The 72,089-nt window shown below is 38.5% G+C and overlaps 1 protein-coding gene and 3 pseudogenes across 1 annotated transcript; 2 read left to right on the top strand and 2 right to left on the bottom strand.

The window, feature by feature from the left end:
- Window positions 1-309: 309 nt before the first annotated feature.
- Window positions 310-1,505, bottom strand: LOC111139967 (annotated as a pseudogene).
- Window positions 1,506-28,090: 26,585 nt separating this feature from the next.
- On the top strand, window positions 28,091-29,165 carry LOC111139966 (annotated as a pseudogene).
- A 16,675-nt stretch (window positions 29,166-45,840) lies between these two features.
- Window positions 45,841-47,587, top strand: LOC111139965 (annotated as a pseudogene).
- An 8,625-nt stretch (window positions 47,588-56,212) lies between these two features.
- LOC111139969 (eukaryotic translation initiation factor 1A, X-chromosomal-like) lies at window positions 56,213-70,402 on the bottom strand. The gene is made up of 7 exons (XM_022492361.1): window positions 70,250-70,402; window positions 68,431-68,514; window positions 66,165-66,268; window positions 65,069-65,119; window positions 60,054-60,135; window positions 59,003-59,094; window positions 56,213-57,362 (listed from the first exon to the last, which is right to left on the bottom strand). Exons 1-7 carry the CDS (start codon window positions 70,263-70,265, stop codon window positions 57,357-57,359), a joined length of 435 nt encoding a protein of 144 aa, XP_022348069.1. The 5' UTR covers window positions 70,266-70,402; the 3' UTR covers window positions 56,213-57,356.
- Window positions 70,403-72,089: the final 1,687 nt, after the last annotated feature.

Below are 72,089 nucleotides of genomic sequence, written 5' to 3'. Positions count from 1 at the left end.
TAGTTGGGCTATTATTGAAAATGCTGCTATAAATACCAGGGTGTATGTACCCCTTTGAATCTGCATTTTTGTATGATTAGGGTAAACATCCAGTAGTGCAGTTGTTCGATTGTAGAGTAGTTCTATTTTTAATCTTTTGAGGAATCTCCACACTGTTTTCCAGAGTGGTTGTACAAGTTTGCATTCCTACCAATGGTGTAAGAGGGTTCCCCTTTTTCTGCATTAGTCACCAACATCTGTCATTTCCTGTGTTGTTAATTTCAGCCATTCTGAGAGATGTGAAGTGGTGTCTTTTTTTCCCCCCTGGTTTCAGTACATGTTGATAGCAAACGAACATGTAATGTTGGATTCAGCCTGCCCTCTAAAGACAGCTACTTCTAACACAGTTCTGCCTCTATGGATGACCGACCCAGCTGCCTCTTCCTTTAGCCTCTGGCTGGGTCCTTGCTGAAATCCCTTGTAGCCCCAAGTAGAGTTCAACTCCTTTAGAGACAGAGCGGACGGGCTGATGGTGGTACTGGTGGTCACCGGTCAGAGGATGCCCTGCGGGGGCTGCACAGGACAGCTGCTTAAGGAAGCAGCAAACAAGTCAGCTTTCCTTTGAAGCTCTTACTGTGCTTACACTTGAACTCCAACACCAGCTTTGTGTACGTGTTGAAGGTGGTGACCGCCAATGCTATGGAGCAGATGAAGGAAAGCCAGGTCGAGTAGTAGGCCTAACCATAATTCCAAGCATGCAGTCTCCAGTCTTCTGGACCCAAGTTGGCAGTTGCCTGGAAGACTTGTGAATACATCATATGGACCACCATCCCCAGAAAGCCTGACAGGATGGAGGCAATGGTCGTGAAGACACTCAGCTTGACCCTGCAGCCCAGATTCCCAGTGAACAGCAGGTCCATTAGTACCAGGGAGAAGCTGAGAAATTCAAGTCCGACGGACAAGAACTGGTCTCCCAGTGATAACCACAGGATCTTTACCACAATCCCCCAGGGAGGATGGGGGAGGAAAGGCTTCTCCATCAACCACTTCCCTCCAAATCAGAGAATGGGGTGATGTGGGCCTTGCAGTGTAATAAACTCCAATAGTCCTTTCTCACCTCTCTCAGTTGGTGGTGTGAGTTCATTGAAAGTTCGGCACCTCTCCCCTGGTTCTACCACAGTTTCCTCACAGGATTGCCACATGACACTCCAGAATGTATGGAAGCAGAACAGGTCATCCCCAGCCCCACCCCCCTCCCGCCCCCAGCTGTATTACGCTAGCTCCTGGGATGATGTGCTGGTACTCACCCCATCCAAGGGCACTGGCACATCGAAGCACTCAGTTGCAAGAACTTTTCTGCACACAGGCTTCAGCACCTTCTATGTGCCCACAAACCAGTGGGTGTTGAGGAGGGATTTTGTGGAGAGGCTGAGTGACAGCATGTTGAGGATGGCAGATAGGAATGTCCATTGGCCAAAGGAGCCCTTTAGGAGTTCCATCTTCTGGGTGAGATAAACATTTTGAGTCATTTGAGGCAAGATCAACTCATACACTTTTGAAGTTCTGAGGCAAAGGTGTTTTAGTTCCTCTTCTGCTTGGTCTTAATGAGTTGCATGGAATGTGTATCTGGTGGGAAGATGAATTAGGCCCTGTAGGTTGTTTTTTTTTTTTTTTTAATTAACATATAATGTATTATTTGCCTCAGGGGTACAGGTCTGTGAATCATCAGACTTACACATTTCACAGCACTCACCATAGCACATACCCTCCCCAATGTCCATCACCCAGCCACCTTATCCCTCCCCCCACTCCCAGCAACCCTGTTTGTTTTGTGAGATCAAGAGTCTCTTATGGTTTGTTTCCCTCCCAATCCCATCTTGTTTCATTTTTTTCCTTCCCTAACCCCCACAACCTCCTGTCCTGCCTCTCAAATTCCTCATATCAAAGAGATCATATGATAATTGTCTTTCTCTGATGAATCAGGCCCCCTCTTGCCAGCAGAGGGGTGAGGCGGTATCTGAAGTGGTGTCTTTTCATGATTTTGACCTGTTTTTCCCTGATGATGAATGATGTTGAAAATCTTTCTATGTGTCTGTTGGCCATCTGCATGTCTTCTTTGGAAAATACTACTATTCCTATCTTCTGCCCATTTCTTACCTGGATTATTTGTTTTTTGGGTACTGAGGTTGATAAGATCTGTATCAATTTTGGATCCTAACCCTTTTCCGATACATCATTTGCAAATATCTCTACCATTCCATAGCCTGCCTTTTAGCTTTGTTGACTATTTCCTGCTGTGCAGAGTTTTCAATCTTGATGAAGGCCCAGTAGTTCATGTTCGCTTTTGTTTCCCTTGCCTCATGCCACATGTCTGGTAAAAAGCTGCTGCAGCTGAGGTCACAGAGGCTTCTACTTAATGTTCCCCTCTAGGATTTTGATGGATTCCTGTTTTATATGTACAGCTTTCATCTATCTTCAGTCTCTTATTGTGTGTGGTGCAAGAAAGTGGCCCAGTTTCATTCTTCTGCATGTGGCTGTCCAGTTTTCCCAGCACCATTTGTTGAAGAGACTGTCTTTTTTCCATTGGATAGTCTTTCCTGCTTTGTGAATACTAGTTGCACATAGAGTTCAGGGTCCATTTCTGGGTTCTTTATTCTGTTCCATTGATCTATGTGTCTGTTTTTTTGTGTCAGTACCATACTGTCTTGATGATCACAGCTTTGTAATGGAGCTTGAAGACCAGAATCATGATGCCTCCAGTTTTCTTTTTCAGAATGAATTTTGCTACTCAGGGTCTTTTGTGGTTCTTTTTCTTTTTCTTTTTTTTTTTTTTTAAGATTTTATTTACTTATTTGACAGAGAGAAAGAGAGCATGAGCTGGGGGGAGGAGCCAGGGGAGAGGGAGAAGCAGGGAGCCTGATGTGAGACTGGACCCCCACACCCTGAGACACCTAGATGTCCATGGGTCTTTTGTAGTTCTGTACAAACTTTAGGATCATTTGCACTGGCTTTGTGAAAGATGGTTTTGGTATTTTGATAGGGATTGCATTAAATGTGTAGATTGTTTAACATAGTATCTTAACAATGTTTGTTCTTCCAATGCATTAGCATGGAATGTTTTTCCATTTCTTTGTGTCCTCTTCAATTTCTTTCATCAGTATTCCATCTTTTACCTCTTCAGTTAGGTGTGTTCCTAGGTATCTTATGGGTTTTGGTACAATTGTAAGTGGGATAGATTCCTTGATTTCTTTTTCTGCTCCTTTATTATTGTTGTTTAGAAATGCAACAGATTTCTGCACATTGACTTTGTATCCTATGACTCTGCTGAACTTGGCACTATGGTCTCTCCTTTGCCTTCAAAGAGTCCCTTTGGTTATTTCTTGCAGGGCTTGTTTAGGGGTCACCAACTCCTTTCTTTCATTTTTGTTTGTCTGGGAAACTCTATCTCTCCTTCCATTCAGAATGACAACCTTTCTGGATAGAGTATTCTCAGCTACATATTTTTTTCCCAGTCGTGAGGCTGACTATATTCTGCCACTCCCTTCTGCCTGTCAAGCTTCTGTGGACAGATCTGTGGACCTGATCTGTCTTCCTATGGGGATTAGGGTTTCTCTTCTCCTTGCTGCTTTCAGCATTCTTGTGTGTCTATTTTGTTATTTTGGCTAAATGTCTTAGTGGTGGCCAGGTTTTGTTGAATTTAATGGCGTTCTCTGTACTTCTTGGATTTTGGTGTTTGTTTCCTTCCCCAGATTAGGGACTTTTTCAGCCATAATTTCCTCAAATAAGCCTTCTCTCTTTTTTTCTTATCTTCTTCTGGGACTCCTATGACATGGAATATTATTATGCTTTAAGGAGTTGCTGGTTTAACCTAAGTCTACCTTTGCGATCCAATACCTTTCTTTCCCTCTTTCTTTCAGCTTATTTTTGTCCATAATTTTATCTTCTCTATCACTGATTATTTCCTCTGCTTTGTCCATCCTCATTTTCTTTGCTTCCAGTCTGTTTTGCTTCTGGGTTACAGCATTATTTATTTTAGCTGACTAGTTCTTAGTTCTTTTATCTCTGCAATAAGGGATTCTAGTATCTATAATGCTTTTCAACTCCAGCTAGTATCCTTATGATTATTGTTTTAAATTTGGTTTAGACATCTTACTTGTATCTATATTGATTAAGTCTCTGGCCACGATTTCTTGTTGTTTCTTTTTGGGGTGAATTCATTGTCTTCTTATTTTGCCTGGGTCACTTTTGTTGTATGTGATTGTCAGGAAAGTCTGTTGTACTCCTGCTGCTGAGAGCAAGGTCTATATTAAGAAGTTCTCCCCACCCCCCCCCCCAAAGGAACCTAGAAAGCTATATCTTAGTTATGTTTTGATCTGCTTGTTAAAAGATGTTAGATTTTTTAAAAAGTTAGATCTTATTTCCCCTAAAGTTGAAGTTTTACAGCACCCTACCATCAGTAGAATTTGTGTGTGCAAGGGGCTTGTACTGGTCTTCTGGGTGTGGGAACCTGCTGTATTGATTCTCAGGGCAGACTTATCCTAGTGGAGGTGTACCTGTAGGCACAGGGAGTTTTGCTGTGAATGGCTCCAGACTCCATTGGATTACCATGGGTTGCACCCTGAAGTATGTTAGTGCTAATGGGCAGGGATGGTAAAACCCCACTCTCTTATCCCTAGAATGGGATTTTGTGCTGCCAGTCTTCAGAGAGCCCTCACAGAAGAGCAATCACCCCTCCTGGGTCCCCAGCTTCCATCAGATCCCTGCCCTCACCTGTCTATGTCCAAGCTGTCTGCCTGCCAGGTAGCACAGTATTCCTGTGTTTTATCTCAGGTGCACCTGGGTTTCACACCTTCCAAGTTTTAGGGAACTGTGCTGCACTAATCTGCACCGATAATCTAGGGAAAGGCCTCACCACAGTCTGGTCAGTGTCAGTTTGTCCCAGAGAAGCAGTCACAGGACAGCACAGCATTTCAGAGTTTATGGTAAAATATAGCCAAACCTGGTACCAAGGTGTGCTGCCATCAGCTGATATGTCCTGCCTATGCTAATAAACAGGGCAGCATGTTGGCTCAGCCATGTCTTTTGTCCCCGGAGAAGCCATGACACCTCTCCCAAGTGTACTCCAAGAAGGGGAATAATTTCTCACCAGGTGGCCCAGGGGATCCTCAGACCATACTCTCTGTTCCCAGGCCTCTGCCCTCCTTCCTCACTGGAGCACCACTAAGCTCACCAGGCACAACTCCAGTGATAGTGCAGACTTCTAAAACTTCAGACTTTGAGCTCTGCTGCTTGTATAAACTTGTAGTAGTCAGTCCCTCTTCTTTACCCACTTGACAGCTTTGGTGAAGAGATTTCTTGTGCAGTCCCCTGTGTGCTCTCTCCCCCTCCACCTCTGTCATCAAGGCTCCCTTCCCTCCACAGCACCCACAGTTCTTCTCTCCCCCAAATCAATCCTCTGTACCTCCTACCTTCCATGACATAGCCACTTTTCTACCTGTAGATGTGCTGCTAGTTCTCTCAGTCCTCAATTTCTTGGATCTTCAGAATGTTTTAATATTTACCTAGCTGTGTTTGAGGGAGGAGGCAAGTTTAGGGTCCCCCTGCCCCTCTGCCATCTTAATTTCTCTGAAATCTTTTCTTTCTGTAATCACTTTCATTTTTACCAAAGACAACCACATGAAGGCTGTTTCTAAAACAAGTCTGGTTTAAACAAACTTGTTCTAATTATTTATATAAGAACAGCTAGAAAGTAATTGACCATATAAATTATTTTAAATCTGCTTTGCTGGAATATTTTATAAGGATTTTCGTATTGAGGTTTTACTAGCCTCTTACCACCAGAGCCATGCCAAGTATTTCTTGTTAGATTTGCCTGCAATACCTTAGATGCAGGTGAATTTCCTCATCTTGAAGCCCCCAAAATATTTCAAGTTTCCTGCACTCTCCAGGAATGTAGTTAAGGCAGCTGAGCTCTGTAAGCAAGGTACCAGGCCAATTTTCCCAAGGGGCTCTATTGGCTCCATAAATATAACTTTGGTCCCTAAAGCTGTCTGGCCATATCTGAATCTATGTATGTCTCTCCCAAATGAGACATTCCAGTCAAAGCCTTGGTAAAATAATCAGTGTTTCCAATGATGTCCTGTTACAAGGAGAAAACATTCTCGTTGAACTCATGCAAATAATTAAAATTGCCTTGAAAAAGAATGCTCACTAATGGCTTCTGAATTCTGGAGAGTTCAGATAAGGAGAAAAGGTAAGTATTTCAATTTCCTCACAAAGGAATATTTTATCATATTTCTCTAAGTTGTAGATATCTTAAGAGAAATGTTTCCTTAAACCTGGAAAAGCGGGAGCCAGCAATGTTTCAAACAGGAGTCATAACCATCCTTCTCATTCATGCAGTCCTGTGTTACTGATTTTTTGTTCTGTGTGAATGCAGTTTTCCCACTGGTTCTGGAAATCCTCACTCAGTTCAGTTTTATGGTTTAGGATATAAAAAAACTTTGTCAAAAGTCCTTCTCATGAACCTCCTTAAAGATAAAACTCACTGTGCAAGAGCATAAGAATGATAACTATAAATGACAAAAGACTAACAAAAAAAAATCGCCATGGTTAAAGATCTGACGAGAGTTTGATATAATGCAGTTTACTAGGAAATCCAGTTATTCCTGTGACTTGCAACATTTCAATAATTAGGATTGCGTGCGATGACATTATCTCAGAACATAGTAAAACCTTAGGAATTTTATATAATTTTGGGGTTAGTTATAGCATTTACTCATGCAGTATAACCTAACATTTGTTTGACAATCCTTTCCCTGGCCCTTAACATACTAAATGAACCAGCTTAAACAGTCAAAAAGACTTCATTTAGAATTTGAGTACTTGAGAACTTTTATTAAAAACTCAGAAAATTTAATCTGTATACTTTAATATGTAATATTAATGTTATGTAAACTTAATATTTGTGTTTGCTCAAAGTAACAATAAGAGATTCTACAGAGGTTATGTGTTTTTTTGTTTTTTTGTTTTTTTTTTTTTTACGAAAACTTAGTTTCTTCAACATTGAGAAGTTTTAGTTCTCTTAAGTAATCAAACAGCTGATAAAGAGAAATATCAGAACTTTTGTTTTCTGGGCAGGTATGCACAAAATTTTTTTTTATCAAGAGCACACCACAGTCCAAGAAAACTCTTTTTAACAGAAAAGCCAATCTCAATCTTATACCAGTGTACTTTAAAAAAAAAAATATAAAAAAATAAATATATATATATATATATTAAAGATTTTATCTACTTATTTGATGGACAGAGAGACAGTGAGAGCAGGAACACAGCAGGGATAGTGGGAGAGGGAGAAGCAAGCTCCCCATGCAGGAGGGAGCCTGATGCAGGGCTCGATCCCAGGACCCTGGGATCATGGCCCTAGCCGAAGGCAGATACTTAATGACTGAACCATCCGGGTGCTCCTATACCAGTGTACTTTTAAAATTCATTTGTTCTACTTGCACTACTAGATATTTACCCCCAACGATACAGATGTAGTGAAAAGAAGGGCCATCTGTACCCCAGTGCTCATAGCAGCAATGGCCACAGTCTCCAAACTGTGGAAAGAACCAAGATCCCCTCCAACGGATGAATGGATAAGGAATATGTGGTCCATGTATACTACGGAGTATAATGCCTCCATCAGAAAGGAGGAATACCCAACTTTTGTAGCAACATGGACAGGACTGGAAGAGATTATGCTGAGTGAAATAAGTCAAGAGAGAGTCCATTATCATATGGTTTTACTTATTTGTGGAGCATAAGGAATAACATGCAGGACATGGGGAGATGGAGAGGAGAAGGGAGCTGGGGGAAATTGGAGGGGGAGATGAACCATGAGAGGCTGTGGACTCTGAAAAACAATCTGAGGGTTTTGGAGGGGAGAGGGATGGGAGGTTGGGTGAGCCTGGTGGTGGGTATTATGGAGGACATGTATTGCTTGGAGCACTGGGTGTGGTGCATAAACAATGAATTCTGGAACACTGAAAAGTAATTAAAAAAAAAACTCATTTGTTCCAATCTTAGTTCTGGTCACACATTCCTTCACAAACCTTCTCCAAATTTCTTTCTTTTTCATATTTTGTCCTAAAATTTCTTTTTCTAAATAACCCCTCTCCTTTAAGGATAAAATCAATTCCTTTCCCTCAATAAAAATGTACTGTCATTCATTATATCTTTCTTACATATCTCCTACTTTTCCTACATAGTTGTTTCTCTTATCATTTCTATAAGTCTCATGTAGCAGAATTTTAACTCTTAGAAGTCTTTGTCTCTAGCAAAAACTGAGTAGTAACTATGTGTAAACCGTTATGCCAGAATTCTTTAGGTTGAAAATTTACAAATACATTTCATTATCTCTAACATTTAGTGCTTTTCCACAGTACAGTTTTATTTTATTTTATTTCAGTGTTTTCCAAGATTCATTGTCTATGTATCACACCCAGTGTTCCATGATACCTCCTTAATAACCCACCCTCACACACCCCTCCCCTCCAAAACCCTCAGTTTCTTTCTCAGAGTCCACAGTCTCTCATGGTTTGTCTCTCTCCCCCATTTCCCCCAACTCATGTTTACTAACAGTCTCAAATTTATCTTTGGTTTCTCTTTGATAAGAAGAAAAGTGGATAAACCCACGTTCGGTAATCAGGGCTTTACTATTTTGTCTCATTTGGAAGCATTTAGATATTTCATAAATTTAACCCAATTTATCATTTAACTTAGTCAGTGTCAGATTATCTAAAGCTTTAGAAGCTATTAAACTTTGTATTCATTTAAACAATTTGCTTTTACAAATTACCCATGAAAACACTAACAGATAAAATTAACCATCATTTTAAATCATCCTATAGCTGACAACATGACTTCAACTAATAAATTCAGGTGGGAAAAAGCTGATTATTGGTATTATATTTGACACTGGTAACCCCAGAATACACGAATGTTTTAATTAAACCAATAAACCTAAATTAGTTGTAATACTGAATATTTTTCCAGATCATGTGAACTTGGAAAACATTTTGGTTAGTCTCTATCTTTATGAGATTTAGAAGGCCCAGTTCGGTTTTTATTATTATTTTTTTAATTTTTATTAATTTTTATTTTTTTAATCATTTTTTTAAATTTATTTTCAGCATAACAGTATTCATTGTTTTTGTACCACTCCCAGTGCTCCATGCAATCCTTGCCCTCTCTAATACCCACCACCTGGTTCCCCCAACCTCCCCCCCCCCCCCCCACCTCTTCAAACCCTTCTGATTGTTTTCGGTTTTTAAAAATTGTTTAGAGATGCCTGGGTGACTCAGTTGTTCAGTGTCTGCATTTGGCTCAGGTAATGATCCTAGGGTCCTGGGATCCAGCCCCAAGTCTAGCTCCCTGCTCCCTCTTCTGCTGCCTGCCACTTCTTCTGCTTGTGCTCTCTCTGTCAAATAAATAAATAAAATCTTAAATAAATAAATAAATAAATAAATAAATAAATAAATATGTTTATTTAAATTCAATTTCGGTAACATATAGCGTATTATAAGTTTCGTGGGTAGAATTTAGTGATTTATCAGATGCATATCACACCGAGTGCTCATCACATCACATGCCCTCCTTAATGCCCATCAGCATTTACCCCATTCTCCCCATTCCCCGCTCCAGCAACCCTCACTTCATTCCTTAGAGTTAAGAGTTTCTTGGGATTTATCTCCCTCTCTGATTTCGTCTTATTTTATTTTCCCTCTCTACCCCTATGATCCTCTGTCTTGTTTCTTAAATTTCATATAATTGTCTTTCTCTGACCGACCTACTTAGCTCAGCAAAATATCCTTCATCCAGCTTATCCATGATGAGGTAAATGGTAGTATTCATCTTTTCTGATGGCTGAGTAGTATTCCATTATATATAATTATACATATATAATATATATAACACATTACATATATGGTATATGATAAGTCTTCTTTATCTATTTGTTGATGGACATCTGGGCTTTTGTCACAGTTTGGCTGTTGTGAACATTGCTGCTATGAACATTGGGGTGTCGATGTCTCTTTGGATCACTACACTTGTATCTTTGGGATAAATCCCTAGTGGTGCAATTGCTGAGTTATAGAGTAGCTCTATTTTCAACTTTTTGAGGAACCTCCATACTGTTTTCCAGAGTGGCTGCACCAGCTTGCATTCCCACCAAAAGTGTAGGATGGTTTCCCTTTCTCTGCATCCTCGAAACACCTGTTCTCTCCTGACTGGTTAATTTTACCCATTCTGCCTGGAGCGAGGTGATATCTCACTGTGGTTTTGACTTGTATTTCCCTAATGTTGAGGGATGTTGAACATTTTTCATGTGCCTTTGGTCATTTGTGTGTCTGCTTTGGAGAAATGTCTTTCCTATCTTCTGCCCAATTTTTCATTGGATTTTTCAGTTTTGGGTATTGAGGTTGATAAATTCTGTATGGATCTTGAATATTAGCCCTTTCTCTGATGTCATTTGCAAATATCTTCTCTCATTCTGCACATTGACTTTTAGTTGTTTCGACTGTCTCTGCCTTTTATCTGATGAAATCCCAATAGTTCATTTTTGCTTTTGTTTCCCTTGTCTTTGGAGATGTGTCTAACAAGAAGTTGCTAAAGCTGAGGTCACAGAGGTTGCTTCCCTAGGGTTCTGATGGATTCCTGTCTCACACTGAGGTCTTTCATCCATATTGAGTTTATCCTTGTGTATGGTCTAAGAACATGGTCCAGTTTCATTCTTCTGCATGGGGCTGCCCAATTTTCCCAACACCATTTGTTGAAGAGGCTGTCCTTTTTTCCACTGGATATTCTTTCCTGCTTTGTCAAAGATTAGTTGACCATAGAGTTGAGGATCTATTTCTGGGCTCTCTATTCTGTTCTATTGATCTACGTGTCTCTTTTTGTGCCAATACCATACAGTCTTGATCGCTACAGCTTTGTAATAGAACTTGAAGTCAGGCACTTCATTAACTTTGGTTGTGTTTTCAACATTCTTTTGCTTAGTCAGGGTCTTCTCTGGTTCTGTACACATTTTAGGGCTTGTTCCAGCATTGTGAAAAATGTTGATAGTACTTTGATAGAGATTGCGTTGAATGTGTAGCTTGCGCTGGGTAGCATAAATATTGTAACAATATTTATTTTCCAATCCATGAGTACAGAAACTTTTTCCATTTCTTTGTCTTTCTCAGTTTCTTTCGTAAGTGTTCTATAGTTTTCAGAGTACAGATCTCTTACCTCTTGCATTAGGTTTATTCCTAGGTATCATACAGTTTTTGGTGCTATTGTAAGTCGGATCAATTCTATGATTTGTCTTTCTTCTGCCTCCTTGTTAGTGGATAGAAATGCAACTGACTTCTGTACATTGATTTTATAGCCTGTGATTTGCTGAATATCTGTTCTGGCAATATTTTTGTGGAGCCTTTGGGTTTTCTCCCTAGGGGACCATGTCATTTGGAAAGAGTGAGAGTTTGACTTCTTTACTGATTTAGATGCCTTTTATTTCTTTTTGTTGTCTGATTGATGAGGCTAAGACTTCCAGTACTATGTTGAAAAATGGTGGTGAGAGTGGGCATCCTTATCATGTTCCTGACCTCAGGGAAAAGTTTTCAGTTTTCCCCATTTAGGATGATATCTGCTATGGACCTTTTTATATGGCTTTCATGATATTGAGGTATGTTCCCTTTACCTCTACATTGTGAGGGGGGAGGATTACCAAGAAAGGATGCTGTATTTTGGCAATTGCTGCTTCTGCATCTAATGAGAGGATTCTGTAGTTCTTGTCTTTTCTTTATTAATGTAGTGTATCACATTGAATTGTGGGTATTGAATCTCCCTTGCAGCCCAGGAATAAATTCCACTTGGACGTGGTGAATAATCTTTTTAATGTACTGTTGGGTCCTATTAGCTAGTATCTTGGTGAGAATATTGGCATCCATGTTCATCAGGGATATTGGTCTATCATTCTAGCCAGTGGAGTCTGTGTCTGGTTTTGGCATCAAGGTAAGTCTGGCCTCATAGAATGAGTTGGGTAGTTTTCCTTCCATTTCTATATTCTGGAGCAGTTTTAGAAGAATAGGTATTGGTTCTTCTTTAAATGTTTGATAGAGGAGCAAGATGGTAGAGGAGTAGGAGACCAAAATATCACCAGGTTTCAGGAGTTCAGGTAGATAGTTATCAAACCATTCTGAATACCTACAAACTCAACAGGAGATAGAAGAGAAGAAGAGTAGCAATTCTAGGAAGAGAACACCAACCACTTTCCAGAAGGTAGGATGTGCGGAGAAGTGAATCTGAAGCGACAGGAAGATGGACCGCAGGGGAAGGGACCGGCCCCCAGCAAGTGGTAGAACAGTGAAGCACAAAATCAGAACTTTTAGAAGTCTGCTCCACTGAGGCTAAGCAGGGGATGGAGCCCTTGCAGGCACAGTGTGGATTCAGGACCCGTGGAGACACAATAAGACCAGGGGTGTGGCAGAGCTCCCAGGTATTGGAGCAGGGGAGCCAGCTACAGAAATGGAGCTGAGGACTGGGCTTTCCGCTCAGGATTACTGGAGGCACAGTAGGGTCCCTGCTCTTCAGGCAGGGACCCCACAACTGGCAGATCCAGAGAGACTCCCTCCTTCTTCCTCCAGGAAGAGTGGCACAGGAGCACGCTGCAGGAATCTGCCAGGTTTGGAGACTCCAAATGGGGCTGTGCACCAAATGCTTGGCCACAGACCTGGAGAACTTGGAGTGTGCCCAGAGACCAGAGAGACAGGAGGGACTGACTGCTTTTCTCTGGTGGCACATTGAGGAGTGGGCTCCTGAGCTCTTGGCTCCTACAAGGTCAGAGATTGGGAGGCTGCCATTTTCATTCTCATCCTCCAAATCTATATGGAAAGCATTTGAGGAACAAAAGCTACTGAGAGCGAACCCGAGCAGATTACTTAACCTGGCCCCTGGCAAGAGTGGTGCAGTTCACCTCAGGAAAAGACATTTGAGGATCACTGCAATAGGGCCTGCCCCCAGAAGATCAGCAAGAACATCCAGCCAAGACCAAGTTCACCAATCAATGAGAACTGTGGAACTCCAGAGCTAGGGGAAAGCAAACATAGAATTCATGGCTTTTCTCTGTGATCTTTTAGTCATTCAATGTTAATTTTTTTAATTCTATTTTTTTAATTTTTCCTCTTTCCTATTTTAACGTTTTATAACTATTTTAACTTATCAATGCTTTTAAAAATATTTTTAAAGCTTTCGTTGTTATAGTCATATTTTATCCTTTCATTGTATTTAATTCTTATTGTCTGTATACATATAAGGGTTTTTTTTTTCCTTTAAAATTTTGGAATAAGAGTTCTAATAGATCAAAATATACCCTAACTAGAGCATGGCTTTCTTCGAGTCTCCAGCCTGATCACATTCTTCCCTCTTTTTTTTTTTTTCAACCAACTTATTGATTCCTTTTCTAGAATCTTTTCTAATGTTAATTTTACAGTCATATTCCACCCTCTCATTGTGTTTAAACTTATTTTTGTATACATATAAGTTTTTATTTCTTTAAAATTTTGGGAGGTAGTTTCTTCTAACAGGCCAAAGCACACCCAAAATCAAGTACATGGCTCTGTTCTAGTCATCAGCCTAATATATAGATTTTTTTTTTCTTTCCCCCCCCTTCTCTTTTCCACCCAGTCCCAAGTCTCTTCTGATTTGCTTATTGTATATTTTTGTGGGGTCATTGCTACCCTTTCAGTATTTTGTTCTCTTACTCATCTACTCTAATCTGTATAAAATGACAAGGCAGAAAAACTCACCATAAAAAAAAAAAAAAAAAAAGAACAAGAGGCAGTACCTATGGCTAGGGACCAAATCAATACGGACATTGGTAATGTGTCAGAACTACAGTTCAGAATGACAATTACCAAGGGTGCTATCTGGGCTCAAGAAAGGCATGGAAGATATTAGAGAATCCCGTTCTGGAGAAACAAAATCCCTTCCTGGAGAAATAAGGGAACTAAAATCTTACAAAGTTGAAATTAAAAAAGCTATTAACGAGATGCAATAAAAAATGGAGGCTCTTACTGCTAGGATAAATGAGGCAGAAGAGAGAATTAGTGATGTAGAAGACCAAATGATGGAGAATAAAGAAGCTGAGCAAAAGAGAGACAAACAACTAATGGACCATGAGGGGAGAATTCGAGAGATAAGTGATACCTAAGATCAGCCAATATTAGAATAATTGGGATCCCAGAAGAAGAAGAAAGAGAGAGTGGGGGCAGAAGATATATTGGAGAAAATTATAGCAAAGTATCTCCCTAATGTGGCAAAGGGAACAAACATCAAAATCCAGGAGGCACAGAGAACCCCCCCCAAATCAATAAAAAGAGGTCCACACCCTGTCATCTAATAGTAAAACTCAACAAGTCTCAGTGTCAAAGAGAAAATCCTGAAAGCACCTCAGGAAAAGAGGTATGTAACATACAGTGGTAGAAATATTAGATTGGCAGCCGACCTATCCACCGAGACCCGGCAGGCCAGAAAGGACTGGCATGATATATTCAGAGCACTAAACGAGAAAAACATGCAGCCAAGAATACTATATCCAGCTAGGCTGTCATTGAAAATAGAAGGAGAGATAAAAAGCTTCCAGGATGAAAAAAAAAAAAAAAACTAGAAGAATTTGCAAGCACCGAACGAGCCCTACAGGAAATATTGAAAGGGGTCCTCTAAGCAGAGAAAGAGCCTGAAAGTAACAGATCGGAAAGGAACAGAGACAATATACAGTAACAGTCACTGTACAGGCAATACAATGGCACTAAATTAATATCTTTCAATAGTTACCCTGAATGTGAATGGGCTAAGTACCCCAATCAAAAGACATGGGGTATCAGAATGGATGAACAAAACAAGACCCATCGAGATGCTGTCTGCAAGAAACTCATTTTAGACCCAAAGACACGTCCAGATTTAAAGTGAGGGGGTGGAAAACCATTCACCTGGCTAATGGACATGAAAAGAAAGCTGGGGTGGCAACCTTATATCAGATAAATTAGATTTTAAGCCAAAGACCATAATAAGAGATGAGGAAGGACACTATATCATCCTTAAAGGGTCTGTCCAACAAGAAGACCTAACAATTTTAAGTACCTAAGCCCCTAACATGGGAGCAGCCAATTATATAAACCAATTAATAACAAAATCAAAGAAACACATTGACAATAATACAATAATAGAAGGGTACTTTAACATCCCACCCACCCACCCCCCACTGAAATGGACAGATCACCTAGGCGAAAGATCAACAAGGAAATAAAGGCTTTAAAGGACAGTCTAGACCAGATGGACATCAAAGATATATTCCGAACATTCCATCCCAAAGCAACAGAATTCACGTCCTTCTCTAGTGCCCATGAAACATTCTCCAGACTAGATCACATCATGGGTCACAAATCAGGTCTCAGCTGGTACCAAAAGATTGAGATCATTCCAGGCATATTTTCAGACCACAGTGCCCTGAAGCTAGAACTCAATCACAAGAGGAAAGTTGGAGAGAACTCAAATATGTGGAGGCTAAAGAGCATCCTACTAAAGAATGAATGGGTCAACAGGAAATTAAGGAAGAATTGAAAAAATTCATGGAAACAAATGAAAATGAAAACACAACTGTTCAAAATCTTTGGGACATAGCAAAGGCGGTCCTGAGAGGAAAGTATATAGCGATCCAAGCCTTTCTCAAGAAACAAGAAAGGTCTCGAGTACACAACCTAACCCTACACTTAAAGGAGCTGGAGAAAGAACAGCAAAGAAAGCCTAAACCCTGCAGGAGAAGAGAAATAATAAAGGATCAGAGAGGAAATCAATGAAATAGAAACCAAAAGAACAGTAGAACAAATCAACAAAACTAGGAGCTGGTTCTTTGCAAGAATTAATAAGATTGATAAACCCCTGGCTAGACTTATCAAAAAGAAAAGAGAAAGGGCCGAAATTAATAAAATCATGAGTGAAAGAGGAAAGATCACAGCCAACACCAATGAAATACAAACAATTATAAGAACATATTATGGGCAACTATACGCCAGCAAATTTGACAATCTGGAAGAAATGGATGCACTCCCAGAGACATATAAACTACCAACACTGAACCAGAAAAAAAAAAAAAAAATAGAAAACCTGAACAGACCCATAACCGGCAAGGAAATTGAAGCAGTCATCAAAACTCTCCCAACAAACAAGAGCCCAGGGCCAGATGGCTTCCCAGGGGAAATCTACCAAACCTTTCTCCTGGAACTGCTCCAAAAAATAGAAATGGAAGGAAAACATCCAAACTCACTTTATGAGGCCATCATTACCTTGACACCAAAACCAAAGACCCCCATCAAAAAAAGGAGAATTAGAGACCAATATCCTTGATGAACATGGACGCCCAAAAATTCTCACCAAAATACTAGCCAGTAGGATCCAACAGTACATTAAGAGGATTAGTCACCACGTCCAAGTGGGATTTATTCCTGGGCTTCAAGGTTGGTTCAACATCCACAAATCAATCAATGTGATACAGTACATTAATAAAAGAAAGAATAAGAAACATAGGATACTCTCAATAGATGCTGGAAAAGCATTTGACAATGTACAGCATCCTTTCTTGATCAAAACTCTTCACAGTGTAGGGATAGAGGCTACATACCTCAGTATCATCAAAGCCATCTATGGAAACCCACAGTGAATATCATTCTTAATGGGGAGAAACTGAGAGCTTTTCTGCTAACTGAGAGCTTTTCTGTCAGGAACACAGCAGGGATGTCCACTATCACCACTGCCATTCAACATAATACTAGAAGTCCTAGCCTCAGCAATCAGACAACAAAAAGAAATAAAAGGCATCCGAATGAGCAAAGAAGAAGTCAAACTCTCCCTCTTTGCAGATGATATGATACCTTATGTGGAAAACCCAAAAAACTCCACTCCAAAACTGCTGGAACTCATACAGGAATTCAGTAAAGTGTCAGGATATAAAATCAGTGTACAGATATCAGTTGCATTTCTATATACCAACAGCAAGACAGGAGAAAGAGAAATGAAGGAGTCGATCCCATTCGCAATTGCACCCAAAACCATAAGATACCTAGGAATAAACCTAACCAAAGAGGCAAAGAATCTGTACTCAGAGAACTATAAAGTACTCATGAAAGAAATTGAGGAAGACACAAAGAAATGGAGAAACGTTCCATGCTCATGGATTGGAAGAACAAATATTGTGAAAATGTCTATGCTACCTAAAGCAATCTACACATTTAATGCAACCCCTATGAAAATACCATCCACTTTTTTCAAAGAAATGGAAAAATTATCCTAAAATTTAATATGGAACAAGAAAAGACCCTGAATAGCCAGAGGAATGTTGAAAAAGAAAGCCAAAGTTGGTGACATCACAATTCCAGACTTCAAGCTCTATCACAAAGCTGTCATCATCAAGACAGTATGGTACTGGCACAAAAACAGACACAGATCAATGGAACAGAATAGAGAGCCCAGAAATGGACCCTCAACTCTATGGTCAACTAATCTTCAACAAAGCGGGAAAGAATGTCCAATGGAAAAAAAAGACAGCCTCTTCAACAAATGGTGTTGGAAAAATTGCACAGCCACATGCAGAAGAATGAAACTGGACCATTTCCTTATACCACGCACAAGAAATAGTCTCAAAATGGATGAAAGACCTCAATGTGAGAAAGGAATCCATCACAATCCTTGAGGAGAACACAGACAGCAACCTCTTCAACCTTAGCCACAGAAACTTTGTCCTAGAAACATCGCCAAAGGCAAGGGAAGCAAGGGCAAAAATGAACTATTGGGACTTCATCGAGATCAAAAGCTCTTGCACAGCAAGGGAAACAGTCAACAAAACCAAGCGACAACTGACAGAATGGGAGAAGATATTTGCAAATGACATATCTGATAAAGGGCTAGTATGCAATATCTATAAAGAACTTATCAAACTCAACACCCAAAGAACAAATAATCCAATCAGGAAATGAGCAGAAGACATGAACAGATATTTCTGCAAAGAAGACATCCAGATGGCCAACAGACACATGAAAAGGTGCTCCACATCACTCGGCATCAGGGAACTACAAAACCTCACACCAGTCAGAATCGTGAAAATTAACAAGTCTGGAAATGACAGATGCTGGAGAGGATGCGGAGAAAGGGGAACCCTCCTACACTGCTGGTGGGAATGCAAGCTGGTACAGCCACTCTGGAAAACAGCATGGACGTTCCTCAAAAACTTGAAAACAGGAAGAGGCGACAAGATGGTGGAAAAGTAGGAGGTGCTGTTTTAACCGGTACCCTAAATTGAGCTGATTACCTACCAAGGAACTCTGATCACCCATGAAATCAGCCTGAGATTAGAATTAAACACTACTGGATCTCTATGGGGGCAGAAGATGCCAGTGGACAGATAAAGTGGAGTGGGAACATTGGACTGATATTGGAAGAAAAACAAAATGGGGAGGGAGCCACCAGAAGTGACCCACTGGAAAGTAATACCCCAATACGAGAGTGCACTGTCATTGGGGACCAGCATTAACTTGGAGTCTGCTTGAAAGCACTCAAAAAGAGCACAGGATCTTAAAGGGAAATTGGTGGAAATGGGCGGTGAGGGACAGGGACTTACGCACACAGGCCCAGGACGGCCATGCTGGCATGAAACCAAAAAGTGCAGCGAAGAAGCCAGGTCTTGGTCCCCGAGCAGCCGGCCTGCCTGACAGCGTCTGGGTGGCAGCTCCGTGAGGGAGTCTGGGGTGGACACCAGCTGGTGCTCTCTAGAACCACAGTCTTTTGTACTCTGCACTTTTGTACTGTACTCTGCACCCAGACCTTGTCTGAGTCACGCTCCACACACCCCCCTGAGAGAGGTCTGTGCAGGCACTAGCTAGTGCTCTCTAGGACTGGGAGATTCTGAACACTCCCAGCCTGGACCAGCATGAAAATCTCAGTGTGCTATTTCTGGTTGGGACCTCTCTGGCTGTCTGGACAAGCCCAGACAACAGCAGCTCATATTTCTTGTGGTTCTGGGCACAAGCAGGAGTTCCTGTGACCCCAGAGACCATGACTGGGGACATGCTCTGCCAGTGGAAGAGGGGGAATTTATGTGCCCTGGAGCACCCAGAGGGGAAAAGACTGAGGCTTCTCTCTGAGATGGAGGTCTGGGTGCAGTTTGCTTTCCTCTAAAGAACCACCAAAAGCCGCCAAGGGGAGAAAAAACAAACAAACAAACAAACAAACAAGCAAAACCTCCAGAGAAGGAAAGCCTGAAAAACCCGTTTCCTCAGATCCCAGCCCCTTTGACAGGAGTAGGAGGACTCAACTCTAGCAAGAGTCCCTGAAAAACCATGGGGCAGGCCCTTCCCCCAGAAAGCCAACCCCCCCCCCAAAAAAAAATACAACAAGAAGACAACTACCACTACCTCATGGATACAACTTTTATTTTTAATTCACTCCCACTATTCTGGTTCTTTTCATTATTTTTGATGTAACTTTTTAACCTATTTACCATCACAATGAGATGTTCAGTAAATCAAATTCCATAATAACCTTTTAACCTGAACTTTGTTTTTCTTTTGCTTTTCTATTATTTTATTTTATTCTTTTTTAATATTCATATAGCAAAAAGCTTCAAGGTAATCCCCTTCCCCCAGTCAATGCTAGCCCTATATGTAAACAAGTTTTAATCCCCCTTTATCTCAGGAATGTTGAGTCCCAAAACAAAGATATCAAGATACATCCATCCTCTCCCACACTGAGAATTTATAACCATCCTCCCATCTTTTTCTTGTGTCAGTGTTTCTGTGTATTTGTTTTTGTTCTGGCAGTATATAAGTCTTATACTTGGGGTTCATTTTGGCTGGGTTCTTTTTCTTTTTCTTTTTTCTTTTCTTGTCATCTACTATCAGTCTTTTTGTGTGTCTGTTTTTGTTTGTCTACTTTACAAATCTTACCTTTGGGGCGCATTCGGGCTGGGCCTTCTCTTTTCTCCCCCCCCCCCTCTCTCCCTCTCTCCTTCCCTCTCTTTTTTTTTCTTTTTCTTTCTTTTTGGTGGGGACTTTTGATTGCTCTGAGGCATTCGGCAGGGCACCTTGCCTGCGCCACAGTTGATACATTCAGCTACACATCCATTCAGCCATCTCTCACCAAAATACCTAGGAGGAGGAATGCCCAACAGAGGAAAAATTCAGACACTGGGACCTCTCGATCAGAGCTATTGGATGTGGACGTAGACAGTATGTCGGAAACGGAATTCAGGCTAACGATTATCCAGGCAATAGCTAGGTTGGAGAAAGCCTCTGATAACAAAATGGAATTGATTAGGGCAGAAGTGAAACCCACCAGGGATGATGTTCACAATGCTCTCAATGAGTTCCAATCAAATCTAAATCCTCTAAAAGCTAGGGTAACTGAGACCGAAGATAGAATTAGTGATCTGGACAACAAACTGATGGAGAAAAAGAATGAGGAGGGAGCCTGGAATAAACAGCTTAGAAGTCATGAAAACAGAATTAGGGAAACAAATGATGCCATGAAACGTACTAACGTCAGAATTATTGGAATCCCTGAGGGGGAGGAGAAAGAAAGAAGACTAGAGGACATAGTTGAACAAATACTCCATGAAAAATTTCCCCATCTGGCGAATGGAACCAGCGTCTGTGTACTAGAGGCAGAAAGGTCTCCCGCCAAGATCATAGAATCTAGAAAGACCTTGAGACACCTGATTCTGAAAACGATGAATCATTAGTTTAGACAGGAGCTCCTGAAAGCAGCTAAGAGGAAGAGATTCCTTACATTCAGAGGAAAGCCCATCAGAATAACGTCAGATCTGTCCACAGAAACCTGGCAAGCCAGAAAGGGCTGGCAAGATATATTAAGGGCACTAAATGAGAAGAACATGCAGCCAAGAATACTTTATCTGGCAAGACTGACATTCAAAATGGATGGAGAGATAAAGAGCTTCCAAGACCAACAAGGTTTAAAAGAGTATGTGACTACCAAGCCAGCAGTGCAAGCAATATTAAGGGGGGTTCTTCAAAGGAGGGAAAAAAACCTAAGGACATCATTGAACAGAAATATATGGAGACAATCTACAGAAACAAAGACTTCACAGGCAACACGATGTCAATAAAAAAATCTCTCTCAATAATCACTCTCACCGTGAATGGCCTAAATGCGTCCATAAAATGGCACAGGGTGGCACATTGGATTAAAAAAAACAGGACCCATCCATATGTTGTCTACAGGAGACCCATTTTCAACCTAAGGATACATCCAGACTGAAAGTGAAGGGATGGAGAAGCATCTTTCATGCCAATGGGCCTCAAAAGAAGGTTGGGGTAGCGATTCTCATATCAGATAAATTAGATTTTAAACTAAAGACTGTACTCAGAGATACAGAAGGACACTGCATAATTTTTAAAGGGACTATCCACCAAGAAGTTCTAACAATTGTAAATATTTATTCCCCCAATATGGGAGCAGCCAATTACATAAGAAAACTGTTAATCAAGACAAAGAGTCATATCGATAGGAATACGTTAATAGTAGGAGATCTTAATACGCCACTCTCAGTAATAGACAAATCACCCAAACAGAAAATCAGTAAAGAAACAAGAGCATTGAATGACACATTGGACCAGATGGACCTCATAGATATTCAGAACATTCCACCCTAAAACAATGGAATACTCATTCTTCTCGAGTGCACATGGAACCTTCTCCAGAATTGACCACATGCTGGGTCACAAATCAGGGCTCAACCAATGCTAAAAGACTGAGATTATTCCCCACATATTCTCAGATCAACGTGCTTTGACACTGGAGCTCAACCACAAGGAAAAGTTTGGAAGGAATTCAAACACCTGGAAGCTAAAGACCAACTTGCTTAAGAATGGTAGGACCAACCAGGAAATCAAAGAAGGACTGAAACAATTCATGGAAACCAATGAGAATGAAGACACTTCCATCCAAAATCTATGGGATACAACAAAGATGGTCCTAAGGGGGAAAAAAAAAACAACCAACCAAGCCCCCCAAAAAAAAAAAAAAAAAAAGGAAAAATCCAGAATACACCAACTGTCTTTACTCCTTAAAGAACTGGAGAATCAAAAACAGATTAAGCCAACTTCACACACGAGAGGAGAAATAATCAAGATTAGAGCAGAGGTCAATGAGACAGAAACTAGAGATACAGCAGAATGCATCAATGAAACTCGAAGCTGGTTTTTTGAAAGAATCAATAAGGTCAATAAACCATTGGCCAAACTAATCCAAAAGAAAAGAGAGGAGGCCCAAATTAAAATTGTGAATGAAAAGGGAGAGATCACAACTAACACCAAGGAAGTAGAAACAATCAGAAACTGTGTGTCCATTCTTGTTTTTGTTTTGGTTATTTGAGGTTCCTTGATATTACATGTGAATTTTCAGATGGATTTTTCTATTTTCGTAGAAAACAGCATTAAGATCTTGAGACAGATTGTATTGAATCTCTGGGCAGCTTTGTGTAGTATTTACATTATAACTATTAATTCTTCCAGCATATAAGCACCAATATGTCTTCACTGAATTATGTCTTTTTTCTTTCAGGAATATCCTATAGTTTTCAATACACAGGGCTTTCAATTATTTTGTTAATTCTTGGGTTTTTCTTTTTCATTCAGATTGTTTTCTTAATTTCTTTTTTGGATTCTTCATTGCTAATGAAGGTTGCGCCTTTTTAGTGTGTTAAGAAAAGAAAGCCAGGATCCACTGCCATTGTGAACTGTTTTGACAATAGATGCATATAGTTTAATTTGTATTCCCTTTACAGTTTTTCTTTCCTGTGTTGACCATAGGAGGTTCCCTTGGGGGATTTTAGAAGGGTTTCTAGAAGTACTGTGACTTAGGCTTCTCTATGCAATTACAGGTAAGAATTATTATCTCATTATTGATTTTGTCCCCGTGGACCACAAGTTGTAAATTGGTGATTATGTCCTGGAAATGGAGCAAGCAATGCCCTATAGTAATGACCTGGGGCTGGTAAAGCCCTTAGTTTGGGGAAGTTGTTTCCGGAAGAGGGAGTCTTACAATTTTGTAGATTTCTGGGCCATGAGATTGAATTCTGTAGCAAGGTGATCACTTGTTACAGAGGAGCTTGTCCACATATAAGCCCACTATGGATCTCCTGTTGCCAAAGCTGCCAGTGTAAGTCATTCTGCTGTCTACAATTGTCCTAGTCCTTGTTTCCTGACAGGGTTGGCATGAGGGCCATGGGACCCAGGATAGGAGGGTTCTCTGTATGGTAGAACGTAGGCCTGCACTGAGGACTGGCTCTGTTTCTGGCCCTTATACTATAAAATCTGAGTCTTGTGAGCATCTCCTTCATGTAAGGCCACATATATATCTGTTTCCACCAAGAGCCTCCTGAATAGTATGAGAGGTCCTCACAATGTGGAAGAGTGTGTACCTATAATTTCAGAGATCTCTCCATGAACAGAATTTTCTGGATGTGGGGTTTACCAGGCCTTTCTCAGAATTGGAAATTAATCTGGATCATTGGGGGTACTATGTTTATTAAGGAAGTGATAGACCCATTGTATCATCCTAATGTGATGGAGAAGGAGTCGGGCTTCATCTAATGCCTTCCATTAGATTTGAGCCTTTGCTCAAAGGCTTTAGTAATAACTGGGTGAGTTTAGTTCCAAACCATTAAACATTCATGTAATTAGGAAAAATTATTCTCCCTGAATATCTTTATGTCCTGCACCTTTGGGTTTGGATTTTCCCTTGTCATCAGAAGCCCCAATTATGGAATTGGGATGGTCTTTGCTTTAATTCTGAATGACTTAGTGGAATGGCCCTGGGGAGGCTACTTGTAGGTGCAGAGTTGAATTCACCTGTGTATGTCAAGAATTTGACCCTTAGGGGTTTGAAGAGGTGGGGGGGTGGGAGGTTGGGGGAACCAGGTGGTGGGTATTAGAGAGGGCACGGACTGCATGGAGCACTGGGTGTGGTACAAAAACAACGAATACTGTTATGCTGAAAATTTAAAAAAAAATGATTAAAAATTTTTAATTAAAAAAAAGAAAAAAAAAAGAATTTGACCCTTAGGCTCTGGGAAAGTATTTTAAAAAGTTATATGTTTTGAGGTCTGGAAACATAGGCTAGTTGCTTCATTTCTGGGGTGGTAAATAATAGCTAAGAGACAGTATTAAAGACAGTATTCTTAACCAATTAGCCCCTTCTTCTCCCTTGTACTGTACAAAATTTAAATTAAAATATATATTTATTTATTTATATTTAAAGATTTTATTTATTTATTTGTCAGAGAGAGTGAGCACAGGCAGACACAGAGTGGCAGGCAGAGGCAGAGGGAGAAGCAGGCTCCCCGCTGAGCAGAGAGTCTGATGCGGGCTGGATCCCAAGACCCTGAGACCATGACCTGAGCCGAAGGCAGAGGCTTAACCCCCTAAGCCACCCGGGCACCCCTCACATAGCTATTTTTAATGGAATTCTAAAGGCATTTCTTCCTCTGTGCATTGACAGGGGAAAAAAAAGGTTTTGATGGGGTGCATGAAAAATCATATTTTTAACATGTATCTTTAATACTTAGTACCCAGTGGCAATAAAATATGGAAAATTTTCTTTCTGATTTATTAAATCCTATTTAGCAGCTTAAAAACTCACACTTTTTCATTCAGTTCACAAAAAAAATGAGTATCTGTGCCAAGCAAAATAAGTGATACTTAAGACATTTATACATTCTTTAAAGGTCATCAATTCTTGTCCAAAAAAATTATACAGATTTTTAATTGTGGGTTTATAAATGATATACTCTGTCCCAGATACTGGTGACTGAGCAATAAATGAGACAGATAAAAGCCTATGCCCAATGGGGCTATGGAAAGATAGACAAAACTTATTCAGGTAATGTTAAACTAACATTTTAAGATGAATACTAAAAGGGAAAGCAGCAAGTGGCCCAGCTAGAGCAGCCTGTCCTTGTCAGTGGGTTTTAAGTAAAAGTAAAATTTCTTACATAAGGGAATTTAAGCAGAAATTCAAAGTCATACACAAAAGAGGGTAAGATCATTCCAGGATAAAAATAATAATAATAATAATTTGAAAATCGAGTAGAAAGCTAAATGCCTAATTGTGTGTAAAAAAATAAAATACCAGGGGTGGAAAATGGTACAAAACACCAAGAAGTCAAGTGTCAACTTGTAGGAGGTCAGTATGGTTCATATATTCATTCATATAAGTATTGAATATGAAAGTCACACCATGAAAGAACTCACTCACCAGTAAACAGATATTCCTAAGGAGGGATAAAACTGTAACAAATCACTTTAACATAAGCCTTAATCAAAGCAGCAGCCAGAGAAGAGTAACCTGAAGTTTGAAATGTTTACATATACAAGGAAAATAATAACATTTATATCAAGGTAACATTTCAAATTCTCAATGAAAATAAAACACCAAAATTGGAGGCCCCAAAATTGTACTATTTAAAGGAAAAAAGAATTTATCTGGGCATTTACCTAGAGAACTAAAAATTTATTGTTCACAGAACCTCTAATTATTAAGCTTTATTCATGACAGGCCCAAACTAAAAATAATGTACTCAACTATTCATTCACATCATTCACGGGGTGAAAAGTTAAATAAAACATAGTTCATCCCCACCATGAAATATTACTCAAAAATAAAAAAGGAATGTATCATTTATTGTAATACAAAAATTGGCTGTATCTCTAGGGAATTAGATTAAGTAAAAAAAGACAGAACCAAAGGTTACATACAGTTTTATTCCATTTAGACAATATTCTTGGAATGTCAGATTAAAGAAATGTGTAACAATTGCTAGATGTTAAAGAAGGTTTAGGGATGAGAGGGAGATAGTTGCAGTCAAAAAAGGTAACATGAGGGCTCCTGTGATGAAGAAAATATTTTGTAACTGTATCAGAATCAGTATACTATCTTTGAAAATATACTACAGTCTTGCAAGGATTATTACTGGGTAAACAGGAAAATTATGTAATGTGTCTGATATTTCTTACAATCCCATGTGAATCTATATTTATTCCAAAAACTAATTGTGATAAAAATATCCTATGAAAATGATAAATTTGGGGGCACCTGGGTGGCTCAGTGGGTTAAAGCCTCTGCCTTCGGCTCAGGTCATGATCCCAGGGTCCTGGGATCCAGCCCCACATCGGGCTCTCTGCTCAGTGGGGAGCCTGCTTCCTTCTCTCTCTCTGCCTGCCTCTCTGCCTACTTGTGATCTCTGTCTGTCAAATAAATAAATAAAATCTTAAAAAAAAAAGAAAATGATAAATTTTATACTTTGCCCAATGTTAATAATTACTCACATTACTATGTGTCTCTAATGTGAATCATACATATTTAATCTTCAGAATCTCCATACTGGGTGTGGAGCTTAGCTTTAAAAAAGTGCTTTTTTGTGTGTATTATATTCAAAGGATTATTACACTGAAGAGAAATTTTATTCTATTATGGAAGAGATTCTTTTCACAGTAGAAGATAGCAAATATCTGTGAATAATTGTGAAAGAACAATTAAATAGAACACTACAAATTCTATAGATGTCTATGAAATTGAGTGAATCTTGTTCTTGCTAAAGATTCAATACTGGAAAAGTATCATTTCTTCCCCATAGTTTGACAAATATTTCTAATTTAGCTGAAAATCTAATAATATAATTTAAAAATGTATCAAAATGAAAAGTGATGGTAGTGCACTTAGTGATAGTTTTATACCACAAGCTTTTGGCATTCTGTTTATGCTCTTGAAGATTTTCTCTTATTGTTAAACATAGAAAGTTATTTGTTAGGCTATATATAAAATTTTTGTTGCTTATCATCTTAAACATCTTTTTATTTCTTTTTAAAGACTTTACTTATTTAACAGAGAGAGATCACAAGCAGGCAGAGAGGCAGGCAGACAGAGAGAGGGGGAAGCAGGCTCCCCACTGAGTAGAGAGCCTGATGCGGGGCTCCATCCTAGGACCCTGAGATCATGACGCGAGCTGAAGGCAGAGGTTTAACCCACTAAGCCACCCACGCGCCCCTATCTTAAACATCTTAAAGGTAATAAATACTTTGTTATAGCATATTTTAACCATATGAAATGCTGTGGCAGGTACAAGACTCATTCTCAGTTAGAAATATAATAAATGAATGTAAAATTTAATTCAATTTATAATTAAGTTAAAGTATATATAATTAAAGTTCTTGAAAGAGTAAACGTCATAATTTTAGGTGAATTCTCCATTGTTCTTAAGAGTAACGGAACACCACAATGAGTGATTAGACTTTTTTCTTGCCTTCTTAAATTTCTCTATTTTTTAAATTTATTTTTTTTATTTTTTTTTTTAAGATTGTATATATTGATTGATGGGGAGAGAGAGAACATGGGAGCAGGAGGAGCAAGTGGGGCAGGGAGCCCAATGTGGGACTCTATCCTAGGACCCCAGGATGGTGACCTGAGCTGAAGGTAGATGCTTAATTGACTGAGCCACTCAGGCATCCTTTTTAAAATGTGTACATACTATCTATGTCATTAACAACGGGGTAAGAGCTCAAAAAAATGTCACGGGATATACCGATATTACTGTGTAGCACGTTTTACAGTCACAGGACTCATATACAGAAGAAACTGGTAAGAGCTTGCAGTTTGTTTAATACATTACATCTTTAAGAATTAAAAACTAGAATAAGTTAAGAATAACAAACAACTAGATGATGGTCTGTCCTGAATATTTCCATTACAGATTATTATCAAAACACAAGGCTCATGACCCCAAAGGTAAAACTTTGTATCATAACGGTTAATCATTAGTTTTCTGTTACTCAATAGAATACTACATATATCAGCCAAAACACAATTTTTGATCATTAAAATATTTCTTTCCAACATTCTACAAAGATTTTTTTGTTGAAGTCTAATTGGCATGAAATTTATTTTAGTTTCAGGAGCTAGTACCCGCACCTGGAATCAGGTCCCAACCTCACCAGCGCCTGCTGCCTGCCACCGCCTCTGGACCATGGATCCCCGCAAAGGGAATGAGCCTCGGGTCCTCATGAAAATGTATAAGAAGGATCTGAGTGTTCTGCACACTGAGAAAATGCACTTCCTGCAGGAGTGGGTGGAGAGCATGGGGGGTAAAATACCACCTGCCACTCGTAAAACTAAATCAGAAAAAAACAGTAAGAAGGTGGATGAAAACATAAAGATGGATGAACTATCAAGACAAAAGTGACCGAGAAATTGACAATGAAGGTGTGATTGAACCAGATACTGATGCCCCTCAGAAATGGGAGAAGAAAATGTAGAGATAACTGAGGAAATGATGGATCAGACAAATGATTTTAAAAGTGGCTGTCATTGATGCTCTAAATGATGCTGAACTACAGAATGCCATTGACTTGTTCACAGATGCCATCAAACTGAATCCTTGGTTGGCCATTCTGTATGCCAACAGAGCCAGTCTTCTCATCAAACTACAGAAGCAAATGCTGCCATTTGAGACTGTGACAGAGCTACTGAAATAAATCCTAATTCAGCTCAGCCTTTTAAGTGGCGAGGGAAAGCACACAGACTTCTGGGCCATTGGGAAGAAGCAGCACATGATCTTGCCCTTGGTTGTAAATTGGATTATAATGAAGATGCTAGTGCAATGCTGAAAGTTCAACTGAGGGCCCAGAAAATTGCTGAACATAGGAGAAAGTATGAGTGGAAACATGAAGGGCGAGAGATCAAAGAAAGAATAGAAAGAAAGAGCCCAGAGGGAGGAAGAACCCAGAGGACAATCAGGAGCTCAGTATGGCTCTTTCCTAGGTGTGTTTCCTGGGGGAATGCCTGGTAATTTTCCTGCACGTATGCATGGAATGGCAGGGGGCATGCCTGGAATGGCAGGAATGTCTGGGCTCAATAAAATTCTTAGTGATGCAGAGGTTCTTGCAGCCGTGCAGGATCCAGAAGTTATGATGGCCTCCCAGGTTGTGGCCCAGAACCCAGTGAATATGTCAAAACATCAGAGCAACCCAAAGTTTATGAATCTTATCGGTAAATTGTCAGCCAAATTTGGAGGTCAAGCACAATGCCCTTCTAACAAATAATGCCTCTGCTGAAGGAAAAGCAACTTCAATCACCTAATGGATGTCACAATAACACAAACCAGTGTACCTCAGATCTTCTCATGAAGAAAGTTGGGGTGCTGTGAAGAGAATCCCTACCCTCCTGCCCCCAGGCAACTGAAACGTTCTACAATGATTTGCCATTAGGGTATCAATTCAGATGTTTTCCTACTAGGAACTACAAACTTTAAACACTCTTTAAACCTTAAAAATATTTAAAAACATATTAAAAGTGTGTGTTAGTCCCTTAAAAAAAAAAAAGAAATTTCTTTTAGTTTCAAATGTACAACATACCGACTCAACAATTCTACACACTACTCAAGGTTCACCATGACAAATTCAGTCACTGTCTCCACACAATGTTTCTACAATATTATTGGTAATATTCTCTATGCAGTATTTTTATTCTCCATAATTTATTTATTTTATAGCTTGAAGTTTGCTCCTCTTATAAATTTTGTCTGTTTTATTTATGCCTTCCTTCCCCTTGGGGAGGTTCATTTGTTTTGTTTATTAGATTCCATATGTAAGTGAAATCATATGGTATTTGTCTTCCTCTCTCTGATTTATTTCCCATAGCATAATATGTTCTAGGTCCATCCATGTTGTCACAAATGGCAAAATTTCATTCTTTTTATCGCTCAGTAACATTCCGTCATACATATAGACCATATTTTCTTAATCATTTGTCTTTTGAGGAACACTTAGGTTGCTTCCATATCTTGGCTATTGTAAATAAGGCAGCAACAAACACAGGGGTGCATATATCTTTTTGAATTGGTGTTTTTTCCTTCATGTCAATAGCCAGTGATGGAATCATTGGATCATATGGTATTCTATGTTTAATTGTTCTGAGGAAACTCCCTACTGTTCTCCAGAATGGCTACACCAGTATGCATTCCCACAAGCAGTGCATAAGGCTCCTCTTTCTCCATATCCTCACTAACACTTGCTGTTTCCTGTTTTGTTTTGTTTTTCTACACTAGCCGTTCTGACTGGTGTGAGGCGCTATCTCATTTGATCTGTATTTTCCTGGTGATTAATAATATTGAGGGTCTTTGTGTACATTAGCCATCTGCATCTCTTCCTTAGAAAACTGTCTATTCAGGTCATTTACCCACTTTTTGTTTGGGTTTTGTTTGGGTTTGTTTTTCTGGTGTTGAGTTGTATAAGTTCTATATATACTTTTTATATTAAAAATCTTTATTAGATGTGTTTTTGCAAAGACCTCCTCCATTCATTAAGATGACTTTTTGTTTGTTTATGGTTTCTTTTGCTGCACAATTTATTTTTTGCTTTTGTTTCCCTTGCCTCACAGAATATACACATAAATATTTGCTATGGTTAATGTCCAAGAAATATTACTTATTTCTTCTATAGAAGTTTTATGGTTTTCAGGTTTTTACATTTTGGTCTCTAATCAATTTTTAAAATTATGTGTAGTGTAAGAAAGTGGTCCAGTTTTATTCTTTTGCATGTAGCTGTTCACTTTCCCAAACACCATTCATTGAAAAGATCGTCTTTTCCCTATGGTGTATTCTTGTATCCTTTGTCATAAATTAACTGGCTTTGTAAGTGTAGGTTTATTTCTGCATTTTATATCCTGTTGCATTGATCTATGTGTCTGTTTTTGTGTCAGTTCCACACTGTTTCGATTACTATACCTTTGTAGTAGTATATTTGAAATCTGGGATTTTGGTACCTTCAGATTTGTTCTTTCTCAAGATTGCTGTCACTATACTAAAGGTTCACTACAAATTTTAGAATTATTTTAGTTCTTTGAGAAATTCTTTTGAGATTTTGATAAGGTTTGCTTTGAATTTATAGATTGCTTTGGGTAATATGGACATTGTAACAATAACAATTTTTCTATTCCATGAGTATGGTAATCTTTACATTTGTGCTTTTTTTAGTTTCTTTTTCTCCCCTTCTACTTCTTTTTAAAAGTTTTACTTAAATTCCAGTTAACATACAGTATTGTATTATTTTCAGGTGTACAATGTGGTAACTCCACACTTCATTAAAAACAAACGGTGCATCTCATAACAAGTACAGCTCTTAATCCCCATCCCCTATTTGACCCATCTCCTACCCAGCTCCCCCAGGTAACCATCAGTGGTTCTCTCTTTTGTCAATGTGTTACAGTTTTCAGAGTACAGGTGTTTCAATTTCTTGGTTAAATTTGTTCCTAGCTATTTTATCCTTTGTGGTACAATTGTAAATGGGACTGCTTTCTTAATTTGTCTTTCTGCTACCTTATTAGGGTCTAGAAATACAACAGATTTCAGTATATTAATTTTGTGTCCTGCAACTTTAATGAATTCATTTGTCAATTGTAATAGATGATTCTTTAGGGGGTGCCTGGGTGGCTCAGTGGGTTAAGCCTCTGCCTTCGGCTCAGGTCATGATCCCAGAGTCCTGGGATCAAGTCCCGCATCGGGCTCTCTGCTTGGCAGGGAGCCTGCTTCCTCCTCTCTGTCTCTCTCTCTCTCTCTCTCTGCCTACTTATGATCTCTCTCTGTCAAATAAATAAATAAAATCTTTAAAAATAATAGGTTCTTTAGGGTTTTCTATATGTATAGTATTTTGTCATCTGCTAATATTTAACAGTTTTACTTCTTTTTTACCAATACAGATACATTTTTTGTTTGTTTTTTTTTGTTGTTGTTGTTGTTGTTGTTATCTGATTGCAGTGGGGCTAGGCCTGCTAGTACTATGATGAATCACAGTGGTAAGAGTGGACATCCTTGTCTTTTTCCTGATCTTATAGGAAAAGTTCTCAGCTTTTCCTCACTGAGTATGATGTTAGCTGAAGGTTTTTCATACATAGCCTTTATTATGTTGAGGTATGTTCCCTCTAATCCCACTATGTTGAGAGTTTTCTTCACGAACAGTTATACTTTGTCAAATGATTTTCTACATCTATTGAGATGATCATGTGATTTTTATCCTTACTCTTGTTAATGTGATGAATAACAATGATTGATTTGTGGATATTGAACCACACTTGAATCCCTGGAATACCCTGATCATGGGGACTGATTTTTTTAATGTATTGTAACGATGCAGTGTGCTAATATTTTGTTGACACTTTTGCATCTATGTTCATCTGCTACCTTGTTCCATAGTTCTCTTTTCTTTTTTTAGTGTGTCTGGTTTTATTATCAAGATAACGGTGGCCTTGTGAATGAATTTGGAAGTTTTTCTTACTTTTCTGTCTTTTTTGGAATACTTCCAGAAAATTAGGCATTAAGGTTTTATGTATTTCATAGAATTTACCTGTTAAACCATCTGGTCCTAGACTTTTGCTTATTGGGAATTTTTTGATTTTGATTTTTTGATTTTATTAGTAGTAATCTATCTGTCCAACTTGTCTGTTTTTTTCCCGATACATTTTGGGATATTGTGTGTTTTTTGGAATTTATTTATTTCTAGGTTGTCCAAATTATTGTCATATAATTATTCATAATATCCTCTTAGAATTCTTTGTATTTCTATCGTTCTGCTAATCTCATATTTTATTTCCGATTTTACTTATTTGAGTGCTCCTTTTTTTTCTTAATGAGTCTGGCTCAAGATTTATCATTCTGCTTATCTTTCAAGAAACCAGATCTTTGTTTTGTTGATCATCTTTATTTTTTCTTTAGTCTATTTCATTTGTTTCTGCTCTAATCCTTATAATTTTCTTCATTCTATTAACTTTGGTCTTTGTGGTTTTTTTTTTTCCAAGCTCATTTAGTGTAGGATTACATTTGTTTATTAAAGACTTCTCTTGTTTCTTGAAGTAAGTCTAAATCACCATAAACTTCCTTCTTAAAACTGCTTCCTTCTAAAACTGCAAGGGGAGATGGAGAGGAGAAGGGAGTTGAGGGAAATTGGAAGGGGAGGTGAACCATGAGAGACTATGGACTCTGAAAAACAATCTGAGGGTTTTGAAGGGGCGGGGGGTGGGAGGTTGGGGGAACCAGGTGGTGGGTATTGGAGAGGGCACGTATTGCATGGAGCACTGGATGTGGTGTAAAAACAATGAATACTGTTAATGCTGAAAAGAAATTAAAAAATAAACTGATTTAGCTATTTCCCAAAAGTTTTGGACATTTGTGTTCTCCTTTTTCTTCCCCGTGTATTTTTTTTTTATTTCATTCTTGATTTCTGCATTGACCCACTGGCTGTTCAGTAGCATGTCATTTATCCTCCATGTATTTGTGCATTTGTGCTTTATTCTTGTAATTGATTTCCAGTTTCATACTGTTGTATTTGGAAAAGATGTTTGGTATGATTTCAGTCTTCTTCATATTACTGAGACTTGTTTTGTGCCCTAACATGTCATCTATCCTGGAGAATGCTCCATGTGTACTGGAAAAGAATGTATACTCTGCTGTTTTGGAATAATATTTCTATTAGGTCGACATGGTCTAATGTGTATTCAAAGCCATGGTTTTCTTGTTACTTTTCTGACCTAATGATCTACCTATTGATGTAATTGGAGGGTTAAAGTAGACTACTTTTATTGTTTTATTATCAATTTCTCCTTTATATCTGTCAATATTTGCTTTATGTATTTGCGTGCTCCCTTGTTGGGTGCGTAGATATTTACAATTATTATATCCCGTTGTTTGGTTGACTCTTCTATCATTACATAATGCCCTTCTTTGTTTCTTTTCAGTCTCTCTCTCTCTCTTTACCTCTCTTTCTTAAAATTTTATTTATTTATTTGACAAAGAAAGAGACAGCAAGAGAGGGAACACAAGCAAGGGGAGTGGGAGAGAGAGAGAAGCAGGCTTCCTGGTAAGCAAGGAGCGCAATCTGGGGCTCAGTCTGAGGACCCTGGGATCATGACCCTAGCCAAGACTGATGCTTAATGCTGAGCCACCCAGGCGCCCCTCTCTCTCTCTTTTTTTAATGTCTATTTTATCTGATACAAGTATTGCTACCCTGGCATTTTTTGCTTCCACTTGCAGGTAAATGCTTTTCCACCCTTCACTTTTAATCTGCATGTGACATTAGGTTTGAAGTAAATCTCTTCTAGGCAGCATATAGATGAGTCTTACTGCTTTTTTCTTCCCATTCAGTCACCTAGTGTCTTTTGATGGGGGTATTTATCTATTTACATTTTAAGTAATCACTGATAGATATGTATTTATTGTCATTTTATTACTTGTTTTCTTATTACTTGTTTTCTAGTTGTTTTGTAGTTCTTCTCAGTTCCATTCTTCTCTTCCTTTCTTCCATTGTGGTTTGGTGGCGCTGTCTAGTCTTACATTTGGATTCCTTTCACTTTATGTTTAGTGTACAAAAACCTATTATAGGTTTTTTATTTGTGGTTACCTTTAGGTTCATATATAACATCTTAGGTGTATAGTAGTCTGTATTAAGTTGATGGTTGCTTGAGTTTGAACACATTTCAAAAGCAATAAATTTTTATCCTCACTAACACATGTATGATGTCATACTTTACATCTTTATATTTTCTGTATCCCTTGACTTTTTTTGTAAATATAATTGTTTAACCTCCATATACTGGCTTTATATGTGATTAATCTACTATCTTCACTATATGTTTTCTTCTACCTGTGAAATGTTTTTCTTTCATTATTTTCTTACTTCTGGTTATGGCCTTTTCCACTTTCTTCTGGCCTGCAAAGTTTCTGCTGAAAAATCAGCTGATGCCCTGAGAGCTTTTCTTTATACATAACTGTTTTCTTTGCTGCTCAAAAACTTTTCCTTATTCTTGCTTTTTGCCATTTTAATTGCTGTGTTTCTTGGTGTGGACCTCTTTGGTTTCATCTTGTTAGGGGTTCTCTTCTCTCTAGACCTCGATGCCCATTTCCTTCACCAAATTAAGGAAGTATTCAGCTATTATTTCTTCAGGTAAGTTTTCTGTCCTCTTTTCTCTCTCTTACCCTCCTGGAACCCCTTTATAAAATTATTCTATACTTGATGATATCATTAGGTTCCCTTATTGTCATTTTTAACTATTCTTTTTTCCCTTTTCAGCTCAACTTGTTTCTTCCATTAACCTGTTTTCCAATTCACTGATCCACTGTTCTTCACCAACTAATATACTGTGAATTCCTTCTATTTTCTCAATTATTGTATTTTTTTCTTTGTATTTTATTTTAATTTTTTATTTCTTTTCAGCATAACAGTATTCATTGTTTTTGCACCGCACCCAGTGCTCCATGCAATCCGTGCCCTCTCTAATCAATTATTGTATTTTTGAATTCATGTTCTTTTTTGTATTTTCTGTCTCTTTGTTGAAATTCATACTGACTCCATCTCCTCTTTCCTTAGGTCTGGTGAATATTTTCGTATTTGTATTTTTACAATTTTAATTTTTAAAACCAGGCATACTGCTTATCTGCTTTTTATTTTTCTTCTTTCTCTGTGAGTTTTTCTTTTTCACTTGGTACATATACCCTTGACTTCTCATTTAATGGGTCTCTGTGTATTTGTTTCTATGAATTAGGTAGGTCAGCTAACTTCCTGAAGATAATGGCCTTGGGTAGAAGTCCTTGGTGCCATGTGCCCTTCTCTTTTCTGGGCCATGATTACATTCATTCCAGTCTTCTACAGATCTGCTCTACCTGGTATGGGTACATTTGCCAGAGTTTTTTTCCCTACACTGGTGAGAGGCCGGTCTTCAGCAGCTATAGGCTCATTGTTGGGCAGGGACAGCACTCAGAGTGGCTCTCTGCAATTAGTTTCTCTGACAGCTTTAGGTGTACCAAAGGGCAGAGTTTCCTTCCTGCACAGCTAGTTAAGCAGTCCAGCCAGTGTGTGGAGTTATCTCTTCCCCTCCACATGACAGGAGTCACTTTGGAGCGGCACCCATTCCAGCCTAGGAGCCAGCCAGGTGTTGCATGGTGGGTGGGCTTTGGTGTGATGCCTACCAGGGGTGGAAGTTTGGTTGAGCTGAGCATGCGGAGGATCACCTGGGTTGAGCAGCAAGGTAGATGTAGTGTTAGGGCTGAGTTTTGCAAGCATGCATCTGCCCAGTCTGTTGGAGGGGAAGAAAAATGGCATCTGCCAGCACATTTGTTCTTGGAGAAATCTGCAGATTCCTGACCCTCCCAGCACACATTCAGTAAAGATTAATCAGTAAATCTTCTTTATGTGCACCTGACACACTTTTAGACTGCTGCTTCTGTGCTGTGTCTTAGTCTGGGTTATTTATTTTATGGTGACTTTTTAAGGGCAAGGAATTGGTTTCCTACTTCCCTCAGTTCACCGGAGTTAAGAGTGCTGATTTTTAAAGCTCTCAGGGTTAAGCCGTACTATTTTTCAAAGACAGATATTATGGCGTCTTGTCTTCCCAGTGAGCTGTGCTATGGTTCTGCTCTTCTTAGTTTTCCATGCTTGTGGTGTTCCTGTTTATGGTTGTTAGTCTTTGTGTTCTCTTAGTGTCTCCACCCCTCTTACCTTTTCAATATCGCCTCCTCTGTATGATTAACCATGAAGGGTCTGTTCCGCCAATCTTCGGATCATTTCCAGATTTGTGCAATGTAGCTCTTATCCACACGTATCTGTGAAATGCAACAAGTTCAGGATCCTTCCACTCCATCATCTTTCCTAAACACAGAATATTTCATTTCATCTTAAGCACAAAAAAATTGAGATAAAGATATTTTTCCCAACCCTCGTCCAACATGCAACATCTATAGACAAGGAACTTAATTCTCTGCCATCCTTCAAAACTCTACAATGACTGCAATATATTATTGCAATATATTGTTATTCCTGTAGAGCAACAGTACATCCCCATTTTAATCCTACATTTTAAGAGGTGTTGATCCCACATGCAACTACCACCAATAGTTACAGCAGTGTTATCAACAATAGCCAAAATATGGAAAGCCCAAGTATAAATATGTGTGTGTGTTTGCATGTGTGTTTGTGTGTGTATGTGTGTATATATGTAATGCATGTATATCTGTTTTGTGTATATACACATAAATATTTATATATGTAAAATATATGTGCATAATATATATTATATATACTACATACATGTATACACAAGCATGTATACATACATTATACATTTACATTACATATGTATAATATATGTACGTTATACACACACACAAGCGTGCTGGCAGATACCATTTTTTCCCCTCCACCAGAATAGATAGATGCATGCTTGCAAAACCCAGGCCTAACGCTGAATACATATATAATTATATGCATATATTATACATAAAACATACACATATAATTACATACGTACATTATACATAAAACATACATACGTATATAAACACACCTACTATATATGTGCAATACATACAATGCCTGCATATACATGTAAATATAGGTATATATATATACACGTACATATATAATATGTACATATAGTGCATGTACATATGCATTCATATACACATATGCATACAATACATATACATGTTTGTGCGTGTACATATACATACATGTGACACGCATATACATATGAATACGTATATTCATTATATGTGTGTTATATGTGTGTGTGCATGTGCAGATATGTACATATACATACTTATACATATGCTATATATGATTAAGCAGTATATAATTAAATAGTGTATGATTATATAACATATAATTAAATAATATACATATAACACATGTGTGATATGTGTATAATATATTTTATATATGTATGATGTTTATGTTTATGTGTATGTATAATATATGTATATGTATATTACAATACATAACAAAATAAGATATAGTATATTTATATATAATCCAAAATTTTAAAAGTGCTGATCCCACATGCACCATGATAGTTGAATAGCAGCATTATCAACAATAGCCAAAATATGGAAAGCACAAGAATATATATATTATATACATAATATATATTAAGAATATATTATATACACACACACATGCATGCACACACACACAAATCAGGAACAATATATTGTATTAGTATATATATTAGTATATTAATATGTGTATTAATATAATATATTCGTGATGAAAAATAAAATAAAAATAAAAAATAAAATATTATAATATATTAGTAATGAAAAATAAAAACTTGAGGGGTGCCTAGTTGGTTCAGTGGGTTAAGCTTCTGCCTTTGCCTCAAGTCATGATGTCAGGGTCCTGGGATTGAGTCCCGCATCAGGCTCTCTGCTCCATGGGGAGCCTGCTTCCTCTTCTCTCTCTGCCTGCCTCTCTGCCTACTTGTGATCTCTCTCTCTCTGCCAAATAAATAAGTAAAAGCTTTTTAAAAAATCCTGTAATTTCTTAAAATAAATAAAATAAAATCTTGCCACTTGCAATGACATGGACGGGGCTAGAGTGTCTAATGCTGAGTGAAATAAGTCAGAGACAGACAAATACCATATGATTTCACTCATAGTGGAATTTTAAAAAACAAAACACATGAACAAAGGAAAAAAAGAGAGAGAGAGAGACAAACCAAGAAACAGGCTGTTAACTCTACAGAACAATCGGATGGTTACCAGAGGGGAGCTGGGTTGGAGAGGAGTTAAACAGGTCATGGGGATTAAGAAGGGCACATGTGATGAGCACATGGTGCTGTATAAAATTGTTGAATCACTAAATTCTACTCCTGCAACTAATATTATACTAATTGGATAACTATTTAATTGTTAACTAATTGGAATTTAAATAAAAACTTAATATAAAAATACATAAATAAATAGTTTTGATCCCTCCCTTCAATTATTATCTCGGTATCTTTTATCTCTCTTTATTTTTTGGCTTCCCACTTAACTATTTTATTGATTAGGGCTGTATTAATTAGCCTATTACATTTGTTTTAATCATCATTATTTGTAGAAACTACATGATATACTTTTAAAGTAAAATAAGCTAGCTATATATTATTGGGATTATATTATTTAGAGCTTTTTTTAATTATGAAGAAGTTTAAGAAAAATTTATTGTCCTATTATGTCAAGTATCACTAGTGACTCTTTGGTGCAACATGTGGCCTTAATCCATTCTTTTGGATGATTAACAATACACAAATATTTTTTAGTTAATATTTTATTAGAATTTAGAAAATATAATAAGCTGGAGAATATAAACATCACAGCAAAAATGTTTGCTGTGTTTAAAAGTTGATTTATCAGGGATGCCTGGGTGGCTCAGATGATTAAGCATCTGCCTTCAGCTCAGGTCATGATCCCAGGGTTTTGGGATCCAGCCCCACATCTGATTTCTTGCTCAACAGGGAGCCTGCTTCTCCACTGCCTGCCATTCCCCTTACTTGTGTTGCACTCTTTCTCACTCTCTCTCTCGCTTTCTCTCTCTCTGTGTGTGCATGTGTGTCAAATAAATACATAAAATATTTTTTAAAAAATAAAGTAAAAGTTGATTTATTATCTTATAAATAGTCTATATTCTTCCACTTTTCTTTTTTTTAAGTTAAGGTTTTTGGGACCTCTTGTACTGAGCTGCTCTCATGATTTTCTCTTCTGAAATTTGCAAGCTTCAGTGTTATATGTCATGATGTTGACCCATTTTTATTGATTGAGGGGAGGGTTCTTTGTGCCTCCTGGACTTAAATGCCTGTTTCCTTCCCCAGATTAGGAAAGTTCTCAGCTATAATTTGTTTAAATCAACTTTCTGCCCTTCTCCCTCTCTTCATCTTTTGGTACCCCAGATACCAAGTACCTTAATATTATTTCACTTCATGGTATTGCTGATCTCTCCAATTCTCCCCTCATGACCATAGTTGTTTTCCTCTTTTTCTCAGCTTCCTTATTCCCCATCATTTTGTCTTCTATGTCACTAACTCTTCTGCCTCATTTATCTGAGCAGTTAGAGCCCCAGTTTTTATTGCATCTTAGTAATGGCATTTTATGTTTTAACCTGATTAGATTTTGGTTCTTTTATTTCTGTAGTAAACTGATTCTTCAGTATCTTTTATGTTTTTTTCAAGCCCAAAGAGTATCTTCATAATCGTTGTTTTGAATTCTAGTTCCAACATCTTATATTCATAATTCCATGGCAGAGAGTACTACTTCTGGCTCTTTCTTTTGGGTTGAATTTCTCCGTCTCATCATTATGTCCAGAAAAGAACAGAAGAAAGAGAAAAGACAAAAATAGCAACAACCATTGCAGGGGGGCGGGGGGGGGGGGAGGAGGAGGAGAAGGAGGAGACAAAATAAAATAAGGGGGAAAAAGTAAAAAAGAGCAAAACACTAAAGTAGATCCTGAGTGTATTTTGTCCTGTTTGTTGAAAGAAACTAAGAAAATAGTTAAGAAAGTAAAACATATATATATATACAAAAATAAAATAAAAATAAAACCAAAAATTAAAAATATACATATATAACATAGATCTAAAAATATAAATTAAAAAACAAGAAAAGAATTGATAAAATAGGGGTGCCTGGGTGGCTCAGTGGGTTAAAGCCTCTGCTTTCAGCTCAGGTCATGAACCCAGGGTCCTGGGATCGAGCACCGACTCCGGCTCTCCACTCGGCGGGGACCATGCTTCCCATCCCCCCCTCTCTCTGCCTGCCTCTCTGCCTACTTGTGATCTCTCTCCCTGTCAAATAAATAAGTAAAATCTTTTTTTTAAAAAAAGGAATTGATAAAATAAGAATATAGTGAGAAAAAATAAAACAAAGACTAAAGAATAATAAAAAGCCACAAATGCTATATACTGTTTTCCCCAGGAGCTGAAGGACTGCAGTTGAGTATGATCAGTATACTCGGTGATAGCTGAATGTTCCTGCTGGTCTTCTGGGGGAGGGGCCTGTTATGCTGTCCTTAACCTGATGAAATTGTCCTTACAGTCTGTTGTCCTTACCCTGGCAAAACTGCACTTACCTTGCATTCATACAGAATGAAAATGGCAGCGCCTCAATCTCTATCCCAGAAACTGAATGTCCATGCCTCCACTCTTCAGTGAGCCCTCACAGAACAGCAGTCAATCACTCTTGTGTCCCTGGTTTCCACCCAAATTCTGTGTTCACCCAGCCTGTGACAGCATTTTTATCTCAGATACAGAACCCATTTTTGAGTTTTCAAACTATGGACTCCTGTGGTGTGGACCAATGCATTTCCTCCTAGGGGAGGGAGAATTCCCATCAAAATCAACAAAAGCAGGTTAAGACCAAGACATACCACTTATTTCTATTTCATTTAGTCTCTTGCTATGGTTTTGTCCTTTTCTTTCATTTGGGATATATTCCTCTGTTATTTTTTCCCCACTCTCTGTGTCTGTTTCTGTGAATAAGGAAAGTCAGCTACCTCTCCTGTTCTTCAAAACAGTGACCTTTTGAAGAAAACCTTCTGTAGTACCCTGCCTTATGATCTGCCCTGTCCACCAGAATCTGGTTGTACTCCCTGTGTGGGCTGCTTCCTCCCTCTTGTTATGAATGGGGTGAATTGGCTGTGGGTGTACTGCTGGTTGAAGCTGGCCTTGGGTATAGCCGTACCCAGCTCTGTCCACAGAAACTTGGCATGTCAGAAGAGGGTAATATAAAGTATTCAATGTGCTAAATGGGAAAAATCTGCAGCCCAGGGTATTCTGTTAGCAAGGCCATCATTCAAAGTAGGAGGAAAGATAAAGGGTTTCTCAGAAAAACAAAAGCTAAAGGAGTTCACAACCACTAAACCAGTCCTGCAAGAAATATTACAGGGGACCATTTGAGGGAAAAGGAGAGACCATATGTGACAGTACAAAAAAGAGAGGAAAATACAAAAACAGTAAAAGTGAATGTTTCTGTAAAATATTACCCAAGGAACTCACTAAATAAAAGAATTTAAACTATAATAACAGATACCTTAAATGTGCAGAGGGAAAATAATAGACTGAAACTTAAACAACTAATAACTTAATACAGACTGGTATAGGCAGAAGAGGTTATATACAAACCCAATGTATCAAAACCCACTAATAGGGGCACCTAGATGGCTCAAAATCGGTTAAGCATCTGCCTTCAGCTCAGGTCACGATCTCAGGGTTCTGGGACTAAGCCCCATATCAGGCTTCCTGCCCAGTGGGGAGCCTCCTTAACCCTCTCCCTCTATGCCTCCCCGCTCCATTCACTCTCTTTCTTTCTCTCACAAAAGTAAAGAAGTAAAATCTTTAAAAAAATTTTTTTAAACACTAAAAATATGCAATGAATAAAAAGAAGGAAATCTGATATATCACTAAAGAAGATCACAACACATGAGTAAAAGACAAGAATAGATCAGAATATTTTCAAACAAAACAACCACAAATCAAGTAATAAAATGGCAGTAAATACATATCCATCAATAATTTCTTTGAATGGAAATGGACTAAACACTCCAATCAAAAGACACGGGGTGTCAGAATGAATTAAAAAAAAAAAAAAAAAGACCCATCTGTATGTTGCCTACAAGAAACTCATTATAGACCTAAGGAGACCTGCAGATTGAAAGTGAGGTGTTAAACAAGCCTCTGTCATGCAAATAGATGTCAAAGGAAAGTTGAGTAGCAATATTTATATCGAACATACTAGACTTTGAAAAACAATGACTGTAACAAGAGACAAAGAAGGAAATAACATAATCATAATGGGCACAATCCAACAAGAAGATGTAACAATTGCAAATGTTTATGAACCCAACATGGGAGAAGCCAAATACATGAAACAGTTAATAGCAAATATAAAGAAACTTATCTATAGTAACACAACAATTGTTGTTCATCTAAGCAGAAAATTAACAAGGAAACAATGGTTTTGAATGACACAGTGGACTAAGATGTACTTAATAGATTATTCAGAATATTTCATCCTAAAACAGCAGAAGACACATTCTCAAGTACACATGGGACTGTCTCCAGAACACATCACATAAAACAAACCTCAATAAATTCAGAAAGACCAGGATCATACCATGCATCTCTCTGACCGCAGTGTTACAAACTGGAAGTCAGCCACCAGAAAAAAATCTGGAAAGACCATAAATAATGGAGATTAAAATAATGGAGATAATGAAGGTTTAAAACACGCTACTAAACAATGAGTGGGACAACTGGGATATCAAAGAAGAAGTTTTAAAAGCATGCAAACAAATAAAAATGAAAACACAGTGGTCCAAAATCTTTGGGATGAAGCAAAAGCAGTCCAAAGAGGGAAGTATATAGTGATACAAGCCTACCTTAAGAAGGGCGGGGGGAATGTTTATAGCAGCAATGGCCACGGTCGCCAAACTGTGGAAAGAACCAAGATGCCCAACGGATGAATGGATAAGGAAGATGTGGTCCATATACACTATGAAGTATTATGCCTCCATCAGAAAGGATGAATACCCAACTTTTGTAGCAACATGGACGGGACTGGAAGAGATTATGCTGAGTGAAATAAGTCAAGCAGAGAGAGTCAATTATCATATGGTTTCACTCATTTGTGGAGCATAACAAATAGCCTGGAGGACAAGGAGAGATGGAGAGGAGAAGGGAGTTGAGGGAAATTGGAAGGGGAGGTGAACCATGAGAGACTATGGATGCTGAAAAACAACCTGAGGGTTTTGAAGGGGTGGGGGGTGGGAGGTTGGGGGAACCAGGTGGTGGGTATTGGAGAGGGCACGGATTGCATAGAGCACTGGGTGTGATGCAAAAACAATGAATACTGTTACACTGAAAATAAATTTAAAAAATTAAAACAAAAACAAAAACAAAAAAAAGAGAAGGGGGGAGTCTCAAATAAACAATCTAATATTTTACATAAAGTAGCTAGAAAAAGAACAACAAACAAAACCTAAAAGCAGCAGAAGGAAGGAAATAATAAAGATTAGAGCAGAAATAAATGATATAGAAATAAACAAACAACAACAAAAGCCAAAAGAGCAGATCAATGAAACCAGGAGCTTCTTCTTTCAAAAAAATCAGTAATATTGATAAGCCTCTGACCAGATATTTAAAAACAAAGGGGGGGGGGGGGCAAGGACTCAAATAAATAAAATCACAAAAGAAGGTAGAAAAAAAACCACCACAAAAATACAAATATATATATACACACACACACACACACACACACACACACACACACATATGTAGGAGATTATGAAAAACTCTATGTCAACAAGTTGGACAACCTGGAAGAAATGGACAAATTCCTAGAAACATAAAAATTACCAAAACTGAAACAGGAAGAAATAGAAAATTTTAACAGATGTGTGGTCCGGAGCCCCAGTGCCCAGAGCCGGGACCCACGCGGACGCCGGGGCCGCCAAGTCTCTGTGGTGAAAGAGGGCCCCGGATGGGCCATGGGGCCGGGACAGAGGCGGGGGGGGGCGGGGGCGGGGGCGGGGGGGGGGGCGGGGGCGCGGCGACCCCGGCTCCCTCCTCCCGAGGTCGAGGAGACTCACAAGCGCCGGGGGCTCCGGGCTGCTCTCGCGGATCGGAGGATGATGCCGCGCTCGGTGCCCCGGGGCTGGCCTCAGTTTCTCGGGCCGACGGGTTCGGCGACTGCTGGGATGCCCGATGGGGAGCGGCGCCCTAACCAACCGGAGGGGGCGGGGGATCCGCGGGACCTGTGCGCCCTGCCCTCGCCGGCGGCCCCTCGGCTCCCCCGGCACCGCCCCTCGGCACCTCGATCCCACTCCGGGACCCCGGGCTTTGGGGACCCAAGGTCTCTCGGGGAAGCTGGGTCGCGTCCCCCATTCTGAAGGCATCCTGCGTCCTTGGCGACCCCAGTCCTCTACCTCACCCGCGGGGGACTCTTCATTCTCTCGGGGAGCTAGAGCCTCCGGTCCTCCACCTCTCGGCCTCTCCCTTTCTCCTTCCTCTGCTGCGGGACTTTTGTCCTAGAAATGGAGTGGGGCCGTGCAGGTGGACCAGCCTGGAGCGGAGGGACGCCTTCGCCGCATCCCCCCCTCCCCTGGGGTAACCCCTGCGGGACTTCCTCCAGCCTGGATCTCCCAAACTGGGTGGGGGAAGGGGTGATTCGCTGAAACCCCCAGGAGACCCTGATCCTGGAACATTCTACTGTCCCTTTTGGGAGGGTCGAATCTCCGTTTCCAAAAAGCCCCCACTCCAGCACCTGGGAATGACCCAGTCTTCCCCAAACCGCATACACAGGGAAACCCTGGGACCCCATGGGAAAATGTCGCTTCAGGGTACTCCACATTCACTTGCCCTGGGTGCCTGCACCTTCAACCAGCCTCGGCTTCTCCAGAGTCCCTGTGACGTACATTGCAGTGTCTTTCTTCCGTTTGCCCTGGCCCTGCGGCTCCCCCCCTGGGGATCCGGGCTGTCTCCCTCTTGGCCTGGCCCTGTGAGGCCACACTACTATCCTGCCTCTTCCTCAGTAGCCCTCAGCCCCTGTGTCTCGGCAAGAGACACCCAGGCGGGAGGCCTGGCCACCTCCAGAGTGTGAGCTGAGGACAGAGGGTCCTCGGGAGACCCCACTCCCCGCTGCCTGTGCCCAGGATCTGCCAGCACTCCTGCAAAGGGCTTTAATTTCTTCTTTGAAATAGGTGTGGTAGGGGCTATCTGGGCAAGGATCGTCCCTGCAAAATAAAATCCGAATGTGTCCCCTTCCCCTTCCCAAAGAGATGGGGGACCTTCTCTCTCTAAGTGGAATATTAAGACAGTGGGACCCAGATGGAGTTGCGGTGGCAAGAGGGCGTCGGTCGTGCCAGAAGACGCCTGCCCCCTTCTCAGGCCTCCACCAGCCATGTGGGCCTTATTGCATTGGGTGGGATGACTGAGGTGGAAGGGGAAAGGACAGTCTTCTTCAGGTCCCACATTAGAGACTCTCCCCAGTGTCCCCGCAGGTTATTGAGCCCCGCGGCTGTAGAGCAAGTCCTGTGTCTGCTCCTCCCGATGGTTCTCCCCGCCCAAGTTTCACCCCAAAGCTTCACCCCAATGGTTCACCAGGTTTGGAGAGGGAAATGAAAGCAAACAGGGTGGCTAGCTGGGTTGGGGAACAAGCCGAAATCTCCACCAGAGGTCGTCCTTAGAGACTCACAGCATTCCCCGGACTGCACACCCATTGGGAGCGGGACTCCCGAGATAGTGCTCGGACTCCTTGTCATCCTTATTGAGGGGAAAAAGAAACCACGGTTTGGAGACAGTAAGGGGGACCCATTCAGAGTCATTTCGCTTGTATGTGGCAGAGTCAAGATTTCAACTCAGACAGCCTGACTCTGCAGGGCTTGCCTGGGTCCCCTGGTCCTGGCAGAGAGGCAGTGCAGGCAGGGAGAGAAAGCAGGCCCCTCCTCTAACCACAGGGCGTGCCTGGTGACTTGAGTATGTACCTCCCTGCAGCTCCGAACAAGTCACAGGGGACTCATCCTTTCCTCTCTCCTCCGTGCCACCTTCCATCCCCACCGCGCCCTCCCCCAACCCGTCCAGGAAGAAAACTGTCTACAAGCGCGTGTGCCTGTCCCTGGCCGTCCTCGTGGCCTTAACAGTATTCCAGCGCAGTCTGACCCTCCACTGCAAGAGCGCCCGCGGCCCACCCGGGAGCCACAGAAGGCCCAGAACCTCAGCAGACACCTGGTGAACCCCAACGGCTTCTGGAAGAATCCCAAGGCTGTGTCTGCCCCCACCCCCATGGCCCCGCGAGGGCCCCAGACTTGGGATGTGAGCACCACTTACTGCTCAGCCAACGTCAACCTGACCCACCAGCCCTGGTTCCAGGACCTGGAGCCCCATTTCCGGCAGTTTCTGACCTACCTGCACTGCCGCTACATCCCCATGCTGCTGAACCACCCGGAGAGTGCCGCAGCGCCGTCTACCTGCTGGTGGTGGTCAAGTCGGTCATCACGCAGCACGACCGCCGCGAGGACATCGCCATACCTGGGGCCGGGAGCAGGAGCCAGGGAGCCGCGGCTCTGTGCGCACCCTCTTCCTGCTGGGCACTGCCTCCAAGCAGGTGGAGCGCGCCCATTACCAGCAGCTGCTGGCCTACGAGGACCGGCTGTAAGGCGAAATCCTGCAGTGGGACTTCCTGGACGGCTTCTTCAACCTGACCCTCAAGGAGTTCCATTTCAAGTGGTTTGACCTCTACTGCCCCCATGTCCAGTTCATCTTCAAGGGCGACGACGACGTCTTCGTCAACCCCACCAACATGCTGGAGTTCCTGGCCGACCCGGAGCCACAGGAGGACCTGTTCGTGGGCGACGTCCTGCAGCACGCCCGGCCCATCCGCAAGAAGGACAAGTACTACATCCGAGGGCTCCTGTACAGCAAGGCCAGATACCCGCCATACGCGGGCGGCGGCGGCTTCCTCATGGCCCGCGGCCTGGCCCGGCGCCTGCACCGCGCCTGCGACACGCTGGAGCTCTACCCCATCGACGACGTCTTCCTCGGCATGTGTCTCGAGGTGCTGAGAGTGCAGCCCACGGCGCATGAGGGCTTCAAGACGTTCGGCATCTCGCGGAACCGCAACGGCCGCACGAACAAGGAGCCCAGACCCCCAGGGGGCGGGGCCACGCGTTCTTGAGCGCCCCGGGTCCTCCCATGGCCCCCCCCCTCCCCCTCCCCCGAGGCCTGGGACTGGAGCTGCAATGCCCGGGACAGAGATCGTGGTTCCCTGACCCTCAACCCCGCAGGAAGGTGGGGGTGGGTGAGCGTGGGGCTTTGTGGCCCCCTGGGCGTGATGGGGCGCAGTGAGCCAGAAGGGGGCCTCGGTGCGTGGACCCAGAAAGTAGTTCTTCCCCGCCTGCGCAAGGTCATCTTGGGAGCAAGGCCGGTGGCCTCCGGTAGCACTCCTAACCTGGGTTCCCTGCTGGGCTCCCTGTGACCTGGAGGGAGACCCTAGTGGCCTCTGAAGCAACCCCCGTGCTCAGGTACCCGGGTTAGGCCTGGCCCTGGATGGGAGAGGGGCGGCCCTCTCGTCTTCACAGAGGAGATTCTCCACCTCCCATGAAATGCCTCAGTCTCCCCCACGGCAGTCTCCCCCACGGGCCCAGGCAGCCCTTTCAGGAGAAGCTCAACACTATGCAGGCTCGCGGGCCCCTCCTCTGCCGCCCATGCCCCTGGGCCTCCAGGATATGGAAGCTCGCAAGGCCCTCGGCACCGCTCTCCCCCGCCCCCAGACCTGCCTGGACTTGCTGCTCCTCTCTGCTTGCATGTGGCTTCGCTCCCGGCTGTGTCCTGTGATGCTCCATCCACCCCGTCTGGAAGCGCGGCTGACCGCCCTGACTACCTCAGCAATGCTCAGAACCTCCAGATGGGCTGCAGCACACCCACCCCAGGGCCAGAGTACTCCAATCTCTGCAGTCGCGGTGCTGCCCAGCCCGCCGAGGACGCGGTGCCAAGGCCTGGCTCCCCAGCCGGAAGCCAGCTGGTTTGCCCCTGGAGATGGACATACCTCTATTATTGTGAAGTCTTATTTATGACGAATTTGGAGGGAGAGAGTGCCAGGCCTCAGGAGATGATGGTGTTCCTCCTCTCCCTTCCCTCATTCCAGCAAGATACCACCTCCCGCGGCCACGCACTCCCCACCCATGCCTGTTACAGTCCCCCTCCGGAACCCTGTCCTTCCTGCCTGCCTGAGAAGTATCTCCAGGGCCTGAGCAGACAAATGTGGGCCCCTGTGAAGGGATGGAGTGAACCCTCAGGCGTCCTGGGGCCTGGGCGCAGAAGGACGCCCCCTCACATCAGTGGCGAGGCACCTGGGAAAAGATTGAGGGATCAACTCTATTTTCCCAATAAAAGGGGGCTGGTTTTAAACAGAGAAAAGAAAGGAAAGAAAGAAAGAAGGAGGGAAGGAGGGAAGGAAGGGAGGGGAAGAAGGGAGGGAAAGAAAGGGGGAGAGAGAGAGAGAGAGAAAGAAAGAAGAAAGAAAAGGAGAAAGGGAGAGAGAGAGAGAGACAGAGACAGAAAGAGAGAAGGGGACAAAGAAAGAAACAAAAAGAGAGAAAAGAAAGAAAAGGAGAAAGGAGAGAGACAAAGAAAAGAAAGAAAGAAAAAGAAAGAAAGAAAGAAAGAAAGAAAGAAAGAAAGAAAGAAAGAAAGAAAGAAAGAAAGAAAAAGAAAAATAAAAGAAAGAAATAAAGAAAAAAGAAAGAAAGGGAGAGAGAGGAAGGAAGGAAGGAAAAGAAAGAAAAAAAAAGAGAGGAAGGGAAGGGGGAGAGAGGGAGGAAGGGAAGAAAGAAAGAAAAAGAAAGAAAGAAGAGAAAGGAAGGAAGGAAGGAAAGAGAAGACAATTTTAACAGACTTGTAAACAGCAAAGAAATTGAGTCACAAATCAATCTATCAAAATCCTAGAGGAGAACATGAGCAGTAACCTCTTCAAAGTAAGCTACAGCAACTTCTTTCAAGACATGTCTCAAAGGCAAAGGAAACAAAAGTGAAAATGAACTTTGGGGACTTCATCAAGATCAAAAGCTTCTGCAGAAAAGGAAACAGTCAACAAAACAAAGAGGCAACCGACGGAATGGGAGAAGATAGTCACAAATGACACTACAAAGTGCTGATATCCAAGATATATAAAGAACGCCTCAAGCTCAACACACACACCAAAAAGATAGTCACATCAAAACTCACAATAAATAAAAGTCCAGGCCAGATGGCTTCACAGGTGAATTTTACTAAACATTTAAAGAAGAGTTAGTACTTATTCTTCTCAAAATATTCCAAAAAATAAAATAGAAAGCAAAACTTCCAAATTCATTCTATGAGGCCATTAGTAGGCTGATATCCAAACCAGATAGACACCACCAAAAAAGCAAAGTACCAGCCAACATCCCTGATGAAGATGGTTGCAAAAATTCTCAACAAAATACTATCAAATGAAATCCATTAAATTATACAATACATTAAATTAAACAATACATTAAAAAATTCATGACCATTTGGGATTTATTTATTTATTTATTTATTGGGTTGCAAGAGTGGTTCAATATTCCCATCAATGTTGATACTTCACATCAATCAGAAAGGATAGAACTGTGTGATCATTTTAGTATACACAGAAAGATCATTTGACAAAGAACATCTATTCATGATGTAAAACCTCCAACAAAGTAGATTTAGAGGTAACATACCACAAGAGATTGAAGCAGTGATCTAAAACCTTCCAAAAAACAAGAGCCCAGGACGTCACGGATTCCCTGAGGAATTCTACCAAACTTTCAAAGAAGAAATAACACCAATTCTTCTAAGCTATTTCAAAAAATTGAAGAGAAGAGAAACTTCCAGACTCTTTTTATGAAGCCACATTACCCTGATCCCCAGACCAGGCAAAGAACCCACCGAAAAGGGTAAGACCAATATCCCTGATGAATATGGATGCTGAGATTCTCAACAGGATCCTAGCTAATAGGATCCAACAGCACATTAAAATGATCATCCACCATGACCAGGTGCGATTCATCCTTGGGTTGCAAGGATGGTTCAACATTTGCAAATCAATCAATGTGATAGAACAAATCAATAAGAGAAGAGAGAAGAACCACATGGTCCTCTCAATTGATGCAGAAAAAGCATTGGACAAAATCCAGCATCCGTTCCTGATTAAAATGTTTCAAAGTATAGGGATAGAGGGAACATTCCTCACCTTCATCAAATCTATCTATGAAAAACGCACAGCAAATATCATCCTCAATGGGAAAAAGATGACAGCCTTCCCTTTGAGATCAGGAACAGGACAAGGATGCCCACTCTCACCATTCTTGCTCAACATAGCATTAGAAGTCCTAGCAACAACAATGAGACAACAAAGAGAAATAAAAGGTATCCAAATTGGCAATGAAGAAGTCAAACTCTCTCTCTTTGCAGATGACACGGTACTTTATATGGACCCATAGAAAACCCCCAAAAACTCCACTCCCAAACTACAAGAACTCATACAACAATTCAGTAATGTGGCAGGATACAAAGCCAATGTACAGAAATCATTTGCTTTCCTATACACTAACAATGAAAATACGAAAAGGGAAATTAGGGAATCAATCCCATTTACTACAGCACCAAGAACCATAAGATACCTGGGAATAAACCTAACCAAAAGGTAAAGGATCTGTACTCGAGGAACTACTGAACACTCATGAAAGAAATTGAAGAAGACACAAAAGCATGAAAGACCATTCCATGCTCATGGATTGGAAGAATAAACATTGTTAAAATATCTATACTGCATAGAGCAATCTATACTTTCAATGCCATTCCAACCAAAATTCCACCGGTATTTTTCAAAGAGCTGGAGCAAACAATCACAAAATTTGTGTGCAATCAGAAGAGACCCAGAATTGCTAAGGAAATGTTGAAAAGAAAAACAAAACTGGGGCCATCACGTTGCCTGATTTCAAGCTTCACTACAAAGTGGTGATCACCAAAACAGCACGGTACTGGCATAAATACAGGCAAATAGACCAGTGGAACAGAGTAGAGAGCCCAGATATGGACCCTCAACTTAATGGACAAATAATCTTCGACAAAGCAGGAAAAAATAGCCAGTGGAAAAAAAGACAGTCTCTTCAATAAATGGTGCTGGTAATATTGGACAGTATATGTAGAGGAATGAAACTTGACCATTCTCTTACACTGTACACAAAGGTAAACTGGAATGGTTAAAAGGCCTCAACATGAGGCAGGAACCCATCAGAATTGTAGAGGAGAACATAGGCAGTAACCTCTTCGATATCAGCAACTTCTTTCAAGATATGTCTCCAAAGGCAAAGGAAACAAAAGTGAAAATGAGCTTTTGGGACTTCGTCTAGATCAAAATCTTTTGCACAGCAAGGCAAACAGTCAACAAAACAAAGAGGCAACCCACGGAATGGGAGAAGATATTAGCAAATGACATTACAGGCAAAAGGCTGATATCCAGGATCTATAAAGAACGTCTCAAACTCAACACACACAAAACAGATAATCATGTCAAAAAATGGGCAGAAGATGTGAACAGACACTTCTCCATTGAAGACATACAAATGGCTAACAGACACATGAAAAAATGTTCATCATCACTAGCCATCAGGGAGATTCAAATCAAAACCACATTGAGATACCACCTTACACCAGTTAGAATGGCCAAAATTAGCAAGACAGGAAACAACATGTGTTGGAGGGGATGTGGAGAAAGGGGAATCCTCTTACACTGTTGGTGGAAATGCAGGTCGGTACAGCCACTTTGGGAAAATGTGAAGATTCCTTAAGAAATTAAAAATAGAGCTTCCCTATGTCCCTGCAATTGCACTACTGGGTATTTACTCCAAAAGATACAGATGCAGTGAAAAGAAGGGCCATCTGCACTCCAATGTTCATCACAGCAATGGCCACGGTTGCCAAACTGTGGAAAGAATCAAGATCCCCTTCAACAGACGAATGGATAAGGAAGATGTCGTCCATATACACTATGGAATATTATGCCTCCATGAGAAAGGATGAATACCCAACTTTTCTATCAACATGTGCGGGAGTGGAAGAGATTATGCTGAGTGAAGTAAGTCAAGCAGAGAGAGTCAATTATCATATGGTTTCACTTATATGTGGAGCATAAGAAATAACACAGAGGACATGGGGAGATGGAGAGGAGAAGGAAGTTTGGGGAAATTGGAGTGGGAGACAAACCTCTGAAAAACTCTGAGGGTTTTGAAGGGGCGAGGGGGTTGGAGGAGCTGTGAGCCTGGTGGTGGACATTATGGAAGGCACGTATTGCATGGAACACTGAGTGTGGTACATAATGAATTCTGGTACACCTAAAAGAAATTAAAATAAATAAATAAATAAAGTTGAAAATAGAGCTACCTTACAACCCAGCGATCAAACTAGTGGGTATTTTCCCTAAAGGTACAAATGTAGTGATCTGAAGGGGCACATGCACCCGAATGTTTATAGCAGTAATGTTCACAATAGAGAAACTACGGAAAGAACCTAGATGTCCATCAACAGATGAATGGATAAAGATGTGGTACATATATACAGTGGGATAGTACACAGCCACCAAAGAAATGATATCTTGCCATTTGCCAAGGATGTGGATGGAACTAGAGGGTATTTTGCTGAACAAAATAAGTCAATCAGAGAAAGACAATTATCATATGATCTCCATGTATGAGGAATTTGAGAGGCTGGGTAGGGGGTTGGGGGGGTAAAGAAGAAAAAATGAAACAAGATAGACTCGGGGGGGGGACCATAAAAGACTCTTAATCTCACAAAACAAACTGAGGGTTGCTGAGGGGGGAGGCGGCGGTGGTTGTAGGGAGGGATAGGGTGGCTGAGTGATGGACACTGGGGAGGGTAGGTATGTGTATGTATGTATGTACCCCTGCTGTGAAATGTGTAAGCCTGATGATTCAAAGACCTGTACCCCTGGGACAAATAATACATTATATGTTAATAAAAATAATTTTAAAAATAGGTAAGGGACCTGAATAGACTTTTCTCCAAGATATAGAAATGGCAGATAAACATTTGCAAAAGATGCTTACTGTAACTAATAATTATATAAATGTAAATCCAAATTAGATACCACTTCACATCCAGGATATATATTTTAAAACAGAAAACATAGAAAAAATTGGAGAGTATGTGGAGAAACTGGAACCTTCATGCACGGTTGATGTGAACGTAAAATTGTGCATCTGCTGCTCTGCAAGTTATGGAAGCAAACAAGCAAGCAAAAAACAGACAAACAAACAAACAAACAAAAAATCCTCTGGTATGATCCAGCAATTTGTTTCATTATGTATCCAAAGAAGCTGAACAGAGTCTCAAAAGACCCTCCCTATATACCAATGTTCATAGCAGCATTATTGACAATAGTTAAATCGTGGACACAATCCAAGCTTTCTCTAACAGATAAATGGGTAAGAAAAATGTAGTATGCACATTCAATGAAGCATTTATGCAGCCTGTAAACGGGAGGAAACTGTGACATAAACTGCAATAAGGATTAACCTTGAGGACATTATGCTAAGTGAAATAAACTAGGCACAAAGCCAAATGCCATAGTCTAGTTTTGTTTTGTTTTTTAAGATTTTATTTATCTGACAGAGATCACAAGCAGACAGAGAGGCAGGCAGAGAGAGAGGGGAGGAAGCAGGCTCCCTGCCCAGCAGAAAGCCCGATGGGGCTCGATCCCAGGACCCCGGGATCATGACCCGAGCCGAAGGCAGAGGCTCTAACCCACTGAGCCACCCAGGCGCCCCGGTATTCTAGTTTTATGAGGTATTTAGAATAGTCAAAATCATAAGGATATTAGGTATAACAATGGTTGCCAGTAGGACTTTGGATGAGTATGGTGAATTATCATTTAGTGGGTAAAATATCAGTTTTAGAAGACGAAGAGTTATATGGGCATGGATGGTGGTAATGGTGGTTTGGCAATGTGACTCTATTTAATACCACTGAATTGTACATGTAAAATGGCTGTGATGGTAAATTTTATGTTATATTTACTACAATTAGAAAAGAGAAAAAAACGTTTTTCATTCTGTTAGGTTCATCAAGACTAGTCATTAAAATCTGTATAAAATACAGGTAAATTTATGAATAAATCTAAGTGTTTCATTCAAAACATATTTACCTATTTGTGAATACTGACAGCATAAAGACTACTTACTCAAAACAGGTTGAATTAAGTCACCAATTACATTTTGTAAGCAATTATATGTTTAGCTTGATCCCCAATGGTCATTTGTTAATTTGTTAATAAAGTACAAAATTGCCCATCATAATGCACAGTTTATAGAATCTTTAAGAGAGTTTCTTTTGTTTGGATGTTTAAAAAAAGAAAGTCAACAGTCAACTGTCTCCAGTCTTCCTACGCAAATGCATTACTAGCCACTCTAAACATACAATGTATTTTTACTCTAAATACAAGTGGAGTAAACAGTGCATGAAAATGCAACCCTACAAATCATTGTACAACCTCTTAACAAAGGTTGTTCAGTGCCACATCACTATAAATGTTGTTTTTCTTGGCTTTCAATATTTTGATTTCCTTTCCAGACTATAGCATGGTGTTGTGGAAATCAGAGAATGTAACAGCTTTTCATTTCTTTCTGCTTCCATTCCTTATTTGAAATATAGTCATATACCTAGAAAATTCCTACATGAAATTTATTGAAATAACTTCCATGCAATGCTATTCCTGAGCCACAACTTTAATCCAACTAATAATTCTGATTTTGTAACTTCCAAGATGAAACACTATGCTGGGGTGTTCCTGACAAGCAAGGAAAAAAAGTATCAGAATCTTGGTCCTTTCAGGCTATGTAACAAAATACTATGGACTGGGGGCTTATAAACAACAGAAATTTATTTCTCACAGCTGTAAACTGGAAGTCCATGATAAGCATGCCAGTATGGTTTGGATTCTGTTGAAGGTACCCCTGAAGTCTTTTTTTTAGCACTGACCCTAAAACTTCCTAAAGGCCACTCCTCTAATACGAGTATCATTATTAGAGGTTAGGGAATTTTGGGGGAGGGCACAACTGGACCATTAACAATTAGCAAACACAAACTGGCAGGGTAATTGGACTTAAAGAAATTCTTTAGATAAACTCTATTTGTTAGAGGAAGTATGTAGGAAAAAAGATGTTTTGAATGGCTCTCTACCTAACATGAACTGTGTCATATACAGAGGTTCTGACATCCTTGGCAAAATGTTGGAGGATATGTAAATTCAATATACTTTTGTTTACAAAAAGTTACATGTTTTGGCAAGTTTTGATCACCCTTGAGGACAATCCCTACATTAATTCTTCGGAGCTAGTTTCTTAAAAGTATTCTAAATTAGTCCTCAGTCTCAGATACATTTCTCCTACATAAATGTTCACAGGAACTTCAAAGAATAAAAACCATGAACTACATTTATGCATTTTTATTTCTTATTTTTAGATTTAATTATGTGTGTATTCTGCCATTGGAGTTGGCTCAGGATGTCACACTTAGGAAGTAAAATTATGGTAAAGTGAGATGAAACCATGTGAAACCTCCTTTATATTTCTTATATTTATTATTTTGTAACCAGGTGAAAGTGTATTTTTTTTTTTACATTAAGTCTCACTGCTGAAAAATTGTCAGGAAGAGAGCTATGCTTTACAAACTACTTGAATCTTTTCCATTGAGGTTGTGCTAAAGTTTAACTGTAGGAATGTTTAACTAGCCTCATCCTTAATTTTACCTTATTAATTGATAACTTTGAAATAAAAATGTCAAACAGTAAGGTTGTAATATAAATTCCTAGTAAAATGTACATGAAAGTTGGTACATACAATAAAATACATCAATAACACAAAGTAAGGACAAAGTATACTCAACAACACATTTTATTATATTTCTTAGTAGTGGTTCCTTTCTTTCCCTTTGGTAAAACCCAGATAAGGCTTTAAGAAGGGCTTAGTTTAACAGAACTTGCTATAAAATTGGTTTTTCATTTATACATTGTAATTTAATTGTTCATAAAGCCCAAAAATATGGGTCACAATGCATATGACTTTTGACAGTAAGTGACACATTTAACACAACCTATTCTGTAAAATTTAAAAAAAAAAGCTGTACTTATTTTATCAACAAAAGTTGTTCTTGAGAAATTTTCTATACACATTAGGTAAAAATACTATCAACTAATATATCAATACCTCCAATGTAAAAATAATTAGGTCACCTAACACTGAATTTTTGCAACTAATAACCTAACAAATTGAAAACTGCTTTTCAAACCCATGTTCTAAAAACTGCATTTTGGAAAATATTTTTTTTTTTTTAAATGATGGTGGCAACGTAAAATGATGAGAAGAATGTTTAAGTTATCAAACTTAGTATAAAAATACATATGGGTACATAAATACAAATATAGCTCCATTTCTTGACTTCTACCTTTCTTAAAGTATGTCAAAAATCTTAGAAAACATCTAGATAACTAGAATATAGAGAAGACTGTAAACAGACTAGCTGGAACAAGGCTTTATCAAAACAAGGCCTTATCAAAAATGATAAGGCAATTTATTCAAAACACCTATTAACTATAATAAAGTAGTCATGTGGGAATAACTTGTTTCTGTTGTTTGACTACAGTGAGTTGTAATTGTAGTCTTTTATTCCTAAATTCAATTGCATTGAATGAATAAAGTGTTAAATTTTCACTTAAAGTAATTCAGTTTCATCAGTTTTTAGAGAAATATAATACTTTAGAACAATGAAAATAAATCAGTGTGTCTTAACAAACTAAGTTCATACTAAATGAAGTTTTAGTCTTCTTAACAGGTGCTGACCAAAATCAAAATTGTAGAATAATCTTCACAAACTCTGAGTTCAATTCAGATCTGTAAGTGAAAAGAACATGAAATCCATGGAAAAAATTAATTCTTACAATACAATAAATCATCTATTACATATTAAGGACCCCTATACTCTATGGAAAATAGAATGAAAAATTCCAAGTACATACAGAATTTTTCTCAATTCCTGTCTGCTGTCAGTTAGTCTTTATGAACTCTTTGAGAATGTTGTAGATTATACCATTGTTCTTAATATAGTTTGGAATCACCTTCTTTCTTCTCATGCTAGTGACTATAGATCTTATATTTTGCAAGTAGGAATGGACATGTGGCAATCTTAAAAATGGAAAACTGTGGTACTAAACCAAAATCTCTTCTTCATATTTACATACACACTACCGTTCAGCTCCCACCCAGGCTTCAATTCCACCACAGGTGTCACAATGTTCAAATGTACTTAATACACAACACAACTGTATGTTAAGTTTTGGCACAGAAAATAATCACTCTACTGTCAAAAAATTAATTTACTCCTAAGAATCCTCTGGCTCAGGCTCCCCAAAGGAAGTACATGAAGAATATAGCAGAACAATATTTGTTTCTCATCCTTGTTCATTTCCTACTTCTGGGTATGCTTTAAAATGTACACAACTTTTATATAGTATTTCATGTTTAAAAATGCATATAAATGCATGGTAAAAAAAAATCTGGTAAAAATCTACATTGGAGGTATGTACTCAGTATTTCTTTAACTCATGGAGTAATCTGAATGATTTGAAAATATATTAAAAATAATATGGATCAATTAAAAATATGGATCTATAAATGAATAAAAGGACTGATGTGATGTGATAGATCAAGTATAGAAAAATGTAAATTGTCTAATCTTGTTGGTACATAAAAGTGTCCACTTGACATTAGAAACTCTCAACTTCTGTGAATGTCTGAAAATGCTCTTAATAAAGGTGTCTGTTAGAGTCTGAAAGATCTGGAGATCCCTGCTCTAGATCAGTGACTACCAATGTGGCATGAGCATCAGTATCGCTTGTGGTGCTCAACTTATCCTAATTACTTCATATACACATTCTAAGAAAATCAAAATGAATTTTATTTAAATAAAATAAAACCAGAACAGTGAGACATTTATTACTTTTGTTACACTTAAGCTTTATTAGTAAGAAAGCAATCATTTTCCACAAAACAAACAGTGATATCTGATAAAATAATGTAATCCCCATATATAACTTGACAACAGACCTCCATTTTGGAGTATGTTGCAATTTCAATCCTTGAGCAAGCTGGTTCAAACAAGATTCTTCTGTTAACCTACTAATACTTCATTGAAGAGAAGGCACATTCTCAAACTGCTGCATTTCTTAATAGCTGTCTCTATAGACATTCTCACTTAAGCAAGTTTTCACTATGGATTGCCCACTGTTAGAGCTAATAATGCTCTTTTAGAAAGAAATGTTTCAAAGGATTATAAGGTTTTTTTAAAGTGTAAGACATCTGACTACCTGGTTTCTGAATATTAATGAATATTCAAATTCATGCAGTGGTCTTAATATATACTTAAAGTGTTCAACACTCCTACATTAAAGAAAGCTGAGGAAAGACCTTGTTTCTCTGTAGATAATTCACAAACAAAGCAAACAAAAAAATATAAGGTTTTGTCCATTACTTACATCATCAATGTCTTCGTCATCATCTCCAATATCATCAAACTGGATTTCATCATCATCTCCAGGACCAAATGTATCTGTATCATTGATTTTAACTAAAGACATAATAAATACACTCTTATATATTCAAGATATTATTATGTAATTTGACTACAAAAACAAACATGTCTGGTATAAAATACCGAGCTACACAAAACATTCTTAGAAGAGATATTTCAATTCAACCAATGTTTCATTACAAGAAAAATGTTACTACTGTAGAAAAATGCACCTCACAAAGTGAATTCACAATGAAATAACAAGTTCAGTACTAAGTCATTACAATGAAGATTTTGTTTAAAAAGGCAGTGTATTTTGTTAATGAAGGTAGTGTAAATGAAGCAGGCCAATTCATGTTTATCCTCACCCAGTAAAAGTGAAATATGAAGTACTGAGTCTCACATATTTTAACATTTCTTTAAATGTCAATAATTTCATCAGAAACCTCACACTTATGTAAAAATCTTGTGTTTTCATAATAAAATGTAAAATAAAGTAGCTGCTAAGTGAAAAGTATGAGCTTAGGTAGTAGTACAATACCTCTTTGATGTTATGAAGGGCTTATTTTTAATATATTCATGATTACTACAATCAAAATGCAATACTGTTGCCATTAGAAATGTCTATTAAAATATAAAGAACTCTACAGGAGACTATTATGCTAAGAGAGAGTGAGCATTTTTTTCCTATATAAATCAATACCAGTATCATAACTGTTTTCCTTTCTTAGCTGAAAACTAACAATTTCTTGAAAATCACTGAAAACACTATAACAATGTATTCTTTAATAGATACTACCAAAAGAATATTTTTAAGGAACTGATTTCTATTTATTATTAAAGTATTAAACTATAAGGTATCAAAAAATATTTATATGACAAGCACACTAAAAACTAACTCTGTAAGTCCATACACAAACAATACTTAAACAAGATAAAATTCTATCAAAATGGCTTCATCTAAACACCAACAAATAATATCATAGGACCAAAAAATACAGTAACTTTGATATTACCATGTTCTGGAAGCTCGCCATATGCCTTCAGACTTCTAGCTTCATCAGCATTGTACTTTAAAATTACATCAGCTTTGTTATCCTTCGAAATAAACAAATAACTTTCAAACCGATAGCCCACAAAATGTCCTACAAATTACTTTTGAATTAACACATTAAGAAAATACTCACAAATTGTCCTGTTTTTCTTCACCTACTCTCTACTTTCTTAAAGAAAAAAATTCTTGGGTTTAAACAAGTAGGAAGTTTACATGCATGACCAAATAATGATTTAGCCTAGAAAAATTCCTTATACTGTTCACCTTATTCAGAGAAATAAAAAAGCTAAGAAAGAAGTAAATAAAACAAAACAAAACTGATAAAGAAAGGTGTAATGGGATCCCTTTTAGGTTAAACACTGCAACTCAAAGCCAAAAATTGTATGATGACCCAAGAAAATTAACATACCTTTCTATATTCAGTGGTTCTTAGGATAGTTAACCTACTGGAAGCACTTAGAGAAGTTAAAAAAGATATTTATGACTCCTAAAGATTGACAGACCCGAGATGATATCCAAAATCCTGTATTTAAAAAGCTCTTTTGATTGTTTCCCAATGCAAATATCCCCGATAACTGTGTGCAGTTTTTAAATGTTCATATTTCACCATTTTAAAGAATCTGATTCATTTAGAGTTTGAAGGCTTACAATGGACCTAAAAAAAGACCCTAAGAAAGGCAACTGAAATGATCACAGTGCTGTAGCTGTTGTGTGGTCTAAACCACCACTTCACAAACTTCAAAGGACATAGAAAACACATAGGGATTTTGTTAAAATTCCAATTTCAAGTCAGCAGATATGAGACTGGGCTAATATTCTCCATTTGTAACATATCTGCACATGGTGATTTTGTTATAATATATGAATGATTCTGCTAGCAACAATACAAAATTATTCACAAGATTAAGATCAGAACATCTAATCATCCAAGACCTTGGCTATTACCTTCTCATTAGAATATTAATCCTTTAAGAATTCTGGTTTCATTGTCCATAAAGGAAATTTAGTAATTATTCTTTTACCACTTTTGAGGTTTCTATAAAGTTAAAATAAGATAATGGGCATAAAAATGATACATGTTTAAAAAGTGATCACAAGTTTATATTAGAGAATATTAAAAAAATCAATGTATGATCAGATTCAGTCTATAAAAGTTGATACAAAAAATGAATTCTGTAAGTATCAGGATACAAAATCAAAACACAAAAATCAGTGTCTCTACAAACTAGCAGTAAAGTATCTGAAAAAGTATAAATGAAAACAATCTCATTTACAATAGCATCAAAAAGGACTCAAGAATAATTTTTTTAAGATTTTATTTGTAAGTAATCTCAACACCCAACATGGGGCTTGAGCTCACAATGCTGAGATCAAGAGTCACATGCTCTACCAACTGAGCCAGCCATGTGAACCCTAAGAATACATTTAGCCAATGTATTTGCAAATTAATCAATGTGATGCACCACATTAGTAAAAGAAAGGATAAGAGCCATTAGATCATTTCAATAGATGCAGAAAAATCATGTGGCAAAGTATAACATCAATTCTTGATAAGAACTCTCAACAAAATAGATTTGGAAAACATATATCAATATCACATAAGCCACCTATGAAAGACACACAGCCAATACCTTTCTCAATGGGGAAAAAACCGAGAGCTTTTCCTCTACGGTCAGGAACAAAGACAAGGATGTCCACTCTCAACATTTCTATTTAACACAATACTGGAAGTCCCAGCCTCAGCAACAACAGACAACAAAAAGAAATAAAGGCATCCAAATCAGCAAGGAAGAATTCAAATTTTCACTATTTGCAGATGACATGGTGCTCTATGTACAAAGCCTCCACCAAAAACCTGCTAAAACTGAGACATAATTTAAGTGAAGTTAGAGAATACAAAATCAACAGAGAAAAGTCTGTCTCATTTCTGTACAACAGTAAGGCAACAGAAATAGAGATCAAGAAACCGATTCCATTTAGCACTGCAGCAAAACTCAAAATACCTAGGAATAAACCTAACCAAAGAGGTAAAAGATCTGTATTCTGGAAACTATAATAAAAAACTGATCAAAAAAAGTGAAGAGGACACAAAGAAATGGAAAGACATTCCATGCTCATGGATTGCAAGGACAAATATTGGTCAAATGTCTATCCTATCACAAGGCATCTACACGTATAATGCAATCCATATTAAAATACCAACAGCATTTTTCACCGACCTAGAACAAATGATCCTAAAGTTTGTGTGGAACCACAAAAGACTCCAAACAGACAAAGCAAACTTGAAACAGAAGAACAAAGCTAACACTGGAGGCATCATGAGTAGAGCTGGACTTTAAGCTACACTACAAAGCTGTGATCATCAAGACACTATGGTAATGGCACAAAAATAGACACATAGATCAGGGGAACAGAACAGAGAGCCCAGAATGGACCTTCAACTCTATGGTCAACTAATCTTCAACAAAGCAGGATAGAATGTCCAACAAAGGAAGTCTCTTCAACAAATGGTGTTGAGAAAATTGGACAGCCACATGTAGAAGAATGAAACTGGACCACTTTCTTACACCACACATAAAAATACATTCAAAATGGATTAAGACTTAAATATGAGATCTGAAGCCATAAAAATCCTAGAAAAAAGCAAGGGCAGTAACTTCTTCAACATCAGTTATAGCAACTTCTTACTAGCTCAGTAACTTCTTCAACATCAGTTATAGCAACTTCTTACTAGCTATGTCTCTTGATTTTAGGGAACAAAAAGCAAAAATAAAGTACCAGGACTGTATGAAAATAAAAAAACTTCTGCACAGCAAAAGAAAACAACCAATAAAACTAAAAGGTGACCTCTGTAATGGGGGAAAATGCCTGTAAAGGACATTTTTGATAAAGGGTTAGTATCCAAAATATATAAAGAACTTTTAAATTATAAATGAGACAAAAAACAATCTATTTAACAAATGGGTTGAAGATGGGGTGCCCTGGTGCCTCAGCTGATTGTTTGACTTCAGTTCGGGTCATGTTCTCAGGGTTGTGGGACTGAGCCTGGCGTGGGGTTTCCACCTCATCAGGAAGTCTGTTTTGCCCTTTCCCACTCTCCCTGCTTGTGCTCTCTGTCAAATAAATACATATATATATATATAGTTTTAAATGGGCACAAGATACAAACAGATATTTCTCCACAGAAGACATCCAGATGACTAACACAACATCATTCATTATCAGAGAAATACAAATCAAAACCATGATGAGATACCAACTCCACCTGTCAGAATATCTAGTTTAACAACACAGGAAACAATAGATGTTGGTTAGCATGTGGACAAAGGGAAACCCTCTTATACTGCTGGTGAGAATGCAAACTGGTGCAGCCACTCTGGAAAATATTATGGAGGTTCCTCAAAATGAAAAACAGAACCACCCTATCACCCAGCAATTTTAGTACTAGAATTTTACCCAAAAATATGAATTCAAAAGGCTACATGTACCCCAACGTTTAGAGCAGAATTATCTGTAAGAGCTAAACTATGGAAAGAGCCCAAGTATCTATCAAGAGATGAATGGATAAAGAAGATGTGGTGTATATATATATACAAAGGAATATTACTCAGCCGTCAAAAGGATGAAACCTTGCCATTTGCAACAATGTAGATGGAAATAGAGGGTATTATGCTAAGTGAAATAAATCTGTCAAAGAGAAATTCCATATGATTTCACCAATATGCCTCTTACCATAATAAATAGAATTATATAGAAGAGTAACAAGGAAATACAAGACTCAAACAACTGGATCTGAAAGATTATTTAAAGAAAACTCTACAAAATAACAGCATAAAAACAGCAATACTTTTGCTCACAGTTTGATTAAATATATAGTTTTAAGTTCCAAGAGGTTGAAAGCTCATGGATTATGTCAGTCTGTGTATAATCTGAAGGATGACATTATAGAGGGTAATTATGTTCTTTCCTAAGTGCTCATATCAAATTTATACCTTATATATACAAGTTTGTACTGTAACTAGTGAGTTCATGTCTAATACTTCTATAATCGTACTGTAAAACTTTTGGAGAATAAAGGTATAACTTATTCAGCAGCTTTCTCCAAAACAGTATTTCTCAGACATGGACTTCAGGACCTTTAAGTTTAAAAGTAAAAAATTACCTATTGAGACCCCAACATAACATTATTAAATTTTTGTTTTGACAAGAACCCTAATAAAAATCACCATCATACAGACTATCATTCTCATTTCAGAAAAATTTAAAAATATTTTTACAAAAGAAAACTCACAATTTAGCTTCATGAGAAAAACCATTCAACACCTGTACATCTTCTCATTTCATCACACAAAAGTGAAGAGGTCAGTCCACATAAGTATTTCACAGACCGAGGGGCACCTGCATGGCTCAGTTGGTTAAGCTCAGATCATGATTTTAAGGTCCTGGAACTAAACCCTAAATTGGTCTCCCTGCTCAGTGAGGAGGCCGCTTCTCCTCTCCCTGATCATGCTGTTTCTTGCTATCTCTCTCTCAAATTAAAAAACAAAATCTTAAAAAAAAAATATTTCAGGCAGACTGGCACTTGGGAAACCATAATCCTTGGAATACCTAGCGTAATGCCTAGAATATAACTGGGCGTTAAAAAGAATGAGAACAGACTAATCTCTGGTATTTAACCAAATTTATAAGAGATTATGTATGCATATTATATTTAAAAGAAAAATTATACATAAAGGACAGTATTGAATGAGCAGGTCTTCTCATAACATACATGTATCATTAATCTCTGTGGGAATTATTCTGAATTAGGAAAATACGATAATCATGAACACAACTGGTCCTTAATTTATTTTGAAAATAGAATTTTAAGAAGGCATAAATGCCTAGAACTAATCAAATATGTCTATTTTCTATCTTCTAAGCATTAATGACTTATTAAATAAAAGGACACACTATAACTTTAAGTGTATTTGTTACCTGATAGTCTCGAAGACCAACCAATATAATGTCTGAGGTATTTATCCAAACCTATAAAAGAAAATTTACTGCATATTATATTTAATCAAAAACAAGTAAAAAAAAGAATGTTAAACCATTCTTCCCACATAAAAATTCACCCCACGTGGAAAAAAAGTTTCTAAGACAGTGAAAAATAACAACATATATACTATACATGGAGTGTGTACATATTCATAAACATATATACAGAAGCAAAATTAGTCTAGTTAATGTAGTTTTACTGTACTAACAAAAAAACCTATACTACACAGTTGAGTTAGTTTCAAATTTTCTAATTTAGGATGTTAAAACATTAATAATTTTAAGTAGTTTAAAAATCACAAAAGGATCATTTGTGTCATGGACATTAGAGGGTTTTAATCACAATCCACTCAAATAATATTCAATTACTCAAAATATACAAAAATCAGCCACCACCTACCTATATTAAATAGCCACTCTGTTACCATTCTACAAAAATACAGGCTCTAAACCCAGCATTTATTTGGAAAATGACATATTAACAGAAGAAAAAAAATTTTTAATTATAAAATCGGAGATGAAGGAACTTTTAACCAACATGAGTAATAAATCTGAACTATGGTGATGGGGAATGAAACACTATTACTTAACATAATCCAATATCAAATTTCTCTAATATACTTTTCCCAAACCAAAATCCAGTCAAGGAACATGTAGTATAATAAGCAGTCTCGTTAGTCTTCTTTAAATTCTCTAGCTTTTTTCTCTTTCCTGACATAACATATTTTTTAAAAGTACAGGCCATTTATTTTGTAGACTAGATTTGTCTGTTTCCTCAAAATTATAATCAGAGTAAATATTTGTGGTAGAAATACAATATTAATGAAACATAATTCTTTGTACATATAATTTTCTGTTATATAAATTATCACTAAAGATTGTATTTTTTTTAATTACAAAGTCTAAAAACAATTATTTGAAATCTTAAGGAATGTACAGAAGTAAGCTGCGTGGCCCTTACATAGCTAAAGTAGAGTCATTTTTTTAAAAAAGCAAATTTTGGATGAAAAGTGAAATAAATCTCCATACTCACCTTTTTTCTCAATTTCCCCCTGATATGACATAATCTCTTTACACCATCAAAACACATAGCTTCTAATCGTCCATTTCCCAACATTTTAATTACCTGAGCATACTCTGAGGGTTTGAGGAGGAAGAATATGAAATACTGTTCAGTATTTGTTAAAAGGTAATAACTGAAATTAGCATACATTTAATAGCCTCATTTACTGTTCAATTTAGAGTAAACTGTAATTTTTAAAAAAAGGAATAAAGCTTCATCAACAAAAAAGCTTAAATATTTTATCAAGAAAGGGTTCTTTGAAGGTGATATTCTAATATATCTAACATATATTACTCTAAAATATCTGATATATTGTGACTATACTCAAGCAAGTCAGAGAAGTCATTTGACAATTTCTACAACCTCTTCCAGCTATACTTACACACTTTATTACCATATTTTTAATTAGACTTTTAATTAGATTTTGTTTAGAGTCATCGAAAGCCTACAGATGATGTGTTTAAGGTCACAAATGCCATTTCTATGACATGCTATCTCCATTAATATAAAATTTTAATTGTCTACCCATTTTGAGCAATCAGTTCACTTTTATCTTTATGACTGAATGCTCTACTTTTAGACATCAAAATGGCTCACTCTAGAATGTAAACTGTAATCCTGGCTTATCAATTTCTCACATTTGGCTAGAAGCCCAATCTTGGCTCTTCTTTCAAAGCTTCAGAAACTTTAGGAGTAAAAAACCAGTAAGTTAATTATTAATAATATTTACTTTAGAATAACTTGGTGATTCTTCTAAAGATCTATAACAAGAATAATGTTCCAAGATAAAACGCCAAATGTTTAAAGTATTTCCAAAAGCAAGCTTCTTCAGGAAGTCACCTTATTCTACTGCCACCAGAAAATATTGGTAACATAAAAGCATTAGTAACATGGAACAATCCCTTCGAGACTTGAACAACAACAGCAGAAGTGAGAGTGACAAGAAGGAAATATAATTACTACAAAATCTTCACACTACTAAAGTTAATACTAAGAACTAACCCTAATTATAACTTATAATTAGGTCGACAGATAAATTTGAATACATGGTTGGGATTACACATTAAGCTTCCACTTCTTTAAGATGAGAAAAATAAGATAGCAAAGAAAAAAAAAAACATGAAAAAATTTAGAAAACAGGCCTGAAAACAAAATTCTAACAAAGCGAGAAAGACAAAGGTTAAGTAACTGTTTTTAGACAGAAAATACGTTTTATATACACTATAAAAATGCTGACTTTCTAGTGGCTTGCATGTATACCATGACTATAAGGTTTTGCTATAAGGTACTAGAAATTACGGACAAGTAAAGAAATGTGAATATATATTACAACAGTAAATTAGAGCCATTCAATAGAGTTTTTCTGTTGATGGTAGCACACATATGAACTGAATAATATGGTAATTCAAAATTTGAATTTCACTTAATTTAAATAGCAACATACAGTTGGGGGCTAATACAATGGAGAGCACCACACAGTACTAGGTAACACATAATTTTTCTTGTCTTATTTCTATTGATTATAACGTGTTGTACTTTTTATCTTTATGACTTATAAGTGGAAATTTGTTTTATAATAGCATAAATGCTGAAGTTAAATTTCTTGTAATAATTTTGTAATTATGAAAGAAAAACCCCCTTTTTCTTAGGAGATAATGTTGACGTATTAAGGGATAAAATCTCTAACTACAGAATTAGATGTTTGTAAAAAAGTTTACCTAGAGAATGTCTGTTATACCCGTATCCAATTTTTCTGAAGAGTTTAAATTTTTTTTTAGTGGAGAAAAAAATAATTTCCAGTCTTTTTTTAAAAATTCATTTTCTGTAACTTTGGCCTTCCTTAATCCAACAGGGTTAATTAATAATTCATTTTATTACATTTTATGATTACATGTTAACATCACTGGAGAACGAAGGGCCCAAAAGTCGAATATATTCCTCAAAAATATCCATAGTTAAGAATAAAGTATGATATTTTTAAAGCTTAATTTGCTCTAAACCATAAAATTCTCTCAGTTGTAATGAGCTCTTTTTCACAAAAGAATTAAAACTATATTTACAAAAATGCCAGAGCTAGTATAGAATTGGTTATTTAATAGACAAATTTTGGAAAGGTGGGGTAGGGCACTATAAATGAGGTGGCAAAATGCTCAGGATTATGACTAAGATCCTTTTTCAGGTGAAACCTGAAATTCACACTAATTAAAAAAGATGTTACTAAGTTAAAAATTTTTACCTTGTCCATCCTCTTTAAACACCAATTCTCTTTTTTCAGATTCATTTTCATTCTTGCCCCTACGTCTGTTTTTACCTCCTTTACCTAGTTGATTTAAAAGTAAATAAGAAATTAAGTGTAATAGTCTAGATTCCATACAGTAAGTTATCAAACAAGGTGAGATAAGGCTTATATATAAAATCACTTAGGGAAAAATATTATCATTTAAATAGCACTACAACACTAACGGAATTCTAAAAGATTTAAAAATTTATATAACTTGGTTATCTAATTCATTACACTTAAAATTTTTCAATGGTTTCCTTCTGGTCGTTTAAGATTAACATATAATAAAACCACACACTTATTTGACACTTGTTTTTGGATTTTTCTGACATAAAAGTATATAGAAAAAAAATTTCATTACCAGAGATGCCTATTAGTATTTTATTGTCTTTCCTTTCCAAATGAAAATAGGGTTGCAAACATTCTCTTCTATAACCTATTTTAATTATTGTCAATAAAGTATCCATTTCATATCAATAATCACAGACCTAGAGAACATTTTAACATAGTTAATTTTTTAATTTTGATAACTTGTTTCAATGATTAATTATGTTAAATTGAAGATTATTCCACAAATGCGACAACATATATGTATTTCCTTAGCCTCCATATGAACTATACCAATCTACATTTGCATTAACAAAACAGGAGGATTCTATAGTGCCTTGCCACAGCCATAGCATGTTAAAAATTTAAAATCACAATTAATTTATATTTTTTAATTTTTGCTTTAACTAATGTGGAATGTATTTGAATATAGTATTAACTTTCTTTCATTCAGGCTTTCTATTAAATAATGAAGGTGTGCGTCATAGCGTTTTATTCCCATTCCATAACCTAAACCACAAGAGGAGTCATTTCCAATAAGTTGGAGAAAGACTGTAAGTAGCAGTGATAAGGGACCCATGGGAATAGTGTGAAACAAAAATTCCCTCTCCAAATAGAATTTAAAAATGTCTACCTCACTACTGTGCAAATATGATGTTCAATCTGCCACTGTTCTGTTATAGTAAAAGGTAGGTGCACCTGAACAATTTCTTATCTATCTGGCTTTACTATGTTATGCATTCTTATACGGCATGAAGAGTAATTTCCTAGAAAAGATGTTGTATACCTCAAATGTTGTATTATGTAGGTTAGTTTTCCCACTTGGGAGTTGAAAGTACACTTACTAAATCTGATAATTTGTGAACTGTTTGTCTCAGAATAGGATAGATAGAAACCTTTACTTTCAGTCTATGTTATAGGAAAGGACGCCTGAGAAATTGATAAATATGTAAAATGTCTTCTGGAAAAGTGTTAAACTGTGAAGGGCTGTACGAAAGTGAACCACCACACATGAAACCATATAGCTATCAGGGTGTCACCTACTGTTTACAAAGAAGAGATTTTATCTTCAACAATAATGAAGTGTCCTTAGAAAAACACTACATCTGGTAGTCATAAAAGCAGGAAACACCCTTTAAACTTAAGAACTACTCAAGAACAGTGTCGCGATGGACAGAAGTGCTACACTTAGGAAACCCAGGCTGTCCCGGGCACGTCTCCCCGACAGATGCATATAGCGTCCCGGGCAGTGTGGCGAGAATGCAGAGCAAAAATCCACATTCTCTCGCATTAGGCCCTACAAAAATGGCGTCCGCTCCCCCCCCACTGTGACCTAACTGAAAGACGGGAGTAAAGTCCTAGCTCCTCTGCTGAACAAGGTCTCCTTGCGGAGGAAAAACGGTCATGGGGCCTGGGGAGAACGGTGGTTTGGCTAGCCGCATATTACCTTTATTCTTTGGCATGGTTGTGACTGCTACTTCCCGGTGCTTTCGATTTCTTTCCCGTTGAGGTGGCACAGCAGCTACTCCTCCCAAGATTGTAAAAGGCGAAGTAATCACAACCTGTGACTGACAGTAATTTGGACCAAGCTCCACTAAATCGTCCCGGAAGTACGGCAGCGGGAAAAGGAAACGGCGTTATGGCCGCTTACGTCACTTTTCCTTGCCTCTAGTACCAGACTAGATCTGCGTCCTCGCCTACTCCTTCTACTGCGCCTGCGTAGGCTACCGACGTGTGGTTCTCCTAGTAAGAGAGAAGCACACTGAAAGACTTCAAAACAAGGGTAAAAATTCTGCAAAGGCAGGGTCAGTGAGCTGAAAAGAAGCGCAATCAAGGATAGACCACGCCGAACTATGGGTCCTAGTTAAAAATTCTTTAAAAGACTGCTAGCTGAATCCAGAAGTCTGTTGCTTTGTCGTGTCTCCCAGTTCCACAAGTTATTGACACATTAACTCTTACTTCTTACCTAAATTTTAGCAGGTCATGTTCCCATGCTCAGCCACCTCGTAGTACTTGAGGAAGACTAGACACCCTTTGTACGATGTTCTTGTTACTACTTTTTCTTTTTCCTTTTAAAATTGAGGTAAAATTGCACAGTAACTTTGTGTAAGTTTAAATTTAACATTGTGTAATGTGTTAACGAGATATTTACGTATTGAAATATGACTGCCATAACTTTACCTAACCCTTTCTGTCACTTCACAGAGTTATCAGCTGACTCTAACACTTAACATCTAGACCCTTAGTAACTTGAACTATGTAATACAGTACTCTTGACATAAATACTATGCTGTGCATTAAAGAACTTTTTCAAACTGTGTCTTCCTTGCCTCGTGGTAAACCTTATTAGGACAGACATTTTAGTCTTCCTCACCTTTACCAACACTCAGTAGAATATCTAAGAGGTACTAATCCTAGATAAAATAGGAAAGAAGAAACGGAGATTAAATAGAGGAAAAGTTAAACTCAGCCTCTAAACTTTACAATAAATACAGGTTTGAACAAATGCATAAGATGTCTATGCCACAAATATCCTAGGAGAAATTCCACTTGATTATAATACATAATCATTTAATAGGTGGCTACTATTTTGTTGAGAGTATCTGCATCTGTGTTAATAGTAGACATTATCATATACTTTTTTGTAATGTTTTTATCTGGCGTTGGAATCAAGAAAATGTTGACTTCATTGAATAATGTCATATTTCCTCTTCCAAAAAGTAAAAAGAAAATATTTACTTATTTATTTGACAGAGATCACAAGTAGTCGGAGAGGCAGGCAGGGAGAGAGGGAGAAGCAGGATCCCTGGCGAGCAGAGATCGGGATGTGGGGCTGATCCCAGAACACTGGGATCATGATGCAAGGTGAAGTCAGAGGCTTTAACCCACTGAGCCACCCAGGCGCCCCTCCTCTTCCACTTTTTATAAGTTATTTTATTCAGTGACTGGTATAATTCACAAATCTGTCAAAGCTAGATTCACCAATTTTATGGACGTTTTTCTTTACTGATTACAGTTTTACATTTGAACATTTTACATTCAAAATGTAACCATGTCACATTTTCTATTTCTTTTTGACACATTTTGGTAGTTTGTATTTTTCAAAAATTCACTTATTTTATCTATGACTTGTAATTTGTGGGTATATAATTATGTATTCTTTAACAATCCTTTTATTTTAAAGTAGAAATAAAATAATTCTACTTAATTTATGAAAGGCCATAGTAATACCCCAGCTTTTGTTGCCAATTATAGTCTTCTCTCTTTTTTCCCCTCTCAATCTAGTG

This window comes from Enhydra lutris, unplaced genomic scaffold, assembly GCF_002288905.1.
Source record: "Enhydra lutris kenyoni isolate GAN:26980312 unplaced genomic scaffold, ASM228890v2 scaffoldscaffold130, whole genome shotgun sequence".
Taxonomy (NCBI): Eukaryota; Metazoa; Chordata; class Mammalia; order Carnivora; family Mustelidae; genus Enhydra; species Enhydra lutris.
Note: the sequence above shows the minus strand (reverse complement) of the source record. Positions and strands in the feature narration are given on the sequence as shown.

What these genes read in the sequence shown, in the direction of transcription:
- LOC111139969 (XM_022492361.1), bottom strand. An exon ending in TTGGTCTTCGAGACTATCAG is followed by an intron (nt 60,136 to 65,068) that starts GTAACAAATACA and finishes TTTATTTCGAAG; the next exon opens with GATAACAAAGCTGATGTAAT. An exon ending in TGGCGAGCTTCCAGAACATG is followed by an intron (nt 59,095 to 60,053) that starts GTAATATCAAAG and finishes TTATGTCTTTAG; the next exon opens with TTAAAATCAATGATACAGAT.